The sequence below is a fragment of the Ambystoma mexicanum genome, chromosome 11, assembly GCF_040938575.1.
Source record: "Ambystoma mexicanum isolate Mex_15411 chromosome 11, UKY_AmexF1_1, whole genome shotgun sequence".
Classification (NCBI taxonomy): domain Eukaryota; kingdom Metazoa; phylum Chordata; class Amphibia; order Caudata; family Ambystomatidae; genus Ambystoma; species Ambystoma mexicanum.
This window is the reverse complement of record NC_090934.1, coordinates 1,304,596,497-1,304,668,585: the sequence shown is the minus strand read 5'-3', so window position 1 is coordinate 1,304,668,585 and position 72,089 is coordinate 1,304,596,497.

Genomic DNA, 72,089 nt, shown 5'->3' with positions numbered 1-72,089 from the left:
GCTAGTTCACTTTCAAAGAATAGGTGGCATTCCACATTTTGTCGAAATCTGGGATCTTCAGAATACATTCGTAATGAGCGATATTCTGATGCTGATATTTGAATAGGTCTATCATCGTATCTTCCTCCTTTGCCACATGCTTCTATACTTTTTTCCCATATGCTGATTGGTGATCCTTTTGTTTGACGCATTTGGTACGTTTCCAGTGCATCTTCTATGGTGTCATTAGAGTGCAATGAATGAATTGTATAATGGTCTAAAGTGTTTGATATACTAGCAGGATCTAGGAGCTGAAATTGACCAGCTTCTTGTGTCTCTTGAATTATTTCAGTTGTATCTTTCAAGTTTTCTTCAATATTAATGTCTTTGTAATATTCATTATTCTCTTTAAGATATTGCAGGGATTCTCTAACTTTATGTAAATCTACCAGTTGTTGCCAATTTTTTTTGTCTTTTGTAGGTACTCCATTTACCAAGATAATTAAAGATTGTTCCATTGGACGTTGCACTCCTAGAGTGTGCACATTTTCTTTTAGATCTAATGGTAAATACACTACTTTTCCACGAATACCTTTCACTAATTCAGAGGGAGGTAATTTTGCAGTTTTTGGTTGAAGGCGTATTATTGCTTGAAATGGGTGCACTGTTTGAATTATGATGCTCTCATATAAATTAAGTTGTTGAAGGGGTTTTGGTAGTGGATATAATTCCAAGTTATTTGAGATAGCACGTGAAGGAGTTTGGTTGTTGTCAAGTTTTGTAGTCCAGTAACTGCAAAGTATTATGGGGTCAGTTGTTTAGTATTTGTTTTCTGCTATAAGGTAGAGAGCTAATTCAAACCATTTAGATTTTTCATTGTCTTCTATTTTGTATGATAGGTCTACAGTTTTTGTGTTACTTTTATAAAAAGTTCTGCGGCAACATACACACACGTGGTTTGGTACTTCAGCTGAAGTACTTTCAAATTTTAGTATTTCTTTTTTGTATGTGTGTAGTGAAAGGTTGCCATGTGCAGAATTGTTACGAAGTTGGTTTACAGCTAATTCATCTTGTAAGTGCGTTTCACTTCCAAAATATTTTGTCTGGATACAGTCGATTTCTTTTAGTAGGTCTTTTGCTGTACCATGTAGAAGAATGTTATTTAAATTGGCTAGTGCTAAAGCAGGACTTTTAGCATAGTACAGTTTATGAACTACATTTCTTATACTTGCATGATGTGTTGATATCCTTTTGATATCATGGAAGGTTGTTTTGCAAGTAGGTCCTGTAATGCAGGCCAATGAATGTCCTTGTAGTCCTGTGTACTTGCGTACTGGACAAGCATTCATATTTTGCAGTAGTTTAATTTTGATTTTGTCTTTTCTTTTCACATATTGATTGAGGAATTGGCGTAAAGACTTGAATTTTTTTTTGGGAATGTTACACTTTGACGTGCATGGCCATTTGTACACTAGACGTACTGATTCAGTTGAATGGAGGGGTAAATCTACATTTTCAGGGCATATTTTTGTAAGGAGTACTTCTTGTTCCATTATGGTATTATTAACTTTTTCATAACCTCGACCACTGCTATGTATGGCAATTGTATTTGTTTGCTTTTGTTTGTACGCTTCTTCATTAAAGTATGGTTCTGTGCTTGTAGTGTGACTCCATTCACCTCCACAGATATTTAAGAAGTTATTTCTGTTGACATTTCGTTTATTGAGAAGTCTTTTTTGTAATTTAGTTATTAGTTTTGTTAGTGGTTTTATTCTGTTTAACACTAACATAAATAACTTTCTTTTGAGAAGAATTGCACTGTCTATCAACGCTTCTAAGATTACTTTTATACGATAGGTTTGAAGTGTTGAACCTGGTTTCTCGCCTGTTTTCATAAGATTTTGAAGGATTTTGTGACGGAACATTTTGGCTAAAATACTTTTCTTGGTATGCTTACTTTGTACTAAATCAAGATTTATAGAAGAAGTTTTATTTGTAGTGATAGTTGATTTTCTGTTAATTGATTTTTGGTTTGTTTTACTTTTTGATAGATGAGGCAAAGTTTGTGTACTAGAAACTTCTTCTGTTTCACTACATGACTGTATTAGCTGTTGTTTTTCAACTTTTTTTTACAAATTCTGCTATAGATGGATGCTTATGTTGGAGAGTTTTCTTTTCATTTTCTCTACTTCTGCGTTCCTTTCTACGGAGTTGCTTTTTGGTAGGCATTCTTTAGGGTCTGTTGAAAAAAATGCAGAAGGTATGGGTTGGGGTGTTCTGGAATGCATGTGTGTTGTGTGCATGAGTGTTTGAGTAAGATGATAAAGATGTATGTAATGGTGTGCGATTGTGCTTTGGGAAGTACAACTACTAGGGATGGGTATTCTTGAATTAATGTGTTACTAAACCGGGGTTCTGATGACAGAAGAAAGTAAGCCATTGGTTTGGAGAAGTATAAATAGTATATCTAAAGCTATACAATTAAAACAGTTGTTTGTTCTGCAACATCTAAATTCTAGCGGCTGAGTTGGGTAATTTGTGTGTCGAAAAATAGGAAGTTGTGGGCCATTCTGCCAGTAAATCACGGTTTAAGACGGGGGGATTTTTGGTCAGAATGGTGCAGAATCTCTATTGCTAGGCACAGAAATAGCATGAATTAACTTTACAGTGTGTTTGAGTAATAATTCAAATATTATGGTAACATTTTACTTACTTTTTTTCTAAAATGAGCAGTTTGCTTCTTAGTTGTTCTTTGTACTTCAAATTCAGCTGCTTCTTTTCTGGAGAATGGTCTTCACTTCAATTGTAAAAGAAAGAAATTACTAATTTGGTTTGTATATAGCACTGTTTTTAATTTAGACATAGATTTTTTAAATTGAAATGCTCAGCACCTTCCTCAAAACCATTAAAACTATCTTATGACTAACTGTAGGAAAGAAAATATCTTTACTATGGCTTGTGAAATTCATAATGTTCCACTGTATACCACTATTCCTGTAACTAAGCTTTTCCACGTAATAGTGAGTCAATGTCATAGCCTGCTTTTCCACGTAATAGTGAGTCAATGTCATAGCCTGCTTGTCCTATATAAATGTAAGTAATTATATAAATTGAAAAAATTAAAACCGATTATGTGTTTGTACAAATATTATTGTTTGAGATTTGATCATAGAGTGTGCATGTAATTTTGATTGATTATATGTAGTCTATATATTTTATTTCAAAAATGTTGGTTTAACATTATTTGCGTGTACGTGTGTGTATGAAGAAATTAAACGGTATAAAGGTTTGTAAGTCACAGTTTATTTTAGGACAATGAAAAAATGATCGTAGATTCATTTTACAGATTATACAAGGTAAAAGTCGGTTAGAAAATGTGTTCATGTACTGTATAGAAAATATGCATACCTGTAGTTTGTGTTCATGCTTATGGATATGGACGAAGCTGCAAGTAGAAATCTTGGAGACTTGTATAGTATTTCTCGTAGATCGTGCTTGCCAATGGTATGAGACTTGTACTCCGAGAGATTCACCATACATTTGCAGTGCTGATCTTGATGATACAGTTACATGTAGAGGTCTTGGATTTGATTGGTGGATGGTCATGTGATTTCTTAGCTACATCCAATGAGGGAATGGTACAGAGAGTGAAGTGGAAATAGTAGAAGGGCTGTCCATGTTACTATATGTTCGCAGACATGGCAGAAGTTCTAGGACACTGTGTATTACATCTGTGGAATTTGGGGTGGGGAGGCATGCAAATGAGATTGAATGTAGCAAGGGATTGGTCAGTAAAGTTTAGTGAGTGTGTTGTGCTAGGAGAGGTTTTCTCAGATATTCTTTTTGCTGAGAGAAGAACAGATAGCTATGGCTGAGTGTTTCAAAAAACAGATTGTGTGGATTTTGGGAGACTCGTGGATACATTGGTTGAAGGTGCATGCCGAAAGCTGTGGAGTATCTATAGATCTTGGATTCCCACATGTGGAAGTGCACTGACATGGAGTGCGTGGAATAAAGTGGTTGGACTTGCTACCTCTCTGAGCAACTTTGAAGATAGAGGAACATCCAGACATAATTGTAATTCATTGTGGAGGGAACGGCCATGTGTCTGGAATTTCTTTGCAATTTGCAATGAAAGAAGGACTTCAGAAGATCATGGACATGTTTCCAAACTCCAAAGTAATTTTTTCACGGATTGCGCAGAAACAAATGTGGCTTTGTTCTTTCTCATGTGGTCCACAAATGGAGAAAGCAAGGCGTAATGTCAATAAGGCTGTTTGTGCCTTCCTAAGAGATTTTGGCATGTCCTCTTTTCATAATGAAAATATTATGTTTCGTAGTACATACATTTTTCGCAGAGATGGAGTCCATCTTACTTATGCTGGCAATCAGATTTTTCTGAGAAATGTACAAAATGCATTGCGACCTTTTTTAGAAATACAGCATCCATTTTGAAGTAGGTGTTAAGTATTTATCATTTTTGACATACAAACACCTCCCAAAGGCTCTTTTCAGAGCCACCACTTGCTCCCAGAGAAAAATGCAATGGTTACAATAGGGTAGCACCCCAATTTTTTTTTATGTTCGCGAACTGTCCGTGGACTTTTAAGATATACAAAGGGCCCTGCTTTATTTATCTTCACTTCTATGTTTTAACTGTGAAAGACGGCTCTGAAAAGAGCCTTATTTCTTTTTGATTTTTGTTATTTTGTATTTTTTTTGTTTTTTTATACACAACACACTAGGAGAGGAGGGGAAAGGAGGGTAAAGGGGGGACACCAACCACAGGGATATGAAAAAGCGAGCTGAGAGAGGAAGATGTAGAGTGGGTTTTATTTGGGTAGTGAGCAGGTCTTCTCGTGCTCTGAGACGATAGCCTCAAAAGCACTCCGAAGTCGCTCCCCCTGCAGAGTACTGTGTCACAGTACATACATACAACTGTGACCCTCGAAAGGTAAGGGTCATCAGAATTCTGTATGGCCTGTGAGACAGCTTGAGGAAGACGCTGTCCCACAGAGGTGTTCCTTGTGGTGGCAGGATCAGAAACGGAGGATGAAGTAGAGGCAATCAACCTACTACGCTCTTCGCAAGGTACAACCTGGCGAATGGCCCCAGTGTGGAATGAGTTCAGGTGTCGCTTCATGGTCGTGGTCCCAAAGCTGTACGCACCATGCCTCCCGCGACTGAGTACCATTTTGCACTCATTGCAGGTGACACGGTTCGCACGAGCCTTAGGAACATTCCCATGAATGGTAAACAACCGCCATACCCAAGAATCACGCCGAGGGCGGGTAGTAGGGATTTCCTCTACCTCATTCTCGTCATCCTCTTCTTCCTCCTCTGTATCCTCACTCCTGTTCCCCTTTTTTTCAGGCCCTTGGGGAGATGGTGGTGGTGGGGGGGGGGGGGGTGGGAGTGGTGCTGAGGCAGATGTAGCACCAGGTGGCAATAGTGGAGCCATGGATGTCATCGTCTTGGAGATGGAAATCTCAAAATCTGCAAAGTATGCAGCAAAATGCAGTGTGCTCTGTGGAATAGCCAGAAACACAATGAGAATGAGCTCTAGGGTGTGGTCTTTTATAGGGGTGCTTGTACGTGGTTCGCGGACATGCGCGCCGTCCGCAAGACAGATCGAACACCAAAAAGTTTTCAAAAAGTCACAAAAACTATGTGGAAATTTAGGATTAGTATGTGGGATTTGTGGTATGGTGAGTTTTTAATAAGCAATATTGTGGATTACTTGGAAATGTACTTTTAAACTGTTCGGGGATGCGAACAGTGTCCGCATTCAGAACACGCGATCGATCAGAGTGGGCGCGGTCACATGATTGCTTCGTGAGCATGTTCGCTAAGGAAGCGGCCATCCACAGGACACCCAATGTACGGACATTGTTTTGCGCATTCGTGTTGATGTTCTACAGACAGTGTTCGGGTCCTGAACTAATTAAAAGTGCGTCACACGTAAAACGAACAGTTACGGACAGCCGTTAGTTCTTAGCACAGTTTATCTTAAATCCAAACAATACAGACAGACATAGCATCCCCAGCACACCTCCATTTTCGTTTATTTACGAACAATTCAGGATACCAGGAGTGTTCTTAGAACAGTTTCAACTTGCTAGCGAACACTACGAACAGGCATAGTGTTCTTAAGGACACCTCCATTTTCGTTTATTTACGAACATTTCAGGACAGTACGAGTGTTCTTAGAAAAGTTTCAAGTTGCATGAGAACATTACGGACAGATATAGTGTCCTCATTACACTTACATTTTTCGTTTATTTACGAACATTTCCGAACAACCGCGCTGTCCGTGGACACCTAAATTGGTTTTAAGACAAAGAACTGAAAGTAATTACAACACAATATAAAAAAATAACTTTATTTGACATATATAAACAATTTATGACTTAGAAGGTGGGGCAGAAACGGAAACAAAAACAGGAGAATTAGGGATATCAACATAATTGGGAACAGGTGAAGAAAGGATGGAAATGTCATCAAAACGTTTTGGTCCATGGAGAGGGTTTGGGGTTAAATGAGTGGGATCTGGTGAGGGGGGACAAGTACAGGTGGGACAATGGTATGTTGTTAGTAGTTTTAGGTGATCTTCCACAAAGTTCTTTAAATCGTTCAAATGTGCCATAAGTTGGTCCATTATTTGTTTAATGTATTCCAGAGTGTTATCCACCGCTTCTTTTTCTGTGGTAGTGGCAATTTTTGTATGGTCTGTAAAAAAAAAATGTATATGTTAAATGTATACAAAATAATATTTATTAATTGGTTCATATAGTAAAGTGTGTACCATTAGGTGCACTATCTTCTGACATTTCGTCTTGTGGGAAATGCTCCTCTAGCCACTCCAGAGTACTACACATTTCTGTGAGAAAACAAAAAAGTAATATATTTTTTTTATCTAATACAGAAAGTTTATAAATATATGAGTAAAATGAAGTGAACTTACTATTTCAGGAAAGTATGTGATGAGTAGTCTGTATGTCTGGTCTTGCTCTTAGTTGTGGAGTGTCTGTGAGGTAATTATGTTGGAAGCCACTTTATCCTCTTTTGGTATATTCCATTTTAGAACATATTGTATTTAAATGAATGGTTAGTGTATTACATATATGGGTTACATTTCTTAAGTATTACTACATATACTTTGTATGTGTGCTGCTTTGTGAATTTGTTAAATGTTCCTATGTTATGATATTGTCACAACTGAACTTAAGGGAGGAGGATTTCAATCCCCTCTCCCGAACCACAGAAGCCGAATGGATTGACCCCTCCCACCGTGGTTGGCACGGGCACCTGGATGTTCGAATTACAGGTAGCCACGTGGCAGCCAATGGGGGGGAAGAAGGAGTTAGGGAAAGGAGATGGACCAATAAAGGGAAGGAAGGGAAGACAACAAGACATAAAACGACAAAAGACCCCTACAAATCCTGACTACATAGCTTAATACTCCTGCAACCTGACCTGATTCTATCTTCAGTAATTAATTAATACATAACACGCCACCCTACACAAATCGTGAGCAAACATGGATTAGCACAACATTATGCACACAGAAAGGAGCTTTTTCTCCATTTGGGAAAAGCGACTAACTAGAAATGACTTAAAAACCATAATACACTGATAATGAACAGAGAACATTGAGACGTTCACATGCCTCGCCAAAACATGGATTGACATAATACACGGCACATAGAAAAAACTTAATAACTGGAAATGCGGATTAGAAGAGTTGAATTTTCCCTGGTGCTTAGAACGTGAGGTAAGAAATGTGCCGGCTACCAGACTGGCATTTATCTTGCCCAAAAACCAAGGATTTATGTGCCTGCACTTAACTTCTGGTCTGGACGTTTTCCTCAGACGTCCCGACATAAATACTTGAAGCTTTTGATTTATTCCATGTTAATGCCGTAAACCGGCCAAGTAGACAAACATAGAAACACTTAACTGATGGTCCGGGAGCCTACTGCGGCTGACCCGGACCTGTAGCTCTGGAGCAGATTAAGGAGCGTGTGCCGCCGCACCCCGGGATATAAAGATGCCTTGCGACATAACCGGCGTGATTCCTTCCGCCACTCGCTTACACCTTCAGCGTTCCTGCTTCGCTCCTGCCGCCGACGCCGCCGACGCCCATGCTCTCCAACATTAATCAACAGCACATGAGCACGGGCGGGCGGCCGTTAAGAGCCCAATCCCTAATTGCAAAGTGCCGGCAGCTGAGTACCGACAGGCCCAAGGAACTACACATTTCCCCATGCCTGCTGGGAATTGTAGTTTTTAGATATGCCGTACCTGCTTCCTCCTGCACCACAGGCCCTTATTCCTGACATTACCTCCCCTTCCAGGGCTCTTCCCAGGACCTGCCTTTTCCGGGTACTTTGCATGAAACATTCTTACCAGACGAGGTGCATGCACTGCACTAGCTGGTTCCCAGGAGCAATCTTCCAGTCCATAACCAGCCCACCGGATCAAATACCATAACACTTGTCTCCTCCTTTTTGAGTCCAAGATCTGCTTTACTTCATATTCCGCATGACCCTCTTTGTGGATAGCTGGAGGTCTCTGCACGCGTGTTCCAGGCGCTGCGGGTTTAAGCAGACACACATGGAATACCGGGTGGATTCTCAGAGATTTAGGTAAACACAATTTCACAGCAACTTCTGACACAATTTTCACTATTTCATAGGGTCCAATAAATTTGGGAGCAAATTTTCGAGATCCAATTAGAAGCAAATTGCTTGTGGATAGCCATACCTTATCCCTCACCTTGTACTGCGGAGCCTCTCTTCTCTTTCTGTCTGCGTACAATTTATATTGAATTTTTGCATATTCCAAATTATCTCGCGCCTTCTGTCTGATGGTTAGAAGCAATTGTTTTCTGTTTTGGAGTGTTGGAAAATTCTCAACATTTGGTAGCTGTTCTGGTAACATTTCCTGTACCTGCCCATACAAGCACTCATTGGGAGCCATTCCCAGGGAAGCATGTTCCGCGTTATTATAAGTGAATTCCGCTAAACATAAGGCTTGAACCCACGACTCCATTCCTTCATGTAAATACCAGCGCAAATATTGCTCCAGCGTCTGGTTAACTCTTTCAGTTTGTCCATCTGTCTGGGGATGGTAACTAGTAGACAGGGCACAATTGATTCCTAACATCTGACAGAAAGCGCGCCAATACCTTGATGTAAAATGCGGTCCCCTATCAGACACAATAGTACGTGGTAGCCCGTGTAGGCGAACCACATGCTGCAAAAACAATTCTGCCAATTCCCCTGCTCCTGGAATGCCTCTACAAGGCACAAAGTGAGCCTGTTTAGACAAGTAATCTATTACCACCCAAATCGTATCATATTGATCATCCGGTGGTAAGTCTGTGATAAAGTCCATTGATATGTGTGTCCATATTTTGGTGGGAGTGGGCAAGGGTTTAAGTAACCCTGACTTCTTGGTTTGATCAGCTTTACTTCGTACGCATGTTTCACATTCCTGCACGTACTTGATTATCTCTTGTTTCAAATTGGGCCACCAAAAGTATCTTTCCACTAAAGTCTGTGTCTTTTTACTCCCTGAATGTCCAGCCAGAGGGGAATTATGGCACCAATGCATAGCCTTCGTTTGGAGTTCCAAAGTGGGCAAATATAATCTGCCATCATAATAAGGGAGATTCTCTTTAAATGTTTCCAAAGGGTTATTCACTCCCCAACTCTGATTCTTTTGATTCCTCATTGCCTGTTTCACCTGCTTCATCAACTTAGAGACTACGGCTCCTACCACCTTCTCTGCCGGAATTATAGATTTAGTTTCCGATACCATGTTGTCCATGTTTTGTTGGCGTGATAAGGCATCAGCTTTTCCATTTCTTTTTCCCGGGCGGGAGGTCACCACAAAATCAAATTCGTTGAAAAATTGAGACCACCGTAGTTGTCTAGGACTCAATGGGTGAGCCGTCTTAAAGTACTGTAGGTTTTTATGGTCTGTCACTACCACCACCTGATTTTTAGCCCCCAGTAAATAATGTCTCCTTTCCAAGAAAGCTGCCCTGATAGCTAACAATTCTTTATCAGTGATGGAATAATTTTGTTCACATTGAGTGAGCTTTTGTGAATAATAGGCTACTGGGTGCCAACTCCCTTCTGGATCCTTCTGAGATAATACTGCTCCTATGGCCACATTGGACGCATCAGTTTCTACTTGAAACATCCTATCCAAATCTGGATGTCGTAATACTGGAGCTGTGGTAAATGCCATCTTTAGTTCTTGAAAAGCCTTTTCCGCCCCCACATCCCAACAAAAACTTGTTGCTTTTCTTAATAACCTTGTTATCGGTGCCACTATCTGAGAAAAATTAGTAATGAATCGTCTATAGAAATTGGCGAACCCCAAAAAAGATTGAATATCTTTGACACATTGGGGTTTGGGCCAGTCCAGGACTGCTTGCACCTTGCTTTTGTCCATAATTATCCCTTCCGGGGTCAAAATGAAACCCAAAAACTCCACTCTTTTCACATGAAAGGCACATTTTTCCAATTTCACATATAACTGATGTTCTTGCAATTTCTTTAACACTGCCCTTACATGGTTCACATGCTGTTCTTGTGAATTAGAATAAATTAGAATGTCATCGATATATACAATAACAAAAATGTCCAAAAACTCACTCAAAACCTGCTGTATAAAAAATTGAAATGCCGCAGGAGCATTACACAAACCAAAAGGCATAACCAAATATTCAAACAGTCCAAACTTAGTTCTAAATGCAGTTTTCCACTCATCACCTTTTTGACACGAATCAAATGATAAGCTCCACGTAAATCAAGTTTTGTGTGTACCACTGCTGTTTTCACTTGATCCAGCAATCCAGAAATTAAAGGGAGTGGATATCTGTTTTTTACTGTCACTTTGTTCAAGGCACGATAATCAATACATGTCCTCAACGTACCTTCTTTTTTAGGCACAAAAAACAATGGAGATGAGACTGGTGATGTGGAATGTCGAATGAATCCTTTCTTTAACATATCATCCAAATACTCTCTCAGATGTTGGTTTTCGGTTTCTGTTAATGCATAGATTCTGCTACATGGCAGTTTAGCCCCGGGTTCTAACTCTATAACACAGTCATATGGTCTATGGGAAGGCAATTGTTCCGCTCCTCCTTTGTCAAACACATTTGCAAACTCTTGATATTGAGCTGGAACCTGTAACCACACAGCCCCCACCACTTGCACTGCCCGTGGCTGATCTGCCAAAAACAATGCAGGACTCACCTCCTCCTCAATGTGACCAATGCATTCTGGATTCTCAAAAAAAAATCTCTCTAGCTACCCAATCAATTCTTGGATTATGCTGAGTCAACCAAGGAATTCCTAAAATAAGACCAAATTGGGGAGCTGCAATTAGATCCAGTACAATGTCCTCCACATGTCCAGACTGACACCTCATTTCTATGGGTTGAGTTTGTTGACAAATGGGTCCTGAAATTAAAGGCGACCCATCCACCGACTGCACCCCTTCCACCTGAGTCTTTTCGCGCAATGGTAACCCCAGTCTTTTGGCCAAATCAATGTCAATAAAGTTTCCAGTTGCCCCTGAATCTATCATGGCTGACACCATCTGTTTAGTACAAGCAAAAAATAAAGTTACCAAGATATACAAATGAGAATTACCTTTTCTTTTCGTGAATTATTTGCTACCCAAGTGGGGAACGTTTCAACCACTGAGCCTGACACATGTGTTCCCCCTAAGGCCGGCCCAATCCTTTTCCCGACTCGCTTTTGCTCTTATCTCCACCACCTATCTTCTTGGGGGTATTTGGACAAGTACGAATATAATGTCCAGGTTGACCACAGTACAAACACAAATTATTAACCTTCCTCTGCTCCTTTTCTATATCCGATAAAGGTCCCCTCACCCCTCCAATCTGCATAGGTTCCCCTTCACCGTTTCTGTTCACCCGTCCTCTATCCAATCGTACAAAAGGTACCACCTCTGGTTTTTTCCTATCTCCTTTTCGTTCATTCATCATATGGTCCAACCTTAATGCCAAATCAATCATAGCTGTACATGTGTTGGGCTGAGGCTCCACCTGTGCCATAGCGTCTTTTAATTCTTCTTTCAATCCCTGATAGAATAAAACTGTCTGTTTATTTTCTGGCCAATCTGTTTCAATTACCAGTCTATTCAAGTGTGTCACATAAGAAACCAAATCCCTGGTACCCTGTTTTTAATGCCAATAACTCCTTGTCTTGTGCCAATGACACTTCCCTTCGGCCAGAAAATTATCCCAATTATACAATAATGGATCATCTTTCTGTACCAATGGCATTGCCCAAGCGGCCGCATCTCCTGTTAGATATGAAATCACAAAGGCAGTTCTTGCTTGAATAGTCTCAAAGGCCGATGGTTTACACAGGAAATGTAACCTACACTGGGTCAAGAACGTCATGTATTTTTTTTGATCCCCAGAAAATCTTTCAGGCGCAGCCAATGGTACACTACTGGGAGCTTGAACCACCACAGTGGGCGTTCTTGTTCCTGCTCTACTGGTAGAAGACCCTGCTTCCTCCAAAGGAGTCCCTTGTGCTACCAATCCTTGTACTTGATTCTTCAGAGTACTAGATTCCTGTCTGACATGTATCAATTCCACCTGAATCTCCTGAAGTGCCTTTAACACTTCCGCTAATGAGGGAGGGTTATCCATTTGGCCTGGGTGGTTCAGTAATCCCGAAATCGGGGGCTGTTGATTCTGTCACAACTGAACTTAAGGGAGGAGGATTTCAATCCCCTCTCCCGAACCACAGAAGCCGAATGGATCGACCCCCCCCACCGTGGTTGGCACGGGCGCCTGGATGTTCGAATTATAGGTAGCCACTTGGCAGCCAATGGGGGGAAGAAGGAGTTAGGGAAAGGGGATGGACCAATAAAGGGAAGGAAGGGAAGACAACAAGACATAAAATGACAAAAGACCCCTACAAATCCTGACTAGATAGCTTAATACTCCTGCAACCTGACCTGACTCTATCTTCAGTAATTAATTAATACATAACACGCCACCCTACACAAATCGTGAGCAAACATGGATTAGCACAACATAATGCACATAGAAAGGCGCTTTTTCTCCATTTGGGAAAAGCGACTAACTAGAAATGACTTAAAAACCATAATACACTGATAATGAACAGAGAACATTGAGACGTTCACATGCCTCGCCAAAACATGGATTAACATAATACACGGCACATAGAAAAAACTTAATAACTGGAAATGCGGATTAGAAGAGTTGAATTTTCCCTGGTGCTTAGAACGTGAGGTAAGAAATGTGCCGGCTACCAGACTGGCATTTATCTTGCCCAAAAACGAAGGATTTATGTGCCTGCACTTAACTTTTGGTCCGGACGTTTTCCTCAGACGTCCGGACATAAATACTTGAAGCTTTTGATTTACTCCATGTTAATGCCGTAAACCGGCCAAGTAGACAAACATAGAAACACTTAACTGATGGTCCGGGAGCCTACTGCGGCTGACCCAGACCTGTAGCTCTGGAGCAGATTAAGGAGCGTGTGCTGCCGCACCCTGGGATTTAAAGATGCCTTGCGACATAACCGGCGTGATTCCTTTCCGCCACTCGCTTACACCTTCAGCGTTCCTACTTCGCTCCTGCCGCCGTCGCCGCCGCCGCCCATGCTCTCCAACATTAATCAACAGCACATGAGCATGGGCGGGCGGCCGTTAAGAGCCCAATCCCTAATTGCAAAGTGCCGGCACCTGAGTACCGACAGGCCCAAGGAACTACACATTTCCCCATGCCTGCTGGGAATTGTAGTTTTTAGATATGCCGTACCTGCTTCCTCCTGCACCATAGGCCCTTATTCCTGACAGATATAACAATTACACATACCCCCCCAGAGTTTTTAGGTGGTGGTACTGTTGTTCGAACATGTCCGCGGACAGTCAAATTCAGTAGAAAGGGTTCAGTATGTTCCATATTACATGTACATAAAGTCAAAGTTATTATTGTTACGTTGTGCTACTAAAAAACTACAAAATTCAGTAAAAAAAAACTTTGTTAAAACGACGTTATGGTTCAGTTGCGCTACAAAAACCTATGAAATTCAGTAAAAAAACTTTGTTAAAGGGACGTTATGGTTAAGTTGCGCTACTAAAAACCTATGAAATTCAGTAAAAAAACTTTGTTAAAGGTACCTTATGGTTCAAAGTAAAAATGAAAACCCCCTGAAATTCGGCAGTTATGGTAAGATAAGCAACCATAACTCGCGCCACCGTGCACTGCTAACACTAACACCCAGGACATCAAAGATGACATCACAAATGTAATTGATGACATCACTGATGACATCACATGGCTGCCTCTCCCTTTTTTTCCTTTACTGACATATCTAAGCCACATAGTTTTCTTCAGTAACAGTCAAGAAGTAAACATTGAAAAGGTACTATATTTGCAAACTTAGGGTGAAGTCATATCATATGAAACATATATACATATAGCGGAAGACACAGGCTTGAAAGAGAGCAATCCTTTCTGTGCATGAAGATAATCATTAGAGTTATCAGCACTTTCTCATAGTTTTATTTTGATTACTATACCTTCCCTGTATATGCTCATATTTGTATACATTGTACTCACACTCCTTTCCTTAGGGTTCACTGACATCATTTGATACACATACATACAGTAAGTAGCAGCTTTGAAACAGAGCAATCATTTCCCTGCATAAAGATAATCAGTTAGGTTATGAACTCTTTCTGCTACTACTTCTGCTTTTTTACTTACTTCTCTGTCCCTGTATATACTCATATTTGTATGTGTTGTTGTCTCTTTGTGTTTTTTCTGTATTAAGTGTAATTATGTATTAAGTGGGTTTTATTAGCTACTTATTACATGTTTCACAGTACGCAAAACTCTAATAAGAAAGCAGTTATCATTTAATTAGTCTACATGGCAAGATTATGAATATTGCACCTTCATCATTTATACTGCACACACTGCCTAAGTTTCTGCATGAGTTGCTTAGTATACTGGATAGAACTTCATAATAGAATGCTATTTATATCAATGCATTGCTTAATGCACTAGTTAGCTCATGATATTTATTCAAATGATCCTTAACACTTTTTGGTCAACATTATAAGAATCTCTCCTACAGAGTTTTCATGAAAAGTAAATGCACATGTGATGTCATCAGTGATGTCATCAATTACATTTGTGATGTCATCTTTGATGTCCTGGGTGTTAGTGTTAGCAGTGCACGGTGGCGCGAGTTATGGTTGCTTATCTTACCATAACTGCCGAATTTCAGGGGTTTTTCGTTTTTACTTTGAACCATAACATCCCTTTAACAAAGTTTTTTTACTGAATCTGATAGGTTTTTAGTAGCGCAACATAGCCATAACGTTCCTTTAACAAAGTTTTTTTTACTGAATTTCATAGGTTTTTAGTAGCACAACTTAACCATAACGTCCCTTTAACAAAGTTTTTTTACTGAATCTCTTTATATATCTGTTGACTTCCCAGGGAATGCACATACCCTCTCCCTCTGTCTCATGACCTGACTCTCTTTCCTTGTCTGACATTGCGAGACTCCAACTAGTGTGACTATCATCTTCGTCTTCTCTATCAAAATTTAATCTGCTCTAAGTCAGTGCCCGGCGTTCATCACAAAACATGTTTTCCTCCTCATCCTGTGGTCCCACTCCCTTGCGTCCCATACTCACTGCCGTGCCTTATTTGTTGATATATCTTATCAATCCTTTCTCCAATACTTTCTGCATTATATCTTTCCTCTTCCTGTCTTACCTTAGATGTTATTTGACTCTTTTCTCTTATTGGGAGAACTTCACTTATCTTATCCTAGTGCCCCTGAATTTCATCACTTGGACTTATTAGTTCTATAAGAATGAGACTGGCATCAAACCCTCACTGCCTGCTGTTCTGTTTTATTTCTTTGTCCACTTCCCTTAGCTTTCTGGCATCCCTGCTTGCCCTTTCTTCTTCTTGCCTTCGTTCTTCCCCTCTAAATGTCTGTCTTCCTGTTTCTTCTTCTCTTCTTCTCTGTAATCTTTTTTCCTTGAACTTGTTTCTTTTTCTCTCTTTCTCTCCTATCTCTTTCTAATGTTGTACTTCCTTTGTTCCTCTGCCCATATTTAATCTTTTTCTTGTTCTTCTGTATATATATGTTCCTGTAAATCCCTTCTTTTTCTTCCCTGCTCATCCTCCGTCGATCTCTTTTCTCATTCCCTGTCCTTCTTTTCTTGCTTGTCGTTGTCTTCTCTTTGCCTAACTCCTCAATGCTTTTCCCATCTAACTTGAGTAATATCCGTCTTCCCATCCATTCATTCTGTATGAGCGTTATCTCATCAGCTCTATCCTTTTCTCCTTTCCATCTCTTGATTCCTTGGTCTATTTCTGTCGATATATGCAACCTCTCACCTCTTTCTTCCTTATCTTGTATGAACTTACAGGCTACTTCCTCCCTTTTGATCTCTTCTGGACCATCAACCCTACTGTAAGCAGGAGGTTCATTTGATGGGTTACTATACCCCACCGCTGCTCTCAATTCCTTTAAATGATAAACTCCTATCTCATCTGTATCTGTGCTCAAAACTTCAGGCAAAGTAAGAGGAGCTGAGGGCTCATTGCCGCCCCCTTTATGCTGAATAAGCATTCACTCCTACAGTGGCTGGTCCTCTTTCTCCTCTTGGTACATTTTCCAAAGTCTTTTCTCTAATTGCTTCCCTGTCTATGCAGCATGCACAGGGAAGCAATGTGTTGTAATACTGCTTTTGACAATGCCTTGTGGCAATGGCATGAACATTGTATCAGCTCTACCCTTTACCCATTCTGCACTGTACTGTTTGAGCTTGTGCGCATGTCTTGGTAGTGTTTTACAAAGGTGCATGAGACGTGTGTCCTCAATATCGACAAGTCGCCGTTGATTGTCAATACTTACCCTATCGTTCATAAAATCACTGTATATCTCAAAGCTTATTTCTCACCACTTTTAATCTCAAAACAACAAATATGAGCAAGCACCACCAATCGCCGCTCTTTCCTCTTTCATTTCAACAACCTATCTGTCTTCAGATTGGCACCAATCGTTTACTACACCTGAACTCAAAACAATGTCCCTTCCAACCTTTACAGCGTATTACCTCTAGAAACCTCATACAACAAATAACACTTAAAACATTAACACAATATACATTAATATCTTTTGTGATCACCTTCCCTTTTCCGATAATTTATTTAAAGTAAGAGGTATTCTCTCCTCGTCTCTAATTATATTACCCTGTATGGCATTTAAGACGTCACCTTTCACAGTAGTGACTGGCATATTATCTCTCTTAATGTTCTGATTGGGATTTGAAAGGTCTTCTTCTACTTCCCTTGAAATGGGATAACTTAGGTGTTCTCTTATCTACACAAAATTTCCCATTACTCAATAACATCCAAATCCCGCCCCTTTATATTGCCATTTCCCTTAGTTTACTTACATCCATTAATCAACTCAAGGCGTTCGATATTGACTCCTCCTACAATCCGACCACTTCGCCTTCCGTCCACAGAGCGCTTGTGGAAACCGAGCCAGGATTTCTTCAAAGAGGGACCTGCCCACCGTCTTGATTCTTCTTGCAAGTTTATTTCTATCGGCCGCTCTCCACAGGAAACGCCACAATCTTCCAACTAATGGCAGAGGATGCGTGATCGGCCGAAACTCTGAAGTCAAACTAGTTTAGATTTGAAACCATCCTCTGCTACTAAGTGAGCTTCTGGCCCTTTGGAACATGCATATATATTGGATGGGATTACACCAGAATAATTCTGAGTCTAAATAACCGGACAAACTCAAGAAGATGGCAAGTTACTGTTTTATTAACAATTATCTAAAACAGCGAGGTTACAACGAACATCAACGCATGGACGCTTAGTCGCTCAATGATCTCCACAAAAAATACAATTCATAAACTCATTATTCATCAGAGTGACTGTGATGGATCTACTTACGGGACACCAGTGGTCAGGGATGAATATCGGTTTCAAAACCATCAATCAACCACTCACCTCTAGTACACCAGACGGGATCCAAACTGATTGGAAAACAAGTAAATTATAAGACCTCCTTGTCCAATGTTGGTAGCGTGGACGGAATGGCAGGCTTATCTCTGCATGGTCGTGGATCGTTGGTTAGTTGCAACACAGCGAAAATATAATTATTACCCAATTATATAAGGGACTGTCCAGTCAAGTCTGTATAAAAATCTCTACTTTTATTATTACTACAAGAGACAGTTCTAGCACAATACAAAATACAACCCACCCTGTAAAGGAACACAGAGGACAGATAGTTTCATGAAGGAAAGGGATGCACTCTGGATACTGACAGGAGGGTAGTTGGTAAAGTAATCAGTTTTACAGTTCAAGGTTATTCGGCTCCAGCACAAAAGAGGCAAAGGGTCTTAACTGTCTCTATGGGCCTTCGGAGGAGCACCAGGGGGGCAGAACCCCAATGTACCTGGTCCTGAAGAGATTTTTGGTGCTCAACAGCGTCAAGGCGGTTCCAGGGCACTTCTCAGCCCTTGAGAGAGAGTTAGTGGTGGGAGACGGCTGTGGGTATTAGGCGGCAGGCAGTTTAGCAAGCAGAGTTGGACGGATGTCTGCAGGCTGGCCGGCACAGAGGCTCGAGCCAAGAATTGTTGTCTCTGTGCTGGTTGGTGGATCTGGAATGCTGGTCGGGGTGGCTCAGATGCTTCTGGTGACTGTGGCGTGACAACAGTCAGCTGTGCAGCCGGATGCGATTCGAGGACTGAACTGCCTCGAATATTTCCTTAAAAGCTGGACTCTGGATGATGCTTGTGTGGCACTCCTCCTAGCTTCTTTGCAGGGTTTGTGTTGTCCTTTTAAGGTGGATGGCCAAAAGCTCAGGAGAGTTTTTGCAGGAAACAGCCTTGTTTTTAGTTCAGATACTCTACAGCACTTACCACCTAGGAAGCTTGCTGGCAGAACTCAGCAGGGCACACTGTGTGCTGGTTGGGTACCAGTTCTGGAGCTGTTAGATGGGTCCTCTGAGTCAGGTATCTCCACCGGTTCGTTCCCTGGGAGATGTTTAGGGGACAGATCTTGCTTCCCTCTTGGAACTCCTGGCCTTCCTTCACTGACGGAAGATGTAAGTTAGACTGTACCTTCAGCCCGGGTTCACATGAGTCCTTCTTCTTACTCCTTTCAAAGTCGTCGGATGATCCGTCAAGTGAGGGGTTCAGCCCTCTCTTAAAGCCAAATGGGCCCCAGTGATTGGTGCAGGCTAAGCCCATTTTTTTAAACTCTTTTTATTGGCATTTATAATTTAACCTGCACACAGTGCCAAATTTAACAATACCCCAAACCTTTAAAACATGTATGTATTCCGTTCCCTCCTAATAAATGATGTTCCTCCCCAATTATCTGTGATAACTGTCTGATTAATCATCCTGATGCATTTGGTTTCATGTGTCTGCACTGGGCTTACATTTGTGTCCTGGGAACGTGCCATAAAATGATGTATATATGGCCCCCATATGTGTCTTGTGGTAATAGGATTGTTTGATAACGCACCATATTCAGACTCTACATCATCACAGTACAAAATATTGGTTCTCCATTGATCTATCCTTGGAGATTGCTCCCCCCTCACACCATCGGCACACGTCTCTTAGCCAACAGCAGAAGTAGCCCCAATAGCTTCCTCATCCCTCTGAGTATAACGTTTTGTGTATCCTAATAGCACTTCCAGCGGGTTTCGTTCTAGTCTGCTTGACATTACCTCACTCAGTGTTCCAAAAATGTGGTCCTAGAATGCGGAGATTGGGGGCATTCCCGTGCAGCATGCAAACCGTTTGCTGTGGCACTGGGCATCTTATACATTCCCCCGGGGCCTCTGCAAAAAAAACTATGGATCTGATCTACTCTGTAATACAACTGGTCTAGGAATTTGTAGTGATTTAGTTCAAATCAGGCGTTGAGGGCTGTTTTCCGTGTGCCTTCACAGCAATATCTCCATGTATCATCGGAGATCCCACACGCCAGGGAGAGTTCCCATTTCTCCTTGGATGAGGTAGTTGCTCCCGCCCTGACATTGACACACATGGCTTAGATAGTCGAGACCACTCTACTATTATGGCCACCCAAAATCACTTTGTCAAGTATAGCGGCCACTTCTGGCTGCCTGGGGAAGGTCAAAAACAGTTGCATTATAGAGTTTCTCAGCCTGTAATACAGGAGCACATCCAGGGCATTAAGTGCCCCCCTTGTTCTAAACTCTTCTAATGTAATGAAGTGGTCATTTGGGAAAAGTTCCCGATAGCAAGTTATTTGTAATTGCTTCATCAGAGCAGGCATGTATGTAACTGGCAGCTGCGGTGAGTACAGTACATCTCCCCTGGTTTCATGTTCGATGTGTGCCCATGCTCTGCAGGTCAAGTCCACCACGTTATTCCTGTGTGATAGTCTATAAGGTGCTGCAAGGATCATCACCCGCAGCAGTAACGGTGCCGCTATCACCCTCTCCACTTCTACGAGTGACCTATTCCCCCTCTCGCCCAAATCAATACAGAAGAAAGCTCGCCTGGGCTACGTTGTCGTACGTTTCACATTCTGGTAATGCTATACCTCCTCCCTGTACTGGTAGCATCGGTTTGTCCCATGATATTCTGGCCTGTTTACCTGCCCAGATGAATCTCAATGTGGCTGATTTTAATTCCCGGAAATATTCATTAGTTAGTGCCAGTGGGACATATAGAAAGATGTACAAGAATCAGGGTAGTAGCACCATCTTGACCAGGGAGATTCTAATGTAGAGGTTTAGAGGTAAGTTTCCCCACCTGTCCAATGCAGACTTTCTTGCTCAAGCAACCTACCGTAATTCTATTTATACAGAATTGTTGGGTCTCGGGCAATCATGACCCCTAGAACCGGGGATGGTCTATGTGCTACTGAAACCCCCGCCTATCTTTGTACTGGTCGTTTTTCCCCGTTAGTGGCAACAAGACCGATTTAGTGGCCTCTACTCTGAGTCCCGAGAAGTCCCAAAATTGAGCAACCTCTTGCATCACTGGATCTAGTTTGAGTCTGGGATCATTGACAAACAGCACCATATTGTCGGTATAGAGGGTGATAACCACTTTGTGATTGTAACTGTACCCCTCTGTGTAGGTGTCTCTCCCTCACTATCTCTGCCAGGTGCTCTATTGCCAGCGCAAACAATAACAGCGACAGCGGACAGTTCTGTCATGTGCCTCTTTCCAGCTTTATATTCGACAGGAACTGTCCGTTCACCTTTATCCTGGCGTCGGTAGCGAATACAGCAGTGACACCATGGAAATAAATGGTACCCCCATCCGATGCATTATTGTGAATAGAAAGGGCCACTCCACTGAATCAAATGCTTTAGTGGCATCTAGTAAGGCTGCTATTATTGATTCCTCTTGTGGTCCCGCTGCGATCAACCCAAACATTGTCCTTATACCGTGTGAAGTGGATCGTCCCGGGATAAATCCCGCTTGGTCTTCTTTTACCATTTTCTGCATCAGGGGTGCTAAGTGAGATGCCAATATTTTGGCGAGGAGTTTATTGTCCAGGTTGATTAGGGATATAGGTCTGTAGGAAGAGAAGTTGTTTGGGGTTTTATCTGGTTTAAGCAGCAGCACCACTCCCACTTCCCTTAGGGACTCAGGTTATCAGCTGTTGTTTAAGCTCTGATGAAACATCCGAAGTAAATACACAGCAAGCTTCACAGCATATTGGTTGTAGAATTCCGCTGTGAATCCATCAGCTCTGGGGGTTTTCCCAGAGAGGAGAGATTTAATAGCACCATGTATCTCCTCCAGGGCCACCTGGCGACTCAACCACTCCCATTCTTCTTGAGTACACCAATGTAGGGTCGCATGATCTAGATAGTTATTGACTTCTTTTTGGGAAACCAGAATTTGGGAAGAGTATTAGTGGGTGTAGAACCAGGAAAATTCCTGGACTATCTCCACGCCAGTGTATCTATCCTCCCGTTGAGTGTCTTTTATGGAGAGGACCCAGTCCTTGAGATTGTCTAGCTTAGCAACCCTTGCGAGTGTCCTCCCCGGTTTCTGATCTTAACCATATTGTCTCACCACCACTTTTCTCATGAGAAATGTGGCTTCCCTGAGTGCTAGGTCATTGAACAGCTGTAGATGTGTTTTAATCTCTGCTTGTTCCGATTATGTAGTTGTTGGTGCACTGAATTGCAATTCCTTGATATGGGCCTCTGAGTCAGCTGGTTCCCTCCTTATCTGTTTCAGTACCCCTTGTGGAAACAGAGAAATAAATATGAGGCCGGGAAGCCCAAAAGGAAACACACCAACACAGGTTACAAAGGACATACAAAGCGCTTTATTTCAAAGTTACAAAGTTACCAAAGTCAATTGACATGCGAATAGCTATTCGGCCCTCTGACTTACACACGAACCTTCAACGTTAGGTTCGCACTGAAAGTGGGAGAGACCGATCATCGGGATGCTTGGGTTTTTATACATTTTGTACTGCATTGGCCAGCCCTCTTGCAAGTTAACCATTCTTGGAACCATGGCTAGGGTTCGTAGCCAGGTCAAACACACAATTTCCATATATTAGATCAGTTCCGCTGATACGGTTACATATTTACACATAGGTTAAAGAGAGGACAGGGTCTTAGTTCATGACCCTAACAAGTAGCCTGCGGACATATTATTCATTCACGTGTGCGGAGGTCACCATGGCCGAAGTCTTACTCGAAATGTCATTCGGCCTCCATTTTGTGCTTCGGGGTGACTTCCACACTGCAAGAGTACCTAAAATGGCGGCTAGATCCAAGATGGCGGCTTACACGATACATTAAGGTCAAGACCTTGCCGCGGAACCTATGTACATAGTATTCTTTAGACAGCTTGGCGTAGGCCAACATACATTTAAACAATGCGATTGGGGTCACAATATTATATCGATTTCCACAGACCCTCCTTTTGGCCTATGCCAAGTGCTAAAACATCATTTCCTAATACTTTTGAAAATACTTGAAGGTATTATCATCCATAGGTTCCGCATCATTGTCTGAAATGTCAATAGCCATAAAGTTGTTCATAAGAACTTCTTGCAACATGAATTCTTTAGATGCTGTCTTCGGGGTGTATATTTTACGCCCTATTGCGCTCATAACCTGGGCACAACATCCCCCTATCATTCCGCATATACTCGGGAGGCATTGAAAACAACAGCAAAGAAATAACAGAGTCCCTAAAATACCTAAAATAACAGATAGCACCTTCCACCCCCAAGATCGTAGAGAATCCCAAAACCAAGTACTAAGGCTCCAGTCTCCTACAGGGATATGGACTTCAGAACTAAGAGTGTGTAAATTCTGAATTGCTTTGAATATTGTTGGTGAAGAATCTGGTACGAAAACACAGCAAGCGGACCCCACTAATTTACATACTCCACCTCGTTCAGCTAAAATGACATCTAATGCCATTCGATTTTGAAGTGCTACCAATCTTATTGCCTTTTGCTCTAAGGTCATATTGTAAAGTATGTCCGTGGTCCGGTTGATCGTTTTCTCCAACACCTTCGCTAATCCCCTAATGTTTTCTGAATTTGCTATTTGTCCCCAGAAGGGGACTACTGATTTGGCTATATCCCCGAACACTTGTCCAGGGGTATCTCCATCATTATCCCGTCGCGGGCGAGCCTTAGATACCTCTAAGGTACTGGCTATAAATACACCTGGTAACAATATCCCTAAATAACAGGTCCCCTGCCAATCCTTGGGCAACCAGGGAAAAGCTAAACTACCACAAACAAAATAAACGGGTCCCCCTACATACAAAGGCCTATTTTCCCCAGTCAAATTTACAATATTTACACAAGGCTCGAAATCTCCCATTGGCCTAGTGCCATTTCTTTGTACACAGAAAGGGACAGAATCAGGACTGTGATTTACAGAATAAGAAGGAGGCATGGCATCCTTATTGCCTATCGGAGCCATCTTAAAAGAAACTAGATTTTGAAAAGGAAAAGAAAGTTTATCAGACGGCCTAATAGAAGCGATATTAGGTCTACTCCTATTTGCGAAAAGCGAGCATCCCAGGGGAGTCAATTCACGTTTTTCAAATTCATTCAAATTAGTCCCATCGAAGTTCCCTGAGATGCTATCATTCCATCGGCCAAAAAAGAGTGCTCTAAGAGAGGCATAGCAGGAAGTTGTTAGAGGTAAGGGATGTATATACCATCCCAGTCCCTTGTTCCCATGTTGTGGTAAGTGAATGCAGATCCAACAATTACTCCTATTAAAAATAGCATGCGTAGCATTCATCACTATCATCAGAGTGTTATTATGATATTTCTGTCTATGCCGAGAATCCCTAGGGGACAGAGTGTGAAGGTGTACAGAGGGAGTCAAAACAGTTGGTACAATTTTGGTCGGTAACAGAGGCTTCAAAGGATAGATTTCTTCAAAGTACCAAAGTCCCACGGCAGCAGTTGCAAAACTAACAATAATCAAAACGAGAACACAACAGTACGTTTTCAGGGCCCAGGCACATTGTCCATTGTTCGAATTGGTCACCTCCTTATCTAATAGTTCAATACGAGGAGCAGCGGTGAAGGCGGCAGGCATCATGGTTATCCCGATCGACGGCCCCAATGTTCGTTGCTGGCGGCACTTCGGCCGTGCGACTTCTTAGTCCTTCCCAACCCTAGCCAACAGAACCCTCCTTTTCTGTGTTCCAAAAAAGGGAAAGACAATAGTATTTCAATCACTCCTTTTTCTCCCAGATGCACGATACTCGTGCGGCGATTCTATTTTCGTGGTCGAAGGTTGTACCTGATGGTACCCAAGTTTGTTGAATCCAAAAGCAAAGTATCGTCGCTCCCTGAGGGGAGCGTCACGTCGGTGGCGACGGAAGTCGCAGAGCTCGAAACAAGGTTTTCCGGAAGTGATTGATCAAGGGAGTGCGGAGACAAAATGGACGGCTCCCCGAGCTCCTCAGGCTCAGAGAACTTCTCCGACGCACTCACAGCGCTGCCTGCTACTCCGAGATCAGAGATCGTAGCATCAGCGAGGGGTTCTGTTTCTTCTGTAACGTGTGGCGTCGGGTGAGGGATCTTCTTCACATGCGTTGCATGTACCCAGTTCTTCTTTCCTGCCACCCGCACTGCCATCCTGGTGACCAATAAAACCTGGTAGGGTCCCCGCCAACGAGGCGCGAGACAAGAAGACCTTTCGTAGGCCTTCACCAGGACCCAGCTGCCGGGCAATATATCGTGTCCTGGGCCCGTAAACCGTACAGGTAAGGCGGCATTCACCTGGTGGTAAATGAAATACAGATTTTTAGTCAATTGATTACAATAATCTATGAGCAATACATTCTCCACATCCCTCAGGGCTTTAGGTTTAGGGAGACCCCAAATATTAGCAGGCCTTCCCATTACTACCTCGAATGGAGAGAGCCCAGTTCTAGTCTGGGGTGTGGTGCGCATAGCTAACAACACAATAGGTAAAGCATCTGGCCATTTTAATTTAGTGTCGGCACATGTTTTTGCAAGTTTGTTTTTCAAAATACCGTTGTGTCTTTCTACCAACCCCGCACTTTGAGGGTGCCTAGCTGAATGAAAACGTTTCTCTATCCCTAAGGCAACACATATTTGCAACATTACGGCTGCGATGAAGTGGGGGCCATTGTCCGACCAGATTATCCTCGGGAGCCCAAATCGAGGAAAATAGTTTTTTACCAAGATCTTTGCGGTGGTCATGGCGGTAGCATCTTTGACGGGGAAAGCCTCGACCCATTTGCTAAAAGCACAAATGATAACAAGAACATATTTCAAGTTATTACATCGCTCCATTTCAATAAAATCAAGGTGAATGGTTTCAAAGGGGACAGAGGGGGGCCCGAAACTTCCCCTTGGAGTCACTGTCCCTTTACCCACATTGTGCTGCAGGCAAATCATACAATTCTGAACATATCTTTTTGCAGTTTCCAAAATTTTATCATTCACCCAAACCTGCTGTAATATCTTCGCAATTTGCTGGGCACACACATGTGTTGGACCGTGTGCCATCGTGACCATTGCTAATACATAAGAATCAGGAAGCAACCATTTCCCGTCAGATGCGTCCACCCAACACCCTTCGTCATCCAATTTCCCCATGCCTTCAGCCCATTTCCTAGATTCTTCAACAGAGGCATCAGTCTGAATATCTCGCACAGACCCAATGCCTTCATCTATTATACAACCATCTCTCACTTCCCTCGAGGTATACATGTCTGTGCTAAGGTCTGTGGCTGTTTGTCTAGCTATCGAATCTGCAAAGGCATTTCCTCTGCCCACATCGTCTATGACCTTGCAATGTGCTGCACATTTCATGATCGCTAGTTGTTCAGGGAGTTAGAGCGCTAAAAGTAGTTGTACTATTAAGGGACCATGCTGAATCTTGGTCCCGTGTGAGGTCAGAAACCCTCTTTCCGACCACAGTTTTCCGAAGTTGTGAGCCACCCAAAAGGCATACTGACTATCCGTATAAATGTTAACTCTATGCCCTTGGGAGAGCTCACAAGCGCGGGTCAACGCTATAATCTCTGCGGCCTGCGCGGAGTTATGCGGAATCCTTTTAGTTTCTACGATCTTGTTCAAAGTAGTAACTGCATAAGCAGCTGTAGATGTGCCATTCGGAAGTTTAAAACAGGAGCCATCACAAAACAGCTCCCCTTCCGCATTCTCCAAAGGAGTATCTGAGAGGTCTATTCTGCCCTTTGTTTCTTGTTCGGTGGCATACAGGCAGTCATGTGATCCGTCATCGCCGCAAGCAGTAGTTTGCGGAAGAGGCAAAAGTTCAGCCGGATTGAGAACACAACACCTTTTAATTTGAATATGAGGAGCAAATAGAACTAATTCGTACCTGGTCAACCGGGCAGAAGTAAGGTGTTGTGTTTGAGTTTTATTCGATAGAATATCGACAGAGTGAGGCACCATCAAAATTAAATCGTGGCCTAGGACCATCCCCTCACTCTGTTTTACAGACGCAGCGGCAGCAGCAACAGCGCGCAGACATCGCGGCAAAGCGCATGCAACAGGATCGAGGGCGGAGGAATAATAGCCGCACGGCCTATTCTTCCCTCCATGTTCCTGCGTTAACACAGACAAAGCACATCCATTACATTCATGCACAAACAACACAAAGGCCTTATCGTAATTTGGTGTACCCAGAACCGGTGCTGAACACAGCGCGGCTTTGAGAAGCTCAAATGATCGTTGATGTTCCGATTCCCATGGCAGTGGCAGAGAAATGCCCTTCTTCGTCAAAGCCAACATCGGTTTTACCACTAGGGCAAAGTTCGGGATCCACAGTCTACAGTAGGACGCCATCCCTATCAGGGCTCTGACTTCCTTCTGTGTTTTTGGGACAGACATGCCAGAAATGTGTTTTATTCGTTCAGGTGTCAATCTTCTCCCCTCCTTTGACAGGAGGTAGCCTAAATAGGCAACCTCCTGGCAACAATATTGAAATTTCTTAAGTGAAGCTTTGTGACCATTTTCAGCTAAATGAACAAGCAACAATATAGTGCCTTCTTTACAAGCTTTCTCAGAGTCTGCAGCCAGGAGCAAATCGTCTACATATTGAAGCAGCGTGCAAGTAGGTGGCAATTCAAGGGTGTCGAGCTGCTCTTTTAAGGCTCTACTATAGATACTAGGACTTTCAGTATACCCTTGAGGTGCCCTTGTGAATGTAAACGAGCGTCCCCCCAAGGTGAACGCAAACAAATACCTGCTCTCCTCATGTATCGGAATACTAAAGAAGGCGTTTTTCAAATCTACGACACTAAAGTGTGTAGCCGTAGCAGGGATCATTGTTAAGATCGTTGTTACATCAGGCACGATTGGAAATTGTGGGGCTACCACCCGGTTAATAGCACGAAGATCTATTATAAACCGGTACGGAATTGCATTGTCGCCTTTCTTATATACTGGCAAGATCGGGCTATTACATAAGCTACCTGTAATCTCTTTGATCACTCCACGATGTACAAAATCGGAGACAATGCATTTCAGAGCGCGCTCACCTTCAATTGAAATTTTATATTGCGGAATGCGCGGTAGCTTAACCCCATGTTTCAATATTATCTTAACAGGGTCGATGTGCAATATCCCGACATCATTGTCGTCTATTGCCCACAAACATTCTGGGACAATGTCAAATTCGGGAGGTAGAGGTCGGGTCAAGTATTGGGAGTTAAAGGGTTGCTGTGGTGAAACTGTTAATCTTATTCCGTCAGGGGAACAATGAATCACTGCATTCAGTTTCTTCAACAAATTCAACCCCAGCAAATTTTCTCCACAGTTTGAAGTAAGAAGAAAAGGGCACTGGTCTATAAAAGGACCCAAAGAAACGAATACCGGCGCAGAAACCGGACAAACAGTTGGTATACCAGAGAACCCTATAGAGACGTTTGTTTGCCCTGACAGTGGGATGTTTGGAACCCTCGAATGGTCGATGGAGCACTTTTGTGCTCCAGTGTCGATCAAGAACTGATGTTTCCTATTCCCCACCAATAATTCAACATAGGGGCCCTTCTGAATAACGGGAATAGGTAAAGGTTCCAAACGCTGCTTCGGGCAATCCTAATAAGACAGAACTTCATCAAAGGGAAGTTCCTCAGAAAGATAGGCGGCGGAAGGGTGATCAAATATATTTCTCGAGTCCATACTCAGAGTCTGATTTTCCCGTGAAAAAGGTTGCTGGGGATCTTGTAGAAGCTGACCCCTATCAGGGCCCCCTGCTCCAGGGCGGCCCCGTGGTCGCCTACCCATTCCTCCGAATGTGCCTCCTGACCTCTGACGGAGGGCAGGGCACTGTGCTCGCCAGTGACCTTCCTGGCGGCAATAAGCACACTGATTAATATTTATAGAATTTGGAGGAGTATTTCCTCTTGGAATGTACTGACCTCTAGTCTGTGTCGTACCTCCTCTGGGGTTTCTGACAATTTGCTGCAACAATACCTTAGTCTTTAGGTCACCCCTTCTTTTTTCGATTTTCTCTTTTTCATTATTAACCCGATTCTCGTAATACTGAGCCATATGCAAGACCTCTGACTGAGATTTTGCCTGCCAAGCGCTCTCTGAGGACATAATTTGTGACTGGATGTCGGGCAACAATCCACGCACAAATTTGTCCACAAACAACCTCTTCCCCGACTCTGTACCTAAATCCTGTCCACTGAAGTCGGAGAACACCTGTTCGAATCTATTAAAGAATTCAGTAGTACCTTCAGTTTTCCCTTGGACGCAGGCTGTAAGCTTGTCCCAAATAATCCTTTTTTTCGGAATTATAGTTTTTAATTTGGCAACTATTCTATCGGGTAAAGTGAGTATTACCTGGGGTGGTTTCTCACCAGCTGGTCGTTCCCCATCTATTCTAGTCAGATTTACCCATGTATCCCCTAACCCCGGCACATCATCTATTGTTCGTACCTGTTTCCATACATCAACAGGCAAAAGCACTGGAAACAATAAATCCATGTCACTTAAGGTGAACACAGAAGATTGCAAAACGGATTCTATTTCTTTATAAAATCCTGTCGGGTTCTTCCTGATATCAGGAACTGATTGTCTATTCGTGTTCACTTCCTGTCGAGAGAACGGGACGTGAACAAACTGTGATACGTAATGTGCAGGGATATCCACCGCGGCAGTACCAGCCGCCACGCTGGCGGGGATTTCTACTTTTGGGACAAGGGTCGGAGGGACCTCTCTCATAGGCAACTGAGATATAGGGACCTCCGACCGCTTACTAAGTAATAAGGCCAAATCGAGCGCTAAAGCAGCTGTAGAAGTGTCGGGCGAAAAAGCTCTTTTACAAATACCTAATAACTCTGTGGGGCAACCAACCTTCTTCCTTATACATTCCTCCTGTAAGTGCTGTACCATCACTTGGATTACCTTCCTTTGCATCTCTATCGTGTATTGACTATATGTGTCATATACCTCATCTGGCGGTATCGATGAATCCGAGATCCACCGAATCGCATCTCTGGTACAAATCCGTACTTCCTCAGGTGCTGATCTTCGGCACGAAAGGAACCGTTTCTGCACATATATCCTATCGTCTTCATCATCCTCGTTTTGTAACCTTTCAAAATCCCTTCTAAACTCAAACAACCTATCAACATGCCCATATACCTTCTGCTCTGTATCCCTCGAGAGGGCCAAAGCGTTCAGATCTCTCACCCCTTGTGGGAGATCCGAAGTCTGCAATCTACCCCACATTACACCTAAATGAATCGCCAGTCCTTCAATAAAAACGTTTTTCTCGGGAAAATCGTGCAAATTAGATAATGTCGAAAGTACATCAGTTTGATCACCTTTTTCCATGCAATGTTTAGCCCAAGCAAATAGTTCCTGTTTCCTGCCCGCAGGAACAGTACTACGAGTCACAATTTTCGACCCTGCACCGGGATCTGATTTAGTGAACACGGGACTCCCCAGAATCGGAGGTGTAGGTGAACCTAACAAGGGTGCAGGGGAAAGAGGTAATGTAATAAACGGAATAGACAGAGGAGCGACAACCAAAGAACTAGGGGCAGTAGGCTGCGCAGGAGGAGTAGGAATAGCGATAGGAGCAATAGCAGGAACGGGCAAGGTGCCCACAACGGGAGCATACGGAGGTGGCGCTGAAGAATCAGGCCTCCGTTCGTTTAATATTTTCTCAATAAACTCCTCGGAAACATGGAAATCTTTAGAGGGGTACATTTTCTGGACTCCGAGCGAGAAAGCTCTGTCCATCTTCTGGGTTTCATCTAATCGTTTTTCCTTGTCATACAACAATGCCTTTTCGGCATTCGTTTTATGACGTCGTGCATGTTTATCCCTACTTTTAAGCTGCTGTAATGCTTCCTTTTTCCAATTTTGTAACACATCAAAGGCTGCTGGCATAGCCTTCTTTTTAAGCAAGATCGACTCTAAGTATTCAATACGGGGGATCTCAAAGCTACCATTGATTGGCCACTGAAATTCGGAGGCATTTCTGGTCTGTCTGTGCCAAATGTCATTAAATACAATACTACCAATGCCATACTTACAGTACATAGTACACGCCGGCGACCCCTCCTGTGGTGCCGGACGGCTAAATTCCAAAGATTGTCGATCGCTGCGGAACAGAACCCTAAAGCAGCTAGACAATTTCCCAGGCATTTCTCAAAGAATTGGTGTTACCTGGTCCAATAATTGTGTCTGCAGATACAATACGCCAAATTCAAATTGTCAGGGTTAAATTAAGAGCCGGGTCACGACTACACCTGACCAAACCTAAGGAGGACCGTACGGTTTACAAAGGACTTCAACTAACGAATTTTACCTGCGTTCGGTGGTTTCGACAAATCTGCCCGCCTCGGAATTGGACCCTCGTCAAGATGCCGTGTCAGACCGCACGACTATCGCCCAAGGATCGGATCGTGCAGCGCTGCCGAGGTATCGCGTCTCGATCGGTCGGGCCCGCAGAATCACACCGTCCGATCCCGATTCGATAGTCTGCGTCAATGATCCGGCATCAATCTTGAGGGTCCCTATTCGGGCACCAACTGTGGAAACAGAGAAATAAATATGAGGCCGGGAAGCCCAAAAGGAAACACACCAACACAGGTTACAAAGGACATACAAAGCGCTTTATTTCAAAGTTACAAAGTTACCAAAGTCAATTGACATGCGAATAGCTATTCGGCCCTCTGACTTACACACAAACCTTCAACGTTAGGTTCGCACTGAAAGTGGGAGAGACCGATCATCGGGATGCTTGGGTTTTTATACATTTTGTACTGCATTGGCCAGCCCTCTTGCAAGTTAACCATTCTTGGAACCATGGCTAGGGTTCGTAGCCAGGTCGAACACACAATTTCCATATATTAGATCAGTTCCGCTGATACGGTTACATATTTACACATAGGTTAAAGAGAGGACAGGGTCTTAGTTCATGACCCTAACAAGTAGCCTGCGGACATATTATTCATTCACGTGTGCGGAGGTCACCATGGCCGAAGTCTTACTCGAAATGTCATTCGGCCTCCATTTTGTGCTTCGGGGTGACTTCCACACTGCAAGAGTACCTAAAATGGCGGCTAGATCCAAGATGGCGGCTTACACGATACATTAAGGTCAAGACCTTGCCGCGGAACCTATGTACATAGTATTCTTTAGACAGCTTGGCGTAGGCCAACATACATTTAAACAATGCGATTGGGGTCACAATATTATATCGATTTCCACACCCTGATTCCCTCTAAATGCATTCCCTCTATAGCACACATTTGAAGCTTTCCCAAAGGACCTCCAGAGATTCCACCGACCCCTTGTTAATTTAGAAGAATGTGTCTATTGCACCTGCCAGTGCCTCCCAAAACAATGCATCCGTTAGCCCTTTGCTTTTAAATACCCAGGGTGTCCTCTCTTTCTTGTGACCTATTAATTTGGCCTCTAGCAGTACAGGGGCGTGGTCTGATAGAGTGCACCCTAAAATATTTACCTCTGTCGCTTTACCCACCAGTGAGTGAGAAACCAAGAAGAAGCCCAGCCAAGATGCCGAGTTGTGGACTGAGTATTGATATGTGTATTCTGTTGTTTCTAGATGTCTGATTCTCCATTAATCACTAACCTCCCATGTCAGGCACATACCCTGTAATTTGCCAGTCCCTTTGGATGCCTGCTGTTGAGCCCCCACCCAGTCTGGTGCTGGGTCTTGTCCAGAACCATGTTAAAGTCTCCTGCCCAGATTACTTCTCCAGGTGTAAGCCTGCTGAGTTGGGTATCTATCCAATCGAGCATCGCTGTGGTATCTTGATTTGGGCCGTAATAGTTGATTAGTGTATACAGTGTCTCTTGTAAAACACCTTGTACTATCAGGCCCCGCCCAACCCGATCTTTGCTTGTGGAGACCAATCTGAACTCAACAGACTTGTGGATTAGTATAGACAGCCCCCTAGCATGTGATGAATATGTGGAAAAGTAGCTGTGGCATCCCCACTCCTTTCCGAATTTTGATTATACCACTGGCGAGAGATGTGTTTCTAGTAAGAATGCGATTCCTATGTGTCTTTGCATACATAGCAGGACGTTGCAACTTTTGGATGGGCAATTAAGACCTTTTACGTTCCAAGTTATATTTCTAAGTGAATCAGACATTGCTTTCCCATGTCAACGTAGATATCTCCAATCTCATGGTTTGTTTACCATTTCTACCTTTAACTCCATATGGCATGGTATACGATGTGTTAATCGATACCCCCGTACACTGCCAGCTCCGGTCTCTCCCCTGCTGTCTTCCCCCGATTCTCCCAGTGCCCACCCCTTCGTTAATCCCCTCTGAACCTCTGACATTTTCCCTGTCCCTTTCTCCTCCCACACAAACCCCAACATGTCAGTTATCGGAAATTCCCTCCCTCCCTCCCTTCTTGCTGACAACCCCAACCTGTCAGCTAGTTCTCCCACCCAACCCTGTTAACACGCTTAATCTTCTGCTTGAGGGGCAACTTAGTGTCCAGCCATCCCTCACATCCTCATAGCATTACCACTCGTGCCCAGGCATCGTTGATTCGGACTTTGTATTGATTGTTGCCCGATTTCGACCATCGTAGACAGATGACAGGAAAATGAGTGTCATCCGTTGTTGCCCCTTTGCGATTCTGTGGTAATCGTTCAAGAAAAGCATTGGCGTTCTCTGGGGTCTGGAAGAAAATCGCTTATCCCTCGTGTTCTACTCTAAGTTTAGCAGGGAACATCATTGCGTAGCGTATGTCTCTTTCCTGCAGTCTTTTCTTAAACTATATGAAGGTTCTCCATGAAGCTTGCACCCAGTCCGAAAAGTCCGGGAAGAGTTTGATGGTGTCTCCTTTGTAGGTCACTGTTCCGTTTTCTCTGGCTTTGCGGAGGGTAAGATCTCGGTAATTCAGCATTCAGGCTATAATTGGCCTCAGTGGGATCCCTGGTATCGGCTTCCTTCTGCTTGGAACTCGGTGAGCTTGTTCCACTATAAACACAGCTGAGAATTCATCCATTCCCAGTGCCTCTTTGAGCATTTCCTGTACCAGTGGTTCCACAAATCTCTGCTCCATGGATTCGGGCACACCCACATTACTCAGGTTGTTCCTCTGTGATCTGGATTCTAGACACTCCTGTTTATCCGTCATTTCTTTTGAGGCCTGTTTTGCTTGAGTAAGTTCTCTGGACGTGGAGGACACCTCACCTTCTACAGTGGATACTTGACCCTCCACTTCATCAAGCCTCTCCCCATGTTTGTCGAGTCGGACCTGCATGTGGTCCACCTTGCAAATTAGGGTGTCCATCTTCCCGTCTAGTGATTGTATACTATTTTTCAATTGGTTGAACATTGTGTTGATGTCGCGAAATGCCCCAGAGGTGTCTGGGGACTCTTACGTATCCTGTGATTTCTGGATTGTGAGGGCGTTTTGAACTGTAGCTTAGACTGTTTCTTCCCCCCTTTGCCCGCTTTTGTCATGATGCTATATGCCCAGGTGGCTCTTGCTGTTCCTCTTCTGGGTTCCACAGGGTGTAGTTGCCCCCCGAAAGCTGTAATCCGCTGTAAGCCATCTCAGGCACTGCCCCTCCTTGATCCTGGTGTCGGTCACAATGCAGCTGCTTCCCCCAAGATGCCTGTTTTACTGCCAGTGTCTGCAATCTATGGTGGCTATCTTCAGTGGCTTTGCCCTTCCCACTACTAAATCTGAATTCCTGTTTACAGGTGTTGTGTGTGGGAGTGCCCCAGCCAGTACACACCACTTCTTGTGTCAAGGGTGTGACTCCGCCTCAGGGCACCAGTGTTGTGGGAGGCTAGATCCATGGCCTGCTGCGGCCAAGTTTGTGTGTTAGCGCCTTTCTATTGACTGTTGCTCAGGTCAATACGTTAGAAGCCCCAGGGTGAGGCGATGACTATGGGTTGCAGCTTCACCGCCCTCTGTGTCCTCTCTCCCAGTGCTTCTCCTCCTGCAGGCCTGTGGGGCAACCAAGGGAGAGTCATGCGCCGGCATCCCCAGGTTGGTTAGTGCTTGGGACCATGTATTGGGTGCCTCAGTGTGGCAGTGGAAAGTATGTCCAGCAGTTTACTTGTATGTAATCTGGACCCCAGAGGTCTGGCTCCGAGGTGGCTCCCCCTGCTGGTTTGTAGCCAGTAGTAGATGTCGGTAGTCTGTCCCCCACACCGCCCTCCTTAAGTCCACCTAGGAGTCCTCTTCCCCGGAATGCTTCTCCACTGTCACTATGGAGCCACAGGCTGGGGGCCACCCCTGATCACAGATCTCACCAAATGCCTAAGGCAGGGGCTGGGGGCCACCACTTCCTACTAGGATGAACCAGCAAGCCCCTAGTTGTAGTTCAGCTGGGGCGCATCACTCAGTGGTTTTGCTGTTTGTGGGTGCCTCTGTATGGGTTTTGTGAAGCTTCAGGCTGGGGGGGGATTTCTGCGGTCTTTGGGCCACTCTATATGTGCCAGGTCTTCTGCCTTCATTGGGTCAGGAGCTCTGCCCCCCACAGCCCGAATTCCGCTTCCCCTGAAGGCGAACCTGCCGAGCCAATGATGCGGGCTTCGGGGTAGTGTAGAGCCTCCCGTAAAGGAGTGCAGTGTCCCTCCTCCGGTAGTGCTGCAGTCAGCATTTCACCGTGGGCACTTTGGCTGTCCCTCTGGTGAGTCTCTCCTCCCCCGGCCTCTCGTCCTCATCTTCACGCAGAGTCAGCGGCGTCCAGGGAGACGCAGCTAGTTCTTCCAACTCTGACTATCAGGCAGCACCAAAGTGGGACATTTTCTGGGCGACGTGTTGTGAATCGCTCGGCCGAGAAAAGGGGTTCAAAGCGGCCTGGGGACGCAGGATTCTGTCTGGATTGATTTAGGATGTGTAGGAGCTCACAGGCTTGTGAACATCTTGGCTGGGCTCTCTAGCACCCCCCAGGCTAAGCCCACCTTAGTGAACCAATCCTGGTTCTGCACCAACAATCTTCTGTTGCGCATGAAGGCAGCACCAGAGTGCTCTGCAACAGGACAGATACGGGGTGACCACATATATCTAAGTCTCACACATCTTATTGTCTGTTGTAGATCAAAGTGTCTCTCTAGTTACTTGAGCCCTCTGTGACTCTTGAGTAAAGCACATCCTTCACCCCTCTGAAAGGTGTCTACTCTGCAGGGATACCTGCAGTAGCTGATGGTCCCAGACAGGCCATTCACTGCCTTTTATACAGAGAGGTGGGAACTAGCTTCAAGCTGACAAATTGCATACCAAAGGGGGGGTTAATCCCGCCTTCCTGTTGTCTCTTCGGCAGCCAAGCCTCTTCAGGCTTGCCTCAATTATCTCTCGTTAGTATGCACTGCCTCCAGCCGAATTATAATAGTTAAGCAGATCCATGGAGCCTTTGATATTTAAATTAGGCTGCCCATGGATGGAGGAAGGTGTGCCTTCCCCCTTCTTGAGATATTTTGATGTACCCGGTGCTGTCACATTCCAGCTGAATATGACACGGGAAGAGGGCGCCTGTCGGCAGTGTCTTCCCAGAGTACACATGACTATGTGTTTTGTGTGGTGAGTGGAGGAAATGTGTGTGGAATGGCCTCACACATTTCCAGAGGCTGATCTCACATCATTCGTTTTCCTTATCAAAAAAATAAAAAAGCCCAGGCGAGTACACTCTCCTTGAGCGGACGGTCATATTCCTCACAGTGCCATCATACTATGCAGCAATAATGAAAAACCTATCAAGGGTCAGGATTGGTTAAGGGAAACATCTAGATATACAATTATGTATGAGCTAGAATTGTTATTGTCTGTCCTTTATTAGGTGGACAACCTGTGCCTACCTCTTAAAACCTGTCTTTTTTGAAACGTTAAATACACAGTTTTTTATTGGTCTTAAAAAATATAAAGTCCTTCGTTATACGGACTAATACAATTGGTGGGCATGCTTGTGCCATGTCTAGAACATTTGGTTCCTTTAGCAGCACGTAAGCCCAGACCCGGGTGCAGGGAGATTGTACATGAAGCTACCTCACCACCCAATTAGCCCAGCATCTCTCATTATCCATGCGTTCTGCAATGACATTTTCTTTGTACTTGACTTTGTCGAGTATTCTCATCTTGAGGAATTTACAGAAGTGTGGGCACTCACTATTGTGTCTGAAACTCCAAGTTCAAGCTCTATTTCCATACTTGGCTCACGTGACAGGAGACCACAATCTGGTCCATTTTGCAGCTTTAAATGCTCTAAATGAATTAAAACGTGGCATCCCTTGTGTTCTTTCTTGCACCTTAACGTGAGAAGATTCATCCTCCACCCACTCCTTCTTCAGAGTAGATAGCTGACCTCGATTTCTATGATCTTGACTTCAGGCCAGACAGCCTCGCCACGCAACTCCATGAGCCTGCTATTCTGCTGCAACACAGCTTTTTCATTCCCCCTTCATAGTTTCTGGCTTATTTATTTCATGATAGCAAGCAATGTCCAGTTTCTGTACAATAGCGACTTTGCCCACATTCTATTTACTACTCATTGTTAGCCTCTATAATGACTTGATCTACCTTGCGTTTCAGCGTCTGTACATTTATTGAACTTCTGTTTTCTACAGCACTTTGTTAACATGTAATCTTCTTTTCCACGTTGGTTAGTTTACTTGATCTTATACTTCGTCATTTGTCCTCTAGGATCCATACATTGTCTTCATTCAATATTTCGGGAGGTTGTGCACACTTTCTTATGACATCATGAATTTATATGCTTAGCTCTTTCTCATATTCCTTCAGGGTGTTCCTCCTGTCGGTTGTCATCACTTCAGGTGTACATTCGATAGGGTTGTCTCAATGGGTATCTCCTTCCAAATACTTGCTGCAGCATTGGTACGATAGCTGGTGCCAGGCAAGGCACGCTCTCATGTATCAAATACAGGGGAGGTACAGGGCGGGATCTCCTGCAGATGTGTACAACTGCTCCTCCACACTACCATTCCCCTTCTAACGGCTCCACATTCATAGATGAAAGACCAGTTAAGCTAAGGGAGTACACCCTACGGCCAGGGCCAAGGTGTGGCAGGCAGATAGAGTTCTGCCGAATGGATATTAGCTGTCAGCAGGGTCATGAATCAATCCCCTATTATAGGAGACTAGGATGTGGGGCAAAGGCATACACAAGACAGGTGCTATGGTAGAACACTATGGGAGCTAGAAAGAAGAGCTATTTTCTGAGCCTTATGGGGCGTGAGGCAAAGAGAAGGATCTGAAGCAGGGGGAAGAGGCAGCAGGGGAGGCCCAGGCGACCATGGACATATATACCGTAGAACTGGGGGATTAGGTGACACAACGGGTGGAAAATTGGGAGATAGACCTAGACAGGTGGTAAGACAGTGGCACAGAGGCCTGAAAGCTGACAGGTCCAGAAGGCTGGGTTGGTGGGGGTAAGACTGAAGGTTGGGAGGAGAAAGAGACAAAGGACTGAGAGGAGAGAGAGAACCGGCGAGATGGGGGAGAAAGATCCAGGGGTCTTTGAGGGAGAGAGCCAGACAGATGGGGAAGAAAGAGTCGGAGGACTACTAGGAAAAGAGTGGGCTGATAAGAGTTATTAGACTACAAGTGATGGACAAGAGAAGCGAAGGAGATATTGGAAAGAGATAAGGTCAGTGGAAGAGGTGGAGGACTAAAGAAACACCCCAAAGGAGAAGAAGGAAGATATATATATATATATATATATATATATATATATATATAATGAAATAGAGGATAAATGTGGCATGCATTAAGGAGGAGAACACAAACAAAGATGCCTTATAAGTTTCTTATACGTATCTTATCAAACCATGTGAGAAACTAGTGGAATTTTCAAAACAATAATAAGAACTTTATAAGAACTTAAATGACACTGAACCACTTACTGAATTCTTATAAAATCTTATACATTTGAATTAGGATTTCTGAAAAGTCTTCTAAGATTCTGATATTATCATTTTAAGAAAATCAATTAAAAATATGTTGAATGGGAAGGAAGAGGTGATAGAAAGAAGGGAAGACAGTAGAAGAAACTGAATAAAATGAGAAATTGCAATGTTTTCCCCTAAAATGCAGGACCACCCCAGACTCGACCGCCTCAACCCGTCGTACTTCCTATCATTTTTGCCCACAGACCACCTTTGCCAATGTTTCGCCCCTGATCCGTGTACACGGCAGAAAGCATGCACGTTTCTCTTAAGAATTAAAAAGCTTCTCTACTCCAGACTGCGACATGGATGCCACCCTGACTCGCCCCGTGCCGACATGTCGCTGTAAGCGCTTCAAAATGCGCAACCTTGAAATCCTGGAATTAAATCTACGATTACCAGGCATATTATTTCACGCCTTGCAAAGGGACGCCTTCTTTAATCCTGCGTTCATTACAGGAAGCTGCTGGCTTTAATAATGCAGCAGAGCAGGCCTGGATGAATTCACGGAGCCTGTTGCCTCAGGAGAACCTCAAGGTTAGCTGAATGGCTGTGAGGGTGATGCTGTGTCTGTTGACATTACTTTTAGACTTTTTTCCCTCCTTAGGCTGTGCATTAAATAAATGATAAACACCATTTTGCGCACAAAGCTAGCTAACCATTCCAGCCGCCCTGGATTATTTGCAAGTACTTAAGAGGTTAATGCATGTGAATTATTTACTCCATCTGGCTGGCAGACTTATTTTTCTTTCTGTCATGAGCAGAGCACATCCTCCTAATTTTAGGAAAAAACATGCACTGCAGGGCACTTGTAACCTGATGGTCCAGGCTCCAAATACTGGAGAAGTAATTATCCTTCAAGTGAGAATGCACTGGTATTGCACTTATCATTAAGCTTGGTAGGGATAACAGTGCTTAGAAGCAGGAGAGATTTGGAATGAAGCTCTACATTACAAAAAACTGACATTATCATTGCAATCAGACATTGGGCCTCTTTATGAGTGCGGCCAAACATGATGGTAATGCAGTGGCAACCAAGTTACCCCTGCATTACCACGACATTACCGCACCACCGAACAATGGGTTTGGAGGTAAGGTGGAGGAAAAACCCACAGCAAAATGCTGGGGGTAATTCTGCCACCTTTCTGCAGAAAAACACCAATTTTGGTGGAATTACCTACCGCCAGTGGTAATTCAGCCAAAATCCCCATGATAAATGGGGACTAACACCGCCATTCCGCCACTTGCAATCGGCAGTAATTTACGCCGGACCGATTATGGTAAAGGTAAATCCGTTTGGTGTTATAACGCCAGATTTATCACAGAGATACTACCAAACTTGTAATGAGGACCAATGTTTTATGTCACATGGCAGCTTGCTATTTCCTTATAAAAGCATGGAAATAATGTTCCTAGTACAGGCTAGTTGTCACATTACAGCTGTCCTGTAATAGGAAAATAGCATCACAACCGCTTTGTAATCAGTCTTAATGGTTGTGATGTCACCATGCCTGCTGCTTGAGCCAGCCCAGGGCAGAACTCCAGCAGTCACTGCTGCACAGCCGTAACAAGCTTTTCAAATGACGTGCTTGTAAAATATTTTTCAGTGACACTTTACAGACAGTAATTGACAAGGAACGGTTTATGGAAGATTGTTTAATTTGTGCACTTCTGGAGTTTACCACATGTGAGCAAGAGTAAGCATGTTTTTATTTATTTTAAAGCACAAAATGAAACTGCTTCTTTCGATTCATTTTTATTAAACTGCTCAAACTATTTTTCAACAACACATTACAAGCTGCATGTTAGGTTTTATAAATCCAAACACATTCTACATTCATTACATGGAACAGCAACTGGAAAATCTCTTACATTAGATCAAGCAAGAGGCCAGGTACTAAAGGAGATAACAGAGTGAGACCATGGGACTCATTACGAGGAATGAGGTAGCCATGCCGCTATTTGAGGCATGGCTACCCTCATTCCGTGTACCGGGCCCGGATTCCCCGAATGGGGAAATACCGGGCCATTCTGACCTTGGCGGGCCCGGTATTTTCCCATTCCAGGAACCCATCCCCATTCCCATTCGAGCCCCCATAGGGCTCAATGGGAATGGGGAGCATGCTAACAACAGGCCCGTTAATGGCGGGCCCGTTGTTAGCATGCTGGACCGCTCGGTGGACCCGCTAAGGACGTCTGGTAAAACCAGGCGTCCTTAGCGGGTCCCGCGAGCAGACCTCGTAATGAGGCGGTAGGGGGTTATCGAGGACGGCAGCTCTACTGGCCCCGTTAACCCCCTACCGCCTTCCTCGTAATGAAGCCCCCTGTGTTCTAAGGAATAAAAGACCCCCGATATTTGCAAGCCATCTTGGAATTCCATGACCTTATAAAGGAACTCGTTCTTCGGTCTCCTTCCTCAATTTGGTCAGGGAACTCCTTGGGGACTTGTAATATCCTTATAACATACGGTAGCGGGTACTTTATCCCATCTGTATTAACTAACAATGAATGATGTCCTTGTAAATACGAATATTCCCAAATATACCTTAACATAACAAGTAACAAAACAAACAGAAGCATTTTGTGAATGCTGATGTTGAAGAAAGTAGTTCTGATGATAAAATAGAGACTTCTCATTCATTATTTTAGCTTTATAGACCGTGTCCTAGGGCTGTAGTGGGTGATATTGGCCCTGAAGACCTACTTAAAGGCTTATGTCCAACAAGGGCATGTAACGAGTTTAAAGGACCACGACACCCTGTACAGCCGATGGTGGGGTTTATACAGCTATGAAACCAGAGAAAGAGAACTAACATGGTGGCTGCGTACATTTTAAGTAAATGGACTTGGGCGATTGTGGGGAATTGGCTGTGGCTATGTTCAAGGAGTGCAGTCATTTAAAACAGTTCAGCAATTCAAAACATGGCAGTGTTACTATTTTGGATTTTTTACGTTTAGTAATTTAAAAATATATCCTTAGCTCAAGGGCAACGTGCTCGCCTTGGAAGCAAGATGACATGGAGCACCACTGATTCAATCCCCGGGTCCTTAGAAACCTTTGGGTATTAAGCGCATTTATAAATAACCTATCATATCATACCATTTGCGAGGGTAATTGAAAAGGGATTTTTGGATGGGCATTTTTAATGAGGTCTGCTGCTTTTGGGCTTAGTGCCAACACTGTCCAGCATGCAGAAGGGAAGGGAGAGGGTGGAGGGTTCTGGAAGCACAGGAGAGAGTGTCCTGGAAGCACAGGAGATAGTGTCAGAGAGCAACCTTGTTACCCATGAGGAGAGCGGTGGGTACACTGTGGGCTGCACTGCACACCAGAGAAGGAAAGCAGGTACTGATGGAGTGAGCGCACCCGCATGCTGAGCAATGGCAGTGCAGAGAAGGGGAGTGTAGGCCAATTGCTGCTTAGGACATTTTGTGGGATATACAGGCTCAGACTGGCCTACAGGACAATAGGGCTATGCCCGAACTAAAAATGCAAAATGCTTGTGTGGGCCATTTGATTCTAAGTGGGCAACTTTTTGGGCCAATGTGAGCCAGTTTGATGAGGTATGCAGCTGGTAGTTTTGACCATTGTTGCTGAATAAATATTCTTTAAATTGCAAAATGTGCCTCACATTTTATCAAAAGAATCCCCCTTGGGCACTATTCAAACAATGTCACAAAAGGATAGTAGTGCCATTTGCAACTGTGTGCCACTTTTTCTTTGGTGCCCGAGACAATTTTATGACCCAGTCCGACCTTTGGGATATACAAGATTAGTTGGCTTTACCATCTCGGATAGCCTGAAGATTGTCCAATGGCGAACATTCCAAAACATGTTGAGCGATTTAGTAAAAAATATGTTTTGTATGATAAGTGTAATTGTGTTTTACAAAATGTGCACAGGTGTACACCCTCCGCTAAAGTGTCCTCCCTGTGCGCACACATACACACACACAGATGTGCTCAAACACACACAGACATGCACTGACACAGTAGGCCTACATCTTTAGCCTCTGTTGACAGGCACTCAACACATGTCGAAAATGTGTGTTTTCCCACTAGTACTAATTTGCATAGAATTTAAGGATGAGAATTGAAATAAGAGTAATTTGGTATGGGCGGCTTCAAATATGCTCCTATCTAATGAAGTGCTATAGAGTGCAACAGTTTACAACTACGCAAACAGAGCTGAACCAATACCTTGCAAGACTGGTGGAGTCTAGGCCAAGCAGTTAAAAAGAGTTTGGTTTGAGCACCAATCTTCCATAGAGAAGGTGTCCTACGCACTTGGAACTCTCAAGGGCTCCCAAGTCTGAGTTTCACTAATTATATGCTTCCTGATTCCATTGCGAATTGGGTTAAAACTATATAAACAAAGAAATTGCAACTAAACACACAGGGCCTAATTCATGGAACTTTTAGCGCAGTGCAAAGTGACTTTGCATTGCCAACAAACACGTTGAACCGGCCCTGATTCACAAAGCGGTCAGAGCGGTGACAAGCGTTTTTCTGCGGAACAAAGTCTCGTTGATCTGCAAAAGTCTTCTTTGCACCACCTATTTAGCACAGTGCAAAGTGACTTTGCTCTGCAAAAATACACTTTGCACCACCTATTTAGCACACTGCAAAGTCTCTTTGATCTGCAAAAGTACTCTTTGCACCACCTATTTAGCACAGTGCAAAGTGACTTTGCTCTGCAAAAATACACTTTGCACCACCTATTTAGCACACTGCAAAGTCTCTTTGATCTGCAAAAGTACTCTTTGCACCACCTATTTAGCACAGTGCAAAGTGACTTTGCTCTAAAAGTTCCATGAATTAGGCCTGCAATGTTATTTCTAGTTAATCATTTGGAGGAGCTTTGTGAAAGCTATATGGAATGTTCAGCTAAAACTAAAAACCAAACTGACCTTATGTATAATCATGGAAAATATATGTCATATACTTGGAATGATTATAGTTTGGTGTATGAATGAGGACCCCTTATTATGCACCATGGGGGTTCTTGAAATACATTGATTGTGCTTTGCAATAAAACCTTTTTAGAATGTAAAAAGAACGGAAATGTATGTGTCCCAGGAGTAATAAAGGTATAAAAGCAAGCAGATACTCTAATCAACTAGAAGCAGCGGATGATGCAGCGCAACACATGTTTCCAATCTTAGTGGCACGTGCACAAGAAAAGTAGAGTATTTCACAAATAAATCACAAACACGTGCATAAAGCCAGCGGGCTCCATAGGGCTCCCCAGCTTTTGCGGCAGCATGAAAATGCATGCCAGTGCAAATGCTCGAGCATTTGTATGGTGGAGCGAAAAAGAGGCGGCGGAATCGCAAGTTGTGTTGTGCCCCTCCCCCACCTCTCCGTAATACAAATGGATGAAAACGAGGCATAACGTTAATGGAAAGCATAACAGCCTTAGACAGGGCTTTAATGCCTGTCATTGACGTTAAACTCGACAGGAAAGTAAGTGCCAGAATGTTCTAATCGATGTCCATACCAGTAGATATTGACTGCACTTCAAACATTCAGATTGGCTGGGAGGCGGTCAATAACGATCTCCATGTGCTAATTAGCCATATGATTTCCATAGTTGAGAATGTGGATGGTGCTACTGTAGGTAAACATACAAGTAATAGTTAATATCCATATGACTGTCAAAATCGTTCATCTATGAGAGCATCGGACGAACGTGTCAAAGTTAGAGTGTGTACAGGAAGAACTTTCCAGGATTCAGGCGATATTGATAACTGGGAGACCTGACGTGTCCTGCGAGTTATTAAAAGACGGAACATCGTATAGAGATATTAAGAAAGTGATGGTTGACATTACTTATGAAATATTCAAAGAGGATGGTGGCCAGAAGATGCTCCGTGACAGAGTACAGAGGGAGTTTAGAACTGTGCAGCACACCCATGCCCTTGTGAGGGTATCAGGTAATAATATCGCCATATATATGGTCGCCGTAAATAATATCGCCGGGAAAATGTCGTGGCAATATTATTTGGGTGACCATGTATACGGGGACGGGGGCAAAAAAAAAAAGAATTAAAAAGAAGAAAAAAAAAAGTTTGGAGGTTGCGGGGTGTCCCCCGCATGTTCCATGCAATAATGTCGCCACAAAAAACGGCCTTTTTTTCGGCGATATTTTTGCACGGCGAGATTTTTGTGGCGACATTATTACATGGAACCCTTGTGAGTGGGTTGCATTGTTAGATAGACAATCAGAAGATTCGTGCAGACACTTTTGGGAAAGAATGACTTGGGTTGCAGAGCAGAACAATTACGATTTCAAAAGCCATGCCAATGTGTACACTCTTATAAATGAGAGAATGTAGAAGTCACAATTCCTAAGGACAAGTCAGATACTGTTCGTGAGAGCAACATTTGTACTTATCACTCTTTTTTATCAACCGGAAAGTCCATCTCACCACTATTTTGGCTGGAATCTATCTCTGATACAGGGGTGCTTTATGCTTGTGAGGAGCTAACAACATTTTTTCCACTCGATGTCTAAGCGCCTGCTTGCCCTGGCCTCAACACACAGGGTTTCAATAGTTTTAAGTGTGTAGGCATTCAATTGCACGTCATACACTATAGTGCTGGAGTACAAGACATCAGAACGCCTGCCTGGCGAACCCCTCAAACGGCTAAATATTGTTCTGGTGATCCTCTCAATTAATTAGCTTAACCGCTCAATGAACCGGGAACCGGGCTTTGACCATCATGCATCAATAATATTTTCCCCGTAATAGTTCGGGCCCGAGAAGACTCTGGAACAGATGGATGTTGAGTCCTGAATTCCTGCAGTTATCTCATTAAAGTCTGGCTAGGGACATACCTCATTTGGATAAAGCTTTGCTGCTCCCCTCAAAGATGGCCACTACACACGACAAGCACCAATCTCTTTCCACCGCAGGGGCGTTGCTAGGTGGGGGTTAAGGGGGCTATAGCCCCTGATCTTTTGGTTGTAGCCCCGGATAGAATCTCAGGAGCTACAGCCAAAAGACTAGCTAGCCCCCAGTCCCAACAGTTCCGACATCAGCTTAGTCCCTGGTCTTTTCCAGACCTAGCAACTCCCCTGTTCCACCGGCTCACGTTCGAGTTATGAAGAACAGCCTTCCCCCTTATCTGATGTCAAGTTGCCACAAACCTTGTGTTACAATGCTCAGACGTCTGGGTCTGCTGGGTTTTTCTGCCCTCCGTCTGTGGATGTGGGTCTTCTCGCCCCTATGTCTCCCATTCCCTGTTCCAAGCTGTTTTCCCCAACTTGACCCTGTCCTTTTCCTGCCCCCACTTTATCTGTATACAGTTGCTTGCTTCCTCTTTAAGACTTCTTGCGCTTCTGACCATAACAATGTTTGACTTTATTCCTTCAAGTTAGCTCTCCTGCGGAATGTTCCAAAACCATACCAGGGCCAAATGTGTAATCAAGGCCACAGGAGGTTGTTCTCCCATGGTTTTTACTCTTTCTAGGGCCCCCCTCGGGCAGCTGTTGTCGGCGCTGACAGGGTGCCATCCGTAAAGAACAGACCACTTCTCACTCCTCCACAAATTTAAGATCTTAGAGGTATGGCCCGTCGCTGAAAGTAATCAATAGACGTAACTGAGCCTGTTTTATATTTATTTATGTCATGTCAGTTTAATGGTCTTACCTGCATAAAGTATTGTCAAACAGTTTTCGACTGATTTCTTTCTATACCTAAATGTATTTTCACACGGACTTGTAGTATAGTGAACTCATCTCCTACAAACTAATAGGATATAAACACAAGTCTACTTTCCCAAATATGTATTTGGTATAAAGTACATTTACAAAATGAACCAATGATACCGTTATTTTCTACTGTGTCGAAGTACCTGCTTTATTTCAGGGTGCCATTCCATTTGAAAGAGTTTGATATGACAATACCATACTGTGAGGTGTGCCCTACCCGTTCGTAAGGGTGTCATTCATTCTAGTTGCTTTGTAAGGGAGTTATATTGAGGTACATTTCTGTGTGTGAGAGTGTTCTTCCCATTTGTGAGAGCTATGTCGTTAACTTGATCTATGTTCCTTTCCTTTAGCGGCACAACCACAGCTGCCCTTTTGAACTTCGTCTTCGCTGAGGCATTGAAACTAGATGATAGCATGGAGTCAGAGAAAGTTCTGGGGTCAGAACAACCAGCCTATGTCCTCATCGATCCAGTGAAGGTTGAAGAATTGTACATAGGTTTGCGAACCATACCATCAGGGACGTCATTTAGGGGTCGCCAGTGGTCGCAACTGCGACCTCTGATGTCTCCCTTGCGACCTCTGTGGTGTCCCTTGCGACCTCTAAAAAAAAAATTTTTTTTTTTGTTTTTTGTAATGCAAGCTCATGGGCTGTGGCCAGCACCATGTGGCTCTTTACTTCTGGAGTGGATGGATTTCTTGTTAAGGCCCCTTTAAAAAAAAGAAGAAAAATAAGAACGGGAGTGCCACAAGTCTAACACTTTCAGCACTGACCCTAAATAACAAAGATTAGGAATACCAAGCAATGTGTCTTTCTGGAATTCTATACAATAATTGCTAGACTCATTAAAGGTTTATTTCAAGCACACTTCAGGGGGTGAGTCACTGATTTAGTCTGTTCTTAAACGCCTCAAATCAGCCTTTCATCCTTCTGAGGTCGATAAATGAGTACCAACACAGGTTGGGTGATATTGGGTGTATATTTTTTTTTTTTTATATAAAGCGCTTTAGCATATGTGCTATATAATAACACATCATTATCATTAGGTCATGGACGTCTGCTTGCATTCACAGTAATTTCGTAATATCGGCCTATACACACTGATCTTAACGACAAACATGGCGATACATTCTTGTATGAAATGTATATCACATTATAGAGATATTTTTTGTAGTGTACAATGCTATGGGCCTCATTACGACCCAGGCGGTAAGTTACCGCCTGGGCCGTGACTTTACCACCAAGGCGTAAACTACGTTTCATGGTTTCCTTTCATGGTTTCACTACGTTTACGCCATGGTGGTAGGCGGATTTACCGCCCCATTCCAACCTTGGCGGGGCGGTAAATCCCCATTTTCCCATTTTCCCTCCCCCATTCCCATTTTGCCCCATAGGGCATAATGGGAGTGGGGAAGGTGTTAATTACGCCACCGTAAATTACGGTGGCGTAATTAACTCCATGGTCCCTTAGCGCCATGGATTTTAACACCTGCTAAAAGCAGGCGTTAAGTCCGCCATGGCGCTAAGGGACCTCGTACTCAGGCAGTAAGGGTCGGCGCTGTTTACGCCGCCGTAAAACCCTTACCGCCTGAGTCGTAATGAGGCCCTATGTGATAGCACTTCCTGTTCTGTCAACGGGTGAAAGGTCGTGTTCCATCGCTTCCTGCAATATCACTTCGGGGTGGGGTCAAATGACACCACTTCCTGTGATGTCACCAGGGGGTCAAGGGCCGTGTGATGTCACTTCCGCTACCCGTGGCATTTAGGTGAAATGACGTCCCTGCATACCATCATGTGAGGAATGACGCATGGGTCAGAACACGCCTATCCTATGATCTCAGTGGTTGGGACAAGGTTCAGGAAGTGTAATAAACACTTTATAAAAAATCACAATGATTTTTAGCCACATGTAAATTAGCTGCCGAGCACACACTACACTCTTTGATGCAGTGGATGTTTACAAAACTCAGTAGACAGAAGCCTCCTAAAAGAACCATTGAAGGAGCATTGCAATCTGGCTGCACAGTTCAAGCTGCAATGGGTGACGCTGTCTGGAATTCGTTTATATGCACTGTCTGATCAAGGAAAGCCCCCATGAGGAGCACTTCAAAACCACAGCGTCCACCTCACCATCCCATCACTCTCAAATGCCACTGATCCACATCTTTAGAAGTCCTCCGAGTGCCTCCATCCTCATATGTAAACCCTGCCCACCTGACATGAGTGTTGATCCCCCATGACACGTGATACATATCCCATTGACAACATTACCCAACAGAGCTTCCTGCACAGCCCTGGCCACTGTGCTGTGGACATCGGCACTCCAGTAATGGTTCCACAGCAGTCCCATCTTTCCCTGGAATCCCTTGACCTGGTTGAATTGCATGATAGTACAAGCCTAAATAATTAGGGAAATATATTGGAATAAGGAAAAACGTTTACCCTGATATCTATTCTACAATTCCACCAAAAGGAAGACAGACTTTGTAACATTCAACCATGTGCCAACATCATTAATGTTATCCCCCAGGAAGAACTGCGACATCCCTGGTGTGAGAATCTGCCCATAGATTGCGGTGATGTGTTGCCTATCTCAAAGGGATAGAGTGGTTGACAAATCATTTTTACTACAGAATCTAATAAAAAACACAAACACAGATGGACTTTCTAAGCCTTGTCTACCACAAGTTAGCCCGCAAATGGAGTCACAGACTTAATTATAAAATTGAATACATTCAGAAGGAGAATTCTTTTTATCTTTAATCTACCCACACCTGAGTGTGTATGGGCATGAAATGCTCATGCTCAATTCAAACATTTTAGGAGATGGGGTATCTCAAATACATAAAGGATATCCCATCAAGTTAATGTCTAATGCTTTCTGCAATCACTTTCGTTATATTGCATTCGTCAGGACCAACAAAAATAAATGGATTGAGAGAGTCTTGGATCAAAGAAGCACTAATGGTATCTCTTGCCTCTCCAATTCCAATTTTCCAGAAAGATGGAAATATAGAAATACTCACAGTATATAAAAAACTTTTAGGGAGTCATTCCGAGTATGGTGGTAGCCATGGAGCAATTAGCTCCATTGCTGCCTCCCATACCAGTACCGAGTCCGGTGTTGTTGAATGGGGACTTACCGGTCCATTCCGACCCTGGAGGGACCGGTAAGTCCCCATTGAATAAACCATTCCCCATTCCCATTTGAGCCCCCATAGGGCTCAATGGGAATGGGGAGGGCACAAATAACGGGCTCGCGAATGTCAAGCCTGTTATTTGCACCCTGGTACCTTAGCGGGACCCGTAAAGGACGTGTGGTCTGACCACACGTCCCTTACAGTTCCTGCTAAGGGACCTCAGAATTGGGCGGTAGGGGATTACCAGCACCGGTCTCCTTACCGGTGCCCGGTATCCCCTACCGCCCAACTCGGAATGACCCCCTTAGATATTGATGAAATGAAAACATTCTGCCAGCTCTGAAAATATGTGAGTTCCTGTTAATTACTGAGTTCCCAGTTAGGAGGCCATGAGTGCTTTTACTTTATTTCCACATATAAGACGTTTTGAGGATCTATGAGGAACCCTCAAAATAGATTAATTTCAAATGCTCATTTTGTACCCGAAAGGGGCTGGGTATGAGGCTATCAAGCATACTGAAGTCCTCGTCCCTGTGTAATAGATAATTACAGGCCATCATTATATTGTGATTACAACAAGTATCCAATTCCAAAGTCTGAAGAAAAATGAAGAAGAGAGATGATACATCCACACCTTTTCAGATGCATAGTTCTGTTCTGACCGCCACTGTTTGGTGTGTTAAACCATCAAGTTGCCAGTGCAATCTTGCCTAGTTTGACATGCAATAATACACTTTGCAATATACTGTTATAATGTGTTCATTCATACTTTAGTAAAGAGAGTCATGTATCAATTTATTATCAATTCTCTGTGTTAGGTATGTCAAAATATAGCCCTTTCTATCATAGGCACCCAACCAAATTCATTTGTGACAATACGTAAAAGGTGTTGTTTAATACTGCAAGAGAAAGATTCATGGTTGAGATCTACAGAAAACTCTGCCAAAGCTTTCTCAAGTATATTATTTGTTCAACCTAACTGCAGTAAAAGGTAAGCCAGACAGGAATTAATAAAAACAAATACGGGGTATAGACGAATCAGAGATGATTTGTTATGTTGGTGTCCCAAATCAGATATATGATTGAACAAGATGAAGTGAACAGACGAATTATCTAGTGGATAACAAATACCAATGGATCTCTTAGTTCAATCCAATTATGTTGGGCTTTAGATGGAAAATCCATTTCTCTTGCCTTTGTAGTATTATTGCTGGCCAATTGCTCCCTCATATTGTAGGTCTTAGTTGTTCGAATACAGTCCAAGACAGATCATCTGACGAATGGTTGTATTTGACAAAAATAATGAACAACCAAAGGTACAGTCAGTTTTTTTTATCCTGATACAGGACTTATACAGGAGATAAACAACATTTTTGGAATTGCATTTTGGGTCTTATTCTATGTGGTGTCTGCTCTGTATGTGCGCAAACAAAGCACAGCAAAGAAGCCTATGGCTGCAGAAAGATTTTACAGACTGCAACTCCAGAAATATCATTTATCTGATTATGAGTCCATGCATATTAATGTAAATTGGTATTACAGACCCATAAAAAAAATAAAATCATTGAACAAAAGTCATGTATCAGGACCAAAAAGCTGATCGCACCATTGGTTGATTATTTTGTCAAATACAACCATTCACCCTATCTGCCTCGGACTGTATTAGCACAAGTAAGACCTACAATAAGAAGGGATAATTTAACAGCAATGCAACTACCTCAGGACTAAAAACAGACAAAATCAGATACAATGAAGAAATCCAGTGGCATTTGTTATACACTAGATCATTTGCCAGTACGCTTCATCTTGATCAATAATGTATCTGATTTGAAGGACCCATTTAACAAATAATCTCTGATTTGTCTATACCCAATATTTGATTTGATCAATTCTCGTCTGGCTTATTTTTGACTGCACTGAGGTTGAACAAATAACAATATAATAGAAAAAGCCTTGACAAAGATTTTATTAGGTCACAACCGTGAATTGTTCTCTTGCAGTATTAAATGACACCTTTAACGTACTGTCACGTGTGAAGCTTATTGGGAATCTATGAAAGAAAGGGCTCTGCTGAATTTTGACACATCTACTACTGAGAATTGATAACAAATTGATACATTACTCTGATCACTACAGTTATAACAGTATAGCGCAGAGGAAAGCTCTAACTACTATGGCTATGTGAATGACCCATTATGCTGGACGTAACACTAGATGGCAAATACATTGCAGCAGGACATGGGATGTCATACGCAAAAGAGCTTATTGACACACATAAAATGTTGGCAAAATGGTGACCTCCACTCGATGGTCTAACACATCCAATGGTGGAGGTTTAAAAAGAAGAATACAGCTGAAAAGGTAAAAATGTAGCATCGCGTTCCTTCGTTTTCCTTCAGACTTTGGAATAGGATACATGTTGTTATCACAACATAATGATGGCCTGTTATTAACTATTATAAAGGGACGAGGGCTTCAGTACACCTGAAAGCCTCATAACAAGCTGCTTTTTGGTGCAAAATACGCATTTGAACTTTGTCTTCTTTGAGGGAACAGTCGTACACCCTCAAAACATCTTGTACCTATGAATAAGGCAAATACACTTATGGTCAAATAACTGGGTACTCAGTAACGGACAGGAACTAATATATTTTCGGATCTGGCAGAATCTTTTCCTCACTATCTAAAAGTTCTTTATATACGGTGTGTATTTTTTATTTTTCCCTCTTTCTAGAAAAATGCAATCAGAGAGACAAAAGATACAATTTGTGGTTCATTGACCCAAGAATCTCTCAATACATGAATGTTTTGGTCCTTATCAAAGGCAACATAATGAAAGGGATTGCAGAAACCGGTAGACTTAACCTTGATGGGATATCCTCTATGTTTTTGATATACCCTTGCTCTTAAAATTTCTTACTTGAGCATGATTAAAGATAAAAAGAATTCCCCTCCTGGATGTATTTGATTTTATAATTGTGTATGTGACTCCATTCATGGGTCAATTTGGGTTCCATAATAAAAATGATTTGTCAACTACTCTATCCTTTTTAGATAGGAGGCACATCACCACAATCTATGCGCACATTCTTACACGAGGGATATCATAATTCTTCCTAAGGGTAACATTAGTGATGTTGTGAATGGCTGAATGTTACAAGGTTTTTTTCTTCCTTTTGGTGGTATTGTAGCACAGATGCCTCGCCGCTGCTCCATGATTCCAAGGTAATGGCACTGATGACCAATTGACCAACTACCCTTTGCAACCCAATAATGTGGAGGATGAGGAGGTCATCATTAGCATACACAAATGAAAATAATCTCTGAGTGAGATGTCCCTCATCCTGTTCAAATATTTAGCCACTTTTGAGCAGTATCAGGAATGTTTAAGTTACCTTTGGCTAGCCAGATAACAATGCATCCCTGCCATTTATTCTCAGGAGTGCAGTTCTGTCCTTGATCCATGCAAGGTTTTAGTGTATGATATTCCTGTCCAGAATTGAGTCAACCCTTCCCTGACCAGCACCCCTACAATGCGTAGTCAAAGACGTCAGAACATGCTGCCTTAATCTGAATGTTACTGGGGCCTTTCTCTTAGCTCAGGAGTCAGTGGCAATGAAAGCCAGTTTCGTAAACAGCCATTAGAGAAATGGGATTACATTGTTATGGAATTCTGGAGTAAAAAAAACAGCACTGCAAAATTCAGATTATTAAAGCAACCGATGGATATTATACATTAGTATAATAAATCCTGAAAAGCTGCAGATTTGCAAAACATGTATCAATGTAATTATTTATTACATTAAGATTAGAAAAACTTCGTAGTTTACTAGATCAATAACCTCATTACGAGTTTGGCAGTAATTTGGTCGTAAATCGGCCAAATTACTGCCAAAATCATTTTCCTGTTAGCAACACTCAGTACCTTGGTTTTACGATGGGATTACAAGTGGTCGTAGGGTAGTGTAATTGCACTAGATGGGAACCGCATCAGCTATGCATCTGGTTTTGGCTGTTTTTAGGATGTGTAACACTCGTCTGCGCTTCTATGGGTTTCATGCAATGGTTGTGATGTTGTTAGGACACTCACCTCCGAATAAGGAGCAGTCGTGGGAGCTGAGTTTGAATCTTACCTCCTTCAATAACTTTTTTGAATCAGCCTTTTTAATTGATTTTATATTTCTGTTTCCTTTTTTCCGTGGCCAAATGGAACATGAAGATAAATAGGAAATATGGTGCCTGGGATTCTGTAGGCTTAGGGCAGCAATGTTGCTCACAGCATGGTGGCCGTAAATGTGCATTGAATTTTTGGTTGGATTTTGGTCGCGGCACAAACACGCTTGCTTGCCACATTACACCTCTGAATGTTCCAATGGTGTCCTCGAAAATACAGTATATCTTTGAGGCTCACATACACTTTGAGCAGCAATTTTCCTCATGGTTTTGTTGGCCCAGACGTTCTCTGCACCTGTTGACGACATAGTCCTCCCACCAGTCAAATTGACCAGGAAAGGTTTAAATGATCACAGTAAGGATCAAATAGCACAGGTACAGAGTCTTTGACACCCAATACCATTGTTGAGTTTCCTTTACACAAACAATCACACTTTTTAATTAATTTACTATTGGTTTAACATTTTTCAAGAGATATTTAAAGCAGGTTCACAAACCCATGAACAAGGAAGGCCTAATTGTCGACATCTACAAGTCGTGTCTTAAGTGCTTACAAAATACATTTTGCTGCAAGAGAATCACCCATAATAAAAAAAGGTCCTGCCAGTGGTCGCCAAACAGACTGGGCCAGTGACGAATGTGTGATATATGTATGCATATTTCAATACATATCAGCTCCATTTATATTGTTATCGCCTGCAATGCAATGTTGATGAAATAAAATAAATATGTTATGCCCTTTCATACTCACGTTTGGCATTAGTTTCACTAGATGTGTATTTGGTGAATAGGATGGTCCTGTCCAATGAAATGTTTCCTGACACATTGTGGGTGAGGCAGCCTATGGGTGCCAGGCTCTTTTGCCAAGCCAAGTGCTCTTCGTGTGTGGCCGAAAAACGATTGCATGAGTGGCTTATGGTTTGTTCATTATTTGGTACTGACTCAAGTATGAAAGGGTGGGGGAGAAGAAGAGAGCAAGGGGAGGGCCGCTTCAGTGCAAAAGTGCTTTTGAAGAGTTTGGGTTGCCTTCACAAATGTCATTGTAAGCTCAGGATTCATGTGTTATCTGTACCTTAGCACAAGCCAATACGCCCACTGTATTCTGGGTCATGAAGTCCTGTAATGAGCAAAAAGAAATGCAGATGTAAGAAACGGCAGCTCTAAAAAATCAAAAAAAAAGCTACATTAAAAGAATAACTGTGTCACAAACCTCATCAACTCAGATCATTGATGTACAATTCATTATAAATACCTATATATAAATACTGAACTCTTTCAGCACAGTCACCACAGCCAGAGCGTATTGCCTGCATCAAGCCACAGGAATGATATGCTTCGTCACTCAGCACTCAATTGAGAATGTGAGGGCAGGCAGGGGAAACTAGGGGAGGGCAGCGACATCTGAAAAGCTATGTGCACATTATGGGGTGCATTCCCAAATGCCTGCGAAAGCTAAGGATATGTGAGTCTTGTTTGTCATACATACCAATGTGATCGCAGGAATTCTGGGATATGAAATTCTCTCATTGAAAAAAACACAGAAATTAAGATTTGGGAGTATGTATCTCAAACATAGGAAATTATAATTACATTAGAAACAATATATACTTTAAGAACAGCACAGAATGAACTTGTAGAGACAGTCAAAAAATGAAGGTTTGACTGAATTTATTTTTAAATAAGGTAAATCAGACAACCCCTTTTTGTTATCAACAGTTTTCATGCTTTTCTAAATACTTTAAAATCTTCTACAAAAATATTTCTGTCTATTATTATATGTTTAATATTTCTGCACATTCTTTTTTGAAATATTAGAGAGATTTAATAGAATTTCATGTAACCTTTTTACTATCTCTTTCTATATTACACAGCCACTGTAGTGGCTGTGTAGTTATGGTTGAATTGCTAATCCCATAGGAAGAGAATTTTTTGGGCGGCTTATAACTTCGCTCCCCCTGGACGAATCCTTACCAAATGTTGTAAAAAAAAGTATATGGCCCACTCTGATTTTTTTTGCAAATTTTAGTGAGGTTTGGTTCAGAGGGGGCAAAGTTATAGGGAGGGCCCCAACATTTCTTTTTTTTCCCATAGACATAATGGAAGTGCTTGGGGAGGGCTGGGGAGCAAGAGATGGGTGAAATACTATATCTGTTTAGGTGGCAGGTGCCCCTGATGTGTTTGCCATGTCCGCGGTCAATATCCCCTATAAGCAGCCCACATACCACAGTCAAAATGTTTGATATTATAGGTGTGTTATGCTGCGGCGGTTGTGGCCAGGGTGTAGAGTCTTGGGTGCATGGGCAAAGGCCGTAGGCCGTAGGCCATGCACCCAAAACTGTACGCCCTGGACCCAACCACCACAGCATAACACACCCATAGAATCAAACACCCATCAAATATCCAGAACGCAAATGTTTGTGTACTGTTTCATTTGTAGAGTTTGTATGTGAAGTTTTGGCTAGGCTATGCAGTTAAGATTGTAGAGTTTGTAATAGGACTGTGTTATAAGATACCTTTGGAAGTAAATATTTTGGATTGTGGTGTATGATTGTGTACATTTTCTTTGAGATCTAATCATAAACAAACTACTTTGCCACAAATGCCTTTCACTAATTTAGAGGGAGGTAATTTTGCTGTTTTTGTTGAAGGTGTACTGAGAGCGCAGCGGCAAACAGAGGCGAAATGACATTTTTTTGAGTGTGTTGGTGTGCAGAAGTGTTTGGGGAGGGTTGGGTAGTAAGAGATGGGTCAAATACTGTATTTGTTTAGGTGGCAGGTGCCCCTGATGTGTTTGCCATGTGAAGCACTATCTGCTCCCATTCTGGGTGAAGGTCAGCGTCGTCAAATTTTTGTTTCCTAGCTGAGCACACCCACGGATGGTACACAGTATACGTTTCAATTGTTTTTTGACCTTGAAACAAAGGGAGGATTGGGAACGGAATGCATGAAGGGAGGGATGTAAGACTTTCAAATATGATAATGTTCACCATTCAAAAATTGGACAAAGGAACAAGTGATTTTCATTTTATGAAAATTCGTTGAAGCGGACAGAGTGCTTGTTTTACGCCAATACAATTGAAATGCCGAATATTATGTATGTTTTACTTTGGACAATTTTGTACACAAACTAGTCAAACTATAGATCAGTGACAATATTGGTGGGGTAAATTGTATTGTGTGTTGTGTATGGTATAGTGCAATGACACGCAATTAGAACTTGTATGTGTAGTTTTTTTGTCGTGGAGATATGGGCAGTGCAGCATCGAGATGGGTGTAGTGCAGTTGTGGGATCCCCCAGGTTCACAAAGGCGTAATTGAACTCTAATATTTAATTAGAATTCTGTGTATGTGTTCTTTTTGGTTTTATTTTTTCTCTGATTGCAGCGTCAGCGTTAGCATCTCATTTTCGAGCTCAGCATACTCCGTAGCAGTAACGTGTACATCAAACTGAACAGCAATTTGCACGTTCTTTTGTTTGAGTTATAATTATTTGACGTCCGTGTTTATTAATAGTTGTAACAGGGGCCCAAATTGATGGTTACAATGATAAACTGTAATAAGATTGGTTACTGAGACACATTTCTATTATTTTTTTTTTAAAATAGCTACATCTTGACTTTCTGTGATTGTCGTGGATTCCAGATACCAACTGACGGTTTTTTAAATGTGTGCTACAGATATACGTCAGTGGTTGAATTCCAGTGACACTTTTTTGGGATGATTGACATGGGCCCATATCCCCGTACGCCATACCAGCGATAAGGAACAACTTCATTTCTTTTGTGGTGGCTTAGCGGAAGTTTGGGCCAGAGTCTTCACAGGAATAAACATTTGTGGATGGAGAACAAAGAAAACAATTACCTATTTGCTTGTATATGTAAGTCTCTGGATGTTCTCGGAGCATTTATTGTGAAATAAAAGTACTTTACAAATTGTACAATTTGGTATTTCCTTTCAAAGTATGGTTTCATATTCAAAATTGGGACGCGCTGTGTTGTGAGATGATGTGTGTTGATATTCCGGGTTCTGAGTCAAGTAACTTTATTACGTAGCTGATGATTGGGTGCGTTTAACTACGCTGTGTAGTAATGTTTTGGAGATAGGTGGAGCATATCATTAGGTTTGGTGACGTTAGACTCAGGGGCAAGGCATATGCAGTAGTGCCGCCAGGGCAGTCCACCTTGGGCGATGCAGGAATGGATAAGATTATCACAGGATGGCTGCACCCTGCTGCCTGATTTCGTATGTGTAAAAAAGAGTAAAAGTATGGTAAGGTGCATAGGAAATGTTTGTACGATCGGTCAATTTATGCTTAGAAGTACATGCCCGAACACTTGGGAAAATAATATTTCTGAGTGCACTACTATTTTAATAAATTCATTTTTTTCTGCATTAGCTGCAGCTGATTTTGTAAGGTCTGTTTCTGTATTATTTTGAATGTCTGTATGGTGTGTTTAAAAAGATTTTTTGGGGAAAGTACACATAAAGTAATGGTTAATAATTTGTTTATATAGAGAAGTGTGGTTTCCTCCATTAGGAGGGCCGGTCTTACAAAGCGCAGGTATTTACAAAAGGAATGCCACAGAGTTGTTGGTTGAGGGATGCACACTGTGAGCCTACTTAGCAGACTTCTGCTAAGAGGTTGTATACAACTGACTATGTTGGCATTTTCAAACACGACGAAGGAGGATTTCTGTGCTATGAAGGAATTCGTTTCAATGCAAAAATACACACATGCTTCCAATCACTGTATCAGTAACTAGTCTGCCAAACATTGGTTTCAGTCTGATATGCTTCACGCTACATTTAATGGTCGTCTTCCTATCCTGCTGTCCAGTCAGTGCACTTTTGAGCCTTTCTTGCATTTCCAAACTCCCTGCTACTACTTGATGTCCAAGTGCATAGCTGCCATGTGAGCCACTAAGAGCCATTGCTGGCTTTTCTCATTGCATGATTGGATTTGTAATTGTCATGTTTCCCGTGCTAAGTGTGGGCCTACAAATTCCAGCATGTAAAGTCAAAAGTAAGAACAGGCTCCTGTTATCGGGCATAATATGGGAGCACTTGACAGCTATGCAAGTGTTCATCAAAAACTCATGCTCCCGGCAGGTTTTGTGAAGGCTCTTCACACTCTGCTATGCCCAGTAGTGTGCTTTTAAATGCTCCTGTAGCAGAGGTATTACCACGTGTGGGTTTTTAGGTAAACTAAAGCATGTGTGCGCCCTATATTTTTAAGAAGACTGCCCCTTATTTCTGAGAACACCTCATGGTGGCCACAGTAGTGAGACGTTCAGGAAATGGTTATTTTCTTAAGTCCTATCAATTTAACTTGAGGTTCTAAGGGTTTTCAATTCTGGTTATACATGCATGATAGTACATATTCTAGAAGGCACAGAGATCTAAGTTAAGTGCTACGAGACGAGTGACTAGGCAGGTTCAACTTGACGGGGACCAAGTCCTGCTCCCCAGACACACATGTGGTCTGGTGCTACATCCCGAGTCTCCCCACAGCGCTTAACTCCTATGTCACAGGCATCCCTGGGTGTCTCAAGGTCCAGCATAGATGCCAGAGTTTTGAAGTGTGTCAATCGCACATTTGTCTGAGAGTGTGTGTGTGTGTGTGTGTATTGTGTGTGTGTGTGTGAGTGGGCAATGCCAGTCTTTGCATCAGGCCATGTATTTATGAAATGTCAAAATTAACTTGCAGGATTAAAAGCACTTCTTTTAATCATGCGTTTTAATTTTGCTTCCCATTTGCACCTCGTTCACACTCCCATTCGCACCTGCTGGTGGTGGCGCCCCCTGGAGGTTGGCACATCAGGCAGCCGCCTCCATGGTCTGATGCAAAGTTAGTATCAATGTCTTCACTTATTTCATCACGAGGAACATTTTCTTCCAGCCATTCTAAAGTAGTACACATTTCTGTGTAGAAAGAAATATATATATTATTTTTACTGTACCTAATACAGAAAGTTTATAATTATATAAAATCAGTGAAAAAGACTTTGTTAAAGGGACGTTATGGTTAAGTTGCGCTACAAAAATCCTATGAAATTCTGTGATAAAAACGTTGTTAAAGAGACGTTATGGTTAAGTTGTGCTAATAAACACCTTTGAAATTCAGTGAAAAAACTTTGTTAAAGGGACGTTATGGTTCCAAGTAAAACCGAAAAACCCCAGAAATTCACCAGTTATGGTAAGCTAAGCAACCACAACTGGCACCACCACCGTGCACTGCTAAGACTAACACCCAGGACATCAAATATGACATCACAAACTTTTATTTGGAACCATACCGTCCCTTTAACAAAGTTTTTTTCACTGAAAAAAAAAAAAAAAAAAAAAATATATATATATATATATATATATATATATATATATATATATATATATATATATATATATATATATACATATATGTATATATATATATGTATATGGCCCAAATTTACCAAGGAAGATATAAGTCGTAAATCCGGCTTACACCCAAAATGAGTCGCAGCTCATATGGAGGGAATTTACCCAAACTTAAGAAAAGGACTCACGACCAAAACAAAGAAAGGTGGAAGTCAAGAAAAATAACACAGGTCAAAGCAGAACTCCCGTCAAAGGTGCAAGTTATACAAAGACGAAAAAGCGTAACCAACTGCAAATGCACATGAAAATAAATCAATATCTCTGCAAAACAATCACCAGAAAATACACAACAACATCCACAATGAGCACTAAGCCACCAGAGAGGAGACTGGACACAAAAAAAAACATGTCTCCTAACACACCATAGAACACATCAAACACACTTACTGACACATCACATGTGCAGCCAATACAACAGTCCTGAATGCCCCTATGCAAAACACACACACATATTGGCAACATGAAACACCTGACCCCCTCACACACAACTACAGTACACTCCCACAGAGTACATACACTCCCACAGAGTACATGCACTCCCCAGTTCCACAACCAATAAGTCTCACTGGAAGACCAACATGAACACAGTGGCCAACCTGTCATGCCATGTGCAAAGTGAAGTATACGCCATCCCCTGGCAGACACCCGCCACCTAAAGTTGCATAATGGGCACATGGAACACTGCGTTCCTGGTTCTTGGGATGCAGACACGATGGAACATGGACTGCGTTCCTGGTTCTTGGGATGCAGACACGATGGAACACGGCCAAGTGAGGTAGCACTAAGCACCCAGTGAGATACAGTAGTCCCACCAAGTACATGGTGGGGAGGCAGTCACATCATCCCTGAAAGGGGGTGGCGAAGGGGGCACACGACTGAGATGTGCGTGATTCCAAAAGCATATCGCCAAGGAGTAGCCAGGGTATGCACAGACGACATGCAGGCCACAACAAGCTGAACATCAATGAGTGTAAACTCATGCAAATACAGTGTATACACTACCCATGATGACACTATAACACTGCCCTCGAGGACCGTATAGATGTACCACCTGCCATGAAAGATCAGGGGGAGATGGCATCACCTAGAACAACCTTGACACACCAGAAGGGTACACCCACCCCCATGGCAATGACTCCACCTCATGAACATGAGAATGTACTGCAACACAACCAAAACAGCGTATGTCTCCACTCCGTAAGAGTGCTCCTCCCACATCCCTCAACCCAACATGCTTACCCATGACCAAGATATCAATAGTGTGAATATCAATGCACCCACCTCAACAGTCGTATCACACCGTCCCAGACGACGTTTAGAAAGCTGCATGACAAATCAAACAGTAGATTGCCACAAGACCCCAGCATGGACCTCTCTCACACCCACACATGCACCCAACACCCCTGCATAACCACACACCATGCATGTGAGTGAAGCAGCAAGTAGCCACATGTGCGCTACAGCAGCAGCAGGAGCCACAAACACCATGTATGACACACAGATAAATCCATGACGCCTGGAAAACTTATCACTTTATTGAAAATCTCACATATCGCATTAAAGAGGTAGCACGAGTGAGTCGGTCACCATGCATAGCACAGCATGCACACAAATCACCCAGTTAATGTTACTGTACATGATCAACAGGGAGCCGCCAAATGGCAGGTGAATGGCTGTCACTTATCAGAAAAATCCAATGCACACAGTTTGTCATTGTGGTACGCCCCGGGTACACGCATAATCACAACATACCCGCCAGTGTTCTGAATGTATCCTGAAGCAGAACAGCCTGAGGTCCACGGTACACCCCTTCCAGATCCTATTTGGGCAAGTAATGGGAACGTTCACTCATATTCATAGGCATCCGGGGAAGGACTCATGACCCGCACACATTCTAAAGAGCCATGAAATGCACAACTCCCCCTACTCTAATCACTAGTTGTAGGCCACAATATACAGATTGTCCTTCACTGTTGCAAAAGAGACTTTCAACCCACAACCCACAAGGTTGCCGGAAACAAGGGTCTACTTACTTTATCGACACAGCAGGCAAGTACAAGATTAGTGTGTTCCCGCAGGATATAGACAGGCCTTGGCAGATGCACATAGGTATTCATGGCATCTAACTACCTCATTTATTTTATTTATTTATTTATACATTTGTATAGCGTTCTTAACCCTTAGGCATCTAGGTGCTTGTTGCATCATGATGAGTTACACAGAGCAGGACAAAGTGCTGCTAATGAGGATGCATGGAATGTTACAGGCCTTAGCAGGATAGGAAGGTTTTTAATCTTTTACGGAACACAGTATAGGAGGGCCCTGTTCTCACGGCAGTGCGAAGGGCATTGATGGGGAATCTGGAGTCTCCGGCTCTGTTCTGCTTGAATCTGGGAACACACAGGTGGTTGGCGTAAACAGATCGAGTGGGCCTGGCCGTGGATGGTTTGGACAGTCTCTCCAACAGGTAGCCCGGAGCGTTGGTGTCAAGGCAGTGTTGGGCGATCGTGAGGATCTTAAATTTGATCCGTTCCTGGACTGGGAGCTTGTGTACTGCTGTCCTGGCTGTGGTGATGTGGTCACACATGTTAAGCCATAGCGGAGCTCTCAGGGCATTGTTCTGAATTGTTTGTAATTTGTTCAAATTGCACTCTGAGGTGGCTGCCAGGAGGGTGTTGCATTAGTCTCGTTTTGCACCAATAATGGGCCTGGCAATGTTCAGGCAGTTGTTCGTTGAAAGGAAGGTTCAGCAGGCGTTGAACAATTTGCTCACATACGCATCCAAGGAGGCACTGCATTTAACATGCTGGGATGGTGTTAGTGTGGCATCGAGGTGGACGCCAAGCGTCTTTACTGATGATGAGATGTGGATGGGGTAACTGTCAATGGTAAACAGTTGGCAGTCTGGGCTGAGCTTGGAGAGGTGGGAGGGGTTTCCAACAAGGAGGAGTTCAGTCGTCTCATCATTGAGACACAAGCGGTGGGAGGCCATCCAGCCTTAGATTGTTGCATAGATGGCATTGATGTTTTGGGAGTCCAGGCAGTGATCACCAGTGAGGCGGATGAGGATCTGGGACTCATCAACGTAGTTAGTATATTTGGTATTGAGCGAGTCAAAGTGGTCAAAGAGGGGTTTTGTAAAAATGTTGAAGAGAGTGGTGGAGATGCAGGATCCTTGGGGCACTCCACAGGTGAAAGCTGTGGGGGTGGAGGAGTGGTTGTTGGCAGAGACCTGGGACATGCAGTTGGTCAGGAAGGATGCCACCCATCTGCTGGCATTTGCAGATAAGCAGGTGGTGGCTGTTGGTGCTGCCAGAGGACGAAGTGGTCCACCAAGTAAAAGGCTATGGACAGGTCCAAGAGCATGAGAAGTGAGAGATTGCCATAGTCTCTGGCATCATCCAGCTGGTTCTTGAGGTCCAGTGGTGCCAACTCGGTGCCATGGCAGGGCCGGAAGCCTGATTGGTGTGGATTTAAGATGTGGTGTTGCTCAATGTGTTATTGAATCTGGAGGTTGGCAGCCTAGTCTATAATCTTTAAGAGGAAGGGGACCATAGTGATGGGCCAGTAGTTGGTGGGATGGAGGAGGCGAGTGAAGGCTTTTAGAGGAGGGGTGAAATCCATGATTCCTTTAGCTAGTGTGGGACGGAGCAGGAGGCAAATGAGGCATTAATGATGTCCTTGATTTGCGGCGCTATGTTGTCTGTGCAATCTTCGATGAGGGGTGCCTGGCATGTGTCTGCTTTTCCACCTGGATGGTTTGAGAACCTTAAGGATGTGGATGACCTCTGGTGGCGTAACAGGGCGGAAGCCGAAAAGGGGGGTGGCCTGTGGGTGCAAGTGAGAACTGATGGTGGTCTGGCTGAAAGTGGTCTGGGAGGTGATGTTGATGGTGGTTAATCTGAGCTGGATTTTGGTTTGTAAACCCACAGTTTTATCTAGGAAGGCTCTATGTACCTCATTGCACCAGATGTCGTTCTTAGTGACCATGGAGGGGGTAGGACAGGGGATTTGTGTTCCCTCAAGATTGTAAGTAGTTTGCAGGAGTTGGACTTGACGTTGGTGATCTGGGTACTGTAGGAGGATGTTCTAGCTAGTATAGTGAAGCAGGATTTGTTTGAATTCGTCAAGCATAGGCGCCAGGTACATTCGCTAGAATGTTTTTCAGCTTGCAGGACAAGGAGCTCAGGGGTGAACCAGGAGTTGATACGTGTGGCTCTTTTAGGGATGCTTGTTTTGAGTGGGGCTAATTTGTCAATGGTAGCAGTGAGCAGTAAGGGTGGAGTTATAGTGGTTGACTAGACTGTCAACGATGAGACCATTTGGTGGGGGGATGCTTTTTCGAGGGAAGTGGCTGGATTGAGTCGCAGGTGAGGTTCTGGGTGCAGCACAAGGAGATGGGGGAGCTGATGGTAGGGAGGGTGTGCCTGGTCTAGGGGTGGGATGGTGAAGTTGATGATGTGGTGATCAGACCAAGTGCAGGGGGAGTTAGAGAGGATGGTTATGTCAGAGTTGTGATCAAGTAACCAGTCAAGTGTGTGCCCATGGGCGTGCATGGGCTTTGCAATTTTCTGGGTCAATTTGATGGCGGAGGTGGTGCTATCCAGGGAGGAGGCATCTTTGTCCCCTAGTGCAATGACTGTAGAGTTGGTGCTTAGTTTAGTCATGAGTAGTCTTGCAAAATCTTCCTTGAACGTCGTGGCCAAGTCAGGAGGGCGGTAAACGATGTGCATAGTCAGTGTGAAAGGGACAGCTTGACTGAGAGCAGCTGGCCACTCAGGAGGGGGGTGCAGAGGCGAGTTCACGGATGACCAGGGAATCTTTGTAAATTAGGGCCACACATCTGCCTTTTTGTGCAATCAGGTAATTGTGGAGAATGGTGTAGTTGGGTGGAACAGAAATGGAGATGGCTTTGCCATGGTGCTGTGGAGCCAGGTTTCAGTGATGACTAATAGGTTGAGGATATTGGTTAATATGAGGTTGAGGATGCCAGGTGTGTGGGCTATGAGAGAGTGTGCATTAAGAAGTGCACATAATTAATTGGGAGGAGGGTGGCCGGTGGTGGAGGTTGTAACGCTTACCTCTGGTGCCCTGCAGGAGTGCCTGATCCGGACTGTTCAGAAGCATTGCCCACACTGGAGGGACTGGTTATGAAGGGCACCCAAACCCTCTTTCCCCCACTGGCCCACTGAAGAGCTGTAGCCCAGTGACAAGTGTGGTTGGGAGAGGCCCAGTAGAATTCTGGGCCTCTGGTAAGATGTGCAAGGGGGTCTGCGGAGATGCAAGTACAGGTATTCAGTATGGGTCTCCTGACTCTCCCCCCACCTCCCCTTATGTATCACTTAGGATTGCTGGCTGGCACGCAGGTGGTTGTGCTCACCTTATTCACAGAAAAAGAAGGCTGAAGGTGCCAGATAAGCAACCGACTCCAGTACCTTCACTGGTAGTAGTGGTCCACACTGCGACTCACGAGATGTCGAGGATGCTGAGGTAAGACTTTGTACAGCGCTGCTTTGTGTTCTGTCTAGAGTTCTAGCAGCTTGCGGCATGAAGCGCGGCTTGTTTAGTATTGTTTGTTCTTGTCTGGTGGTGTGATGTGCTTTAATAAGTCTCTTTCTTCTTGCAGGTGCAGATTATGTGAAATGCTGTTCCAGATCAGGCTACTGCATGGAGAATGATTGGAGCGGCCGGCAAGCAGGAGTCCAGCCAGCTGACAGCTAGTTCTGGTAAGTACATTTTCAATGGGGAATTCGGGTGGGTCTTGTCTTGACACTTCAGGCTCTTACTGAAGTTTTCTCTGTTGCAGGGGCTGCCGTTGCCACGGGACCCGATCAGTGAAATCCAAGAACTGAAACGCTACAGAGCGCGATCGATTAAATCTTCAGCTAAGAATGGATGCAAAGACAGATTCCAAGCACAGATGAATTTGGGCGTGCACCGGCAAGGTAAGAGTCTCTGTGCACATGGAAACAGGAGCGGTAAGCATTACACTGCTCTTGAAGAGAGCAGAAGAAATGCTAAGCACACTGTGTGGCCTGGGGCGTGGTTGTATAGCCTCAGGCTGCACCCTGTAACACTAGACCACCAGGGATGTCAGACCTTTGGGTCAGCTGGGGGCCATCTTGAGTTCCACAGCAGGTCCTAACTTGGCAGCCATTTTGGTATGGGTAGTAGCAGCTCCTAATACACGCCTGCGCCAGCCAGCCATCCTACACGTCCAGTCCCTTCCTACACTACCATATGAGGGTGTGCCTTGTGTTCCCATGAATGTTCTTTGCGTTGTTACTGGTTTTGTGACAGGTGGAGTGTGGTGCGGGATGGCTCTTGCAGCTGAGGGAGCAAGGTCCCTCAGCACAGAAGAGCGTGCTACCATGTGGTTGTTGCAAGTGGTTGTTGGGGTGGATGCAGTGCTGATGGAGGCCATGGCTGTATGGTGCGGGCGTCAAGCCGAGACTTGCGATCTGTGCTAAAGAAGTGCTGGCCAATTGGGAATGCATTTCGAGAGGCGTGTTGGGGCCTTGCAGGTGGGGGTGATTCATGGCAGGACCATGGGCCGAGTACGTGGAAATGTTTATGTCTGAGGTACACGCGGGTTGTGTAGCATGCTGCGTATCGGTAGCACGGGATGGTTGTGAAGTGCAGCACGCAAAAGGCTGAATCCACAAAGCACACGTCCGTGCAGAGCTCAGACAGTGTCTGGCTTCTAGTGCCACAGTTAGACTGAAATTAGGGAGGATTGAAACAGCGAAATGAAGGCACGAGATAGCAATTCTCAAGATGCAAGTAGTATAATCCCAGATTAATTAACATTTTATGAGAGCACAACCAGCCTTTGTTAGCCAGGTGCAATGAAACAGTAAGTCAAAAGACTCAGTGAAGAATAACTCGAGAGTGTCCCGGGTGGCAAGGGAAAACATGACAGCCACATTAATATTACCAAAAACCTCAGTAAATAGCAGGTACATTTATTCCAAATATGGTCCCATCGCACGAGACCCATAATTGAAGATCACTGGCCATTCACTAGAAGCAAACACAGATAGGACACCTGCTGTACTCCCTAAATGCACACATAGACATGAGGCGCCACACAAGGCCAAGTACAAAGGGATTGCCCGGTCTCATGGCCTTAGAATGAAGTATGGTAACTTTTAATTGAAGGAAGAACGTTCCATGGGCCTCTCTTCACCTACTCTAGGTCTGATCAAAAGCCTTAGACTAATGCCACCCATCAAGTAGCATGCCAAACAACTCCTTGCCATGAAGATGATGTAGTCTAACCTTTATCAATATAGGGGTGGTTACAGGTGGAGCCATCAGATACTTGTAACCCAATCAAATGTTTAACACTTATGGAATCTATAAGTAGCCACACCGACTAACATATCCCCATTTCCTGTAGATTTTGTAAACTGATATTATGTTATGATGTCATTAATGACATGTTTGTAGTCCTTAAGAATTTTTTTTTTATTAATATGTTGAAATCAGCGAGATTTGAATGAGTGTATGCTGTCCCGGCTTTGTTTCAATGTGAATAAAGTTGGGTTTTGACATGCACTTTGTCTACTCCGTCATTGATTCTGTTTTGGATTGACTCTGATTCCTCTGGGCCTATCTGGGACTTTGGGGCTGCCTTAACAGGTCTCCCTCTCACCCCTCATGTTCACTGTCCCTCACAACTACATCTCCACTTCCTCCTCCTTTACCTCACCATGCAGGGGCCACTGCCTTGGCGAGATGGAGGAGAATGAGACGATGGAGCTCTCTATGTGTCCCCGGTGGCCACTCCGGGGCATGGGAGGAATCAGGGCACCCAAATGCACAGAAGACCTAAGAGGCAATGAGGACATCAGTGTCTGGGAGAGATGATGTTGGATGTCACAGATAGCATGCTTGGTCACCCTTGATTCCTGCCCCTGACAGCATGCAATTTGGTCCTCAGCCCTGAAACCTCCTCCCTCAATGCCCTCTGTCCCTGGGACTGTCACTCTCCTGCTTCCCTCACCTCCCTTTCCACATCCTGCAAGCCCATCCTCATGCCCTGCTGGACCCCCCGCATATGTCTGTTGGAGTCCACACTGCTACCTTCAGGTGTGTGGACCTGATACATGGTGACATGTGGCTGGTCCCCTGAAGGTGCAGTTGCAGCAGTCGCTGTGGCAGAGACAGTGTCCTCTATGGGCAGATGTGCTGCAGCCAGCACTCAAGGTCCAGGTTGCACAATGGACAGTGTGAGCCCTTCACCTGCAGGTGCTCACAGACATGGCTTTGTGACTGGGGGGAGTAGTTTTCTGGGGAGTCTTGTATGCGTGTGCCAGTGGTGGTGTTGTGTACTGTGTGGTGTGGTCAGTTGTGTGTGTGCTGTGTATGTGTGTTGTGCAACCATGTGCATCTGGATCCATTTGGGGCATTAGTGCTATGGTGTGTCCTTCTTGCCGTAAGGCGATGTGGTGTAATTATGATGGACATGGATTGTGGCCTGTGTACGTACATATGGTGTTGCCTTTTAATTTTGCTCAAAGCCTTCTTGGCAGCTTTCATCTTGCTGGAGACCAAGACATATGCAGCAATTGGGTCCACTTGTGTTCTGGTATTTATAGATTGTGATAATTGGAGGGGTGGGAATTTGACTCTGATTGGGATGTGCGCATCATCCACTTGTATGGTACTACCCATATGTACTGCCCCACTTGGGTGTGTGCGCAGATGTTGTGCCTTTCATGTGAGATCGGGTGTGTTTTTTTCCTAGTGTGCACCTCGTTGCTGATTGTGAGAGCCACATGTTCTTAATGGTGTCACATGTGTGGTGCAGTCGATGTGTACGTGTTGTATGTTTGTGTCTTGGTATGTGTTGGAATGTGTCTGTGTCATTGTGTGCAGTGTTTGTCTTGTGGTTGCTTTGTCAATCTTGCTTTGTGATGGCTAGGTTGGCATTGTCATAGAGGTTCGATTCTGGTGTACATTAGGCATATGGCATAGGTTTTGCAATTCTATGGTGTGATGTCAGAGTCGGAATGTCTTGCATGTTATGTGCATGTGTCGTTGATGTACTTTCCGCCTGCTTTGACCCTTTCTTGTCCATGTGGTATGGCGTTTTTGTGGGTGTGTCAGAGGTGTGTTTGTGTTTTATTGGGCATTTTCGGGGGCATTGTGAGTTGCAACAAGTGTGATGGGCAAACGGTGTATGTTTTGAGGTATTAACTAAGCAAACATAGCTCTTGGGAGATGTGTGGGGAGTGTTGTAAGTTAAACCATGATATTGGTGGTGAAAGTGTGATGTGCGATGCATGTGTGTGGGTGGATACGCGCAGTGATGGCAGGATGATTGGTGAAAGTGTGTGAGTGCACAGGTATGACTTCAGATTTCCTTGACGCGTTCACTTACGCTGGTGTATGTCATGCCGGCTGGAGTTATATTTTGATGTATGTGCTTTTTCTTAGTGAATCAGGTTAGACTTGTTTCCGTTTATGTACATAGTGTGAAATACACTGGATTTCTGTGTCTGGCTTCATAAATGTGTCCCTTTGTATGTAACTTATATTGCACATTCGCCTTATTGGCTTTTGTCATGACTTACGCACAATAAAGTCGTAGATAGTAAATCGGGCCCATATAGATTTATTTATTTAATGATATTATGATATGTTTATATTCGTGCACATTTTAAGATTTTTTTGCAATCTTAAAGTGATTTTATGAATGTGATGCCACTATTTTTATAAATGTATGTAAATAAAAATATATTATTAATGCTTTTCATATTTGTACACATTATAACACATCTTGTGAAATTTGAACCAGCATGTGCTTGAACATCGTCACTATCATTGTTATTGTCATTGTTGATATTGTCATTGTTTTAATTAGTTTGAATGTAAATAAAAATGTCAATTATTTATATCAAGTTCTTTATATTTTTCTAAACATAATAATAATGTGTTTGTGTTTTTTTTTCTAATTCATAGGGTGTCATTACGAGGTTACCGGACTGGCAAAAGCGGGGAACGCTTATTACGGGCGTCGGGAACACGCGTGCGCGAGAAGATTCACACGCGATCGGGCCAGGGGGAGCGTGTGCGTGTATATCAGGGGTGCGTGAGAAGTTCTACATGCGAATGGCCTGGGTGCGTGTATTCCAGGGGTGCGCGGGAAGTTCCACATGCGATTGCCCTGGGCGCGTGTATTTCAGGGGTGCGCGGGAAGTTCCACACGCGATTGTCCTGGGCGCGTGTATTTCAGATGGTGCGCGGGAACTCCCACACGCGATTGCCCTGGGCGCGTGTATTTCAGGGGTGCGCGGGAAGTTTCACACGCGATTGGGCTGCGTGCGTGTATTTCAGGGGTGCGCGGGAAGTTTCACACACGATTGGGCTGCGTGCGTGTATTGCAGGGGTGCGTGGGAAGTTTCACATGCGATTGGCCTGCGTGCGTGTATTTCAGGGGTGCGCGGGAAGTTTCACACGCGATTGGGCTGCGTGCGGGTATTTCAGGGGTGCGCTGGAAGTTTCACACGCGATTGGGCTGTGTGCGTGTATTTCAGGGGTGCGCGGGAAGTTTCACACGCGATTGGGCTGCGTGCGTGTATTTCAGGGGTGCGCGGGAAGTTTCACACGCGATTGGGCTGCGTGCGGGTATTTCAGGTGTGCGCGGGAAGTTTCACACGCGATTGGGCTGCGTGCGTGTATTTCAGAGGTGTGCGGGAAGTTTCACACGCGATTGGGCTGCGTGTGTGTATTTAAGGGGTGCGCGGGAAGTTTCACACACGATTGGGCTGCGTGCATGTATTTCAGGGGTGCGCGGGAAGTTTCACATGCGATTGGGATGCGTGCGTGTATTTCAGGGGTGCGCGATGGAAGTTTCACACGCGATTGGGCTGCGTGCGGGTATTTCAGGGGTGCGCAGGAAGTTTCACACGCGATTGGGCTGCGTGCGGGTATTTCAGGGGTGCGTGAGAAGTACCACACGCGATTGGGCTGGTGCGGGTATTCCAGAGCTGCGCGGGAAGTTTTACACGCTTGCCTACAACACGTATTCATGGAAACGAACGTGGCCAATCGGGAAACACATACGCCAGCAGGAAGTAGGCGTACGTCCACCCGCACAGCATAAAAGTGCACGCAAACAACAAACAAGCTCAGACGCCAGGATGAACATACCATTCCTAGCAGCAGTGGCCGTGGGATACCGCAGGAGGAGGAGGAGGATAGTCTGGGCCAAAATTTTTACACCCAGAACCAGCCTTTTTGGGATGCCTGATGACCATGTGTATGGGAGGTACAGGTTTCCACCTCACATAATACTCGACCTGGTCAGTGAGTGGGAGGTTGACCTCACATCAACCACCCTGTGCTCCCAAGCACTCAGCCCCCTGGAGAAGGTCCTCAATGTACTGCACTTCCTGGCCACTGGATCATTTCAGCGGACAAGTGCCATAGTGGGGGGGTTGTCACAGGCCACGCAGTCACGCTGCCTACACCAGGTCTTGGCCATCATCACTGCACGCCCATCAGTCCGCAGGCACATATACCTGCCCAGAACACCTGCAGAAAGGCAGGCTGTTGCCCAGGACTCCTATAGGGTGGCACAATTCCCCAAAGTGCTAGGTACCATTGATTGCACCCATGTGGCTCTACGTCCCCCCAGGGCAACTGAG